General features: G+C 40.6%; 3 protein-coding genes across 7 annotated transcripts in view; all 3 read left to right on the plus strand.

The window, feature by feature from the left end:
* The window catches only part of LOC106540352 (uncharacterized), a 20845-nt gene extending 1611 nt beyond the window's left edge, over positions 1 to 19234 (plus strand). For 2 of the 3 annotated variants that reach the window (XM_087713768.1, XM_087713769.1), the window contains exons 2-4: positions 5210 to 5336; positions 13371 to 13451; positions 17169 to 19234. In XM_087713768.1, the coding sequence (XP_087569894.1) occupies positions 5210 to 5336; positions 13371 to 13451; positions 17169 to 18496 (1536 nt within the window). In that variant the 3' untranslated portion in view covers positions 18497 to 19234. The remainder of the gene's footprint in view (positions 1 to 5209; positions 5337 to 13370; positions 13452 to 17168) is intronic. The other variant, XM_087713770.1, reaches the window with a different exon arrangement.
* Positions 19235 to 27987: 8753 nt separating this feature from the next.
* Positions 27988 to 46458, plus strand: LOC106540355 (sulfotransferase 1A1). Its single transcript, XM_014055432.2, has 9 exons — positions 27988 to 28180; positions 28783 to 28935; positions 35801 to 35926; positions 39303 to 39400; positions 39557 to 39683; positions 40622 to 40716; positions 41577 to 41757; positions 45736 to 45867; positions 46020 to 46458. The coding sequence occupies exons 2-8, from the start codon at positions 28788 to 28790 to the stop codon at positions 45846 to 45848; spliced, it is 888 nt and encodes a 295-aa protein (XP_013910907.2). The 5' UTR covers positions 27988 to 28180; positions 28783 to 28787; the 3' UTR covers positions 45849 to 45867; positions 46020 to 46458.
* Positions 46459 to 47663: 1205 nt separating this feature from the next.
* LOC106540356 (sulfotransferase 1A1) lies at positions 47664 to 58438 on the plus strand. Of its 3 annotated transcripts, none has more exons than XM_087713772.1 (8): positions 47664 to 47753; positions 49010 to 49162; positions 51857 to 51982; positions 52541 to 52638; positions 54661 to 54787; positions 55243 to 55337; positions 56849 to 57029; positions 58260 to 58438. In XM_087713772.1, exons 2-8 carry the CDS (start codon positions 49015 to 49017, stop codon positions 58370 to 58372), a joined length of 888 nt encoding a protein of 295 aa, XP_087569898.1. In that variant the 5' UTR covers positions 47664 to 47753; positions 49010 to 49014; the 3' UTR covers positions 58373 to 58438. The 3 variants fall into 3 exon arrangements, with proteins under 3 accessions (XP_087569898.1, XP_087569899.1, XP_087569900.1); XM_087713773.1 differs by lacking the exon at positions 47664 to 47753 and adding an exon at positions 48193 to 48606; XM_087713774.1 differs by lacking the exons at positions 47664 to 47753; positions 51857 to 51982 and having other exon boundaries at positions 48674 to 49162.
* Positions 58439 to 71658: the final 13220 nt, after the last annotated feature.

Below are 71658 nucleotides of genomic sequence, written 5' to 3' on the forward strand. Positions count from 1 at the left end.
CTCAATGACTTCCCCATAAAAAAATCACAGAGCAATAACATAAAGCACCCATAAGAGATATAATTCATTCATTCTATTTTCAGTAGGTAGTCTGAGGAGGTCCCAGCAGGTTTATGGCTGCTCCAAATTAGCAAGATGAATGCCATTTTTAAATATTTCCTCCTATAGCAAGCTTTAGACAACCACACCAAAACACACCTAGTACTTTAGGTTGTTATTCTTACTTCTCCTTTGGCTTGTTTTACTTGCAGATCTGTGGGGAGCACCCAAAAGTGTGATATCTCATCATCTGCAATCTGAAATGCTGCAATCCACTGTCTCCTTAGCAGCCTTATCACATTGCAATCTATTGGCAATGCCAGCTGTCCTTAGCCAACTGTGGCCTGCTGATTCCATATGCTCACCTCACTTGCTGCTTTTAATCCATGAGCTTGGAAGGGTGGTGGGGTTGGGGAGGGAATAACAGCAGACAGTCAATTCCCTGTGCAAAATGGGGAGGAAATATGCATAGGGGAAAAATTCTGGCAATGGCTGAATGCGCTGGAGTTTTTGATTCCTTTCAAACTGATTTCCTATAGGGATGCAAACCAGTGGTAGGGATAATTCCTGGATCAGATTGCTATTGTCATAAAAATGTGTTTATAGTCTTGGATTGATCCTCAGCCCCATCTGAGGTTTCCAGCAGTGTGGAAACTGTGACCCCACTCCAGTGCTGTTGAATTACAACTCACCATGTCTTTTCATCAGCTAGGCTGATGTGTCTGCTGATGGAGGTTCACTAGATTTCTGTCTGTCTTTGTTAAAAGGTTTGTTACGGACACCGTATCCCCATCTCTTAAACAGGGAGATGAGACCAATCAAAAGTTCCTATCTAAAGAAACTTTATTTTGGTTGAATTTCTGATTTACATACTGAGATTAAAATGACATTTCTGGAACTATTTAGCCCTTTAGAACTTTGTCCTCATCTACAAATGTGTATTAGTTGCAAATCTGGATTTAAAATGGCTCATGGATGGTTTTGTCTCCACTGCAGCAAAATTGGAAACTAAGTTTTGAACTTGAAATGTTTGCGAGTTGAAATAGCAGTATGACTGGATGTAGACATTGAGATAGGTTGCCAGTTTGGTTTAATGATTAAGAAACTAGGAGACCATAAGTTCTAGTCCCTTCTTGGTGTGAAAATTGACTAGGTGACTTTAGACCAGTCTCTGGTTATTGTGGGGAAAATACTGTGGGAACAGGAAGGAGTATTAGATATGTTCACTACCTTGTTTTTAAAAATAAGGTTTGATATAGATAATGTCCTCGTCCTTGAGAAGAACTAGATGGATAAAAATGCCAAATCCAGTCTAAACAGGTGGGTACTGTGCAACAAACCTTGGCATAATGGTAGACAAAACACCCACGTATCTAGAGGACTGTAGGCTAAACAGTTTTCAGCTATTTTATGTTGCATCAACTCTCTGACGTTACTATCAGAGTATTTTCGCATTACCTTTTGTTTGATCCTTTTATTTAGAGAAGTTGACGCAAAACTTTTATCAAAAGTAATGAACCACAAAAAGTTTCCTACGTATTGTGAAGACAAGGACAGCAGTGTAAAAATTATCTTTTTATTTGCATTCAAGCTTGATAAATTCAAAGAAATTCTAAATTTTCAGAGTTTGATTTTCAATATACATCAAACTTAGTATTGTTAACTTTTCTCAGAAGCCAATATTGTTGTTCTGTAGAAGGCTCAGCTTCCTAGGAAAAGTGCCCTATTATTTGACATGTTCTCTGCCACTTTGGTAATAGATTGAAACGGTTCACATGCCAGGACATCACACAACTCTGATTTCCTTTCTTCCCCCACAGAAGGAGAGTGCAGGAAAGGGTGACTCACATCAGATACACCTTACATTCTTGGATGACCTTGCAGACAGAGGAAAGAAAGAAGCAGAGGCTGTAATTTTCAGAGGCAATTAGATCTGTTCTTTAACATCTGAGCAATTATAAATAGTTTGGGATACCAAAGCTGAGGGACCTCAGCTGGAATGAGTTTGGGCAAAATTCTCCCCTCTCTCATCAGGAAAAATTATGCATTTTCCCCCATTCTCAAGATGTTTTTAGAGATTGTCTCAAGCATCAGGGATATTGCTGGCTCTAAACCATCATCCTGCTTATAATTTTAAAGAACCAAATTGTCTTGAACCTCTTTTCATTTCTCAGCTCCTCAAATCTCTGAGCTGTCCACTCAAAATCTCATAGGCTTTACAGATCTTTAAATTAAGACCTTTCAACATCTTTCCCCCTGTCCCTTTATTTCCTCTTTGTTGTGCTGGTCTTCCACAAAGAAAGTTGCATCATCTGCCTTCAGTAGATTTCAAGAACACTGCAAAGGATATTGGAAGCCGTAGTCCTGCAGCCTGGAAGCAAAGGTTTCTTCTAAGAAGTTAAATTAGGTTTCTTCTAAGAGCCCCTTTCTGTAAACTGTAATCAGAAAGTTGGCATTGATATAAATTGTGATATTGGAGCAGAAAGTCACAATTGATGATTTTTAATTGGAATGTCTTTATGGAAACCAGAAGCAGTTGAGGAAGTAGTTTCCATACTGTACAACAATCTCAGCCTCCTCAATCTGATTGCATCCTGTATCATCCCTAGCCTTTGTCATCTTCCCCGAATTCTAAAACCCATGCAATTATGGAGTTTCTCTTAATTCTTGTAGCATTTCTAGAATTTCAGTCTTTATTATTTGTGGAAGCCGCAACTATATTTGACAGATTATTCTGAAGTTTGATTCCACTGATTGAAATTTAATTTTTGCTTTGGCCTCAGCTCCTAAAATGCCAATAAAAGAACAAACTTAGCATGCCTTGGCCCTCAGTTTATTGTTGTACACCTTTGTCTGAAAAGGATCAAGAGAAAGAAATATTTACCCAAAAGTCATAACTGCAACTGAACCAAATTGACCCACAAATCATAAGTTTCAAAAAAAAAATTTTTTTTTTAAATTTATCAACTTTATAATCAAAAGCTAAAGGTTTCAGGAGACAGTAGAGATTCAGACTCTTTTGAGATTTCACTTAATTTAGTACGGGCATTGCAGATTCAGTGTTGGAGGAAACAGACTCAGAAGTGCCTTTGGGTATTGAAAGCCAATTTGAAAAATTTTACCTGCTAGAAAGCACACAAAAAGCTAGATTTCCAAAAGGCTGAATGGACAATTACAACTGAGCAGAGCTACATAAAATATAATCACTAGGAAATGATGCTTCTTTTTTTTCCAGATAGGTTTTAATTTTGATTTTCCTGTTTGAAAAGGGAAGTGGAAAAATCCAAATGGGAACCGATTTGTGGGGTTCTCTTATTTTTGTTGTTTGGCTCTTATTGGCTCCAGGTTTAGTGAAAAGGTTTACAGCAGTGATGTCAAACTCAGGCCCTCAGACTGAATGCATCAAGCAATGGCCATGCCCACCCCCAATTTAACAAAGGGGGGGGGAAGTCATTATATGTCACATGACAATGTGACACCATAAATTTGGCACTCCTGCTTTAGAGGTTTAGAGAAAAGATTAAAACCAAAAGTTAATACAACAAAAAAGCAGAAGAAAAGCCATGCATGATTTTAGCTCTCCAACAGAGAAGATTTCATTTGCTAAGACTGCACTGAATAATGTGAATTAAAAACTTTATGTAGTGTTTTGCTTGTCATCAGTGAATGATACTAAAATGCAAATAAATCACATTTTGAATAGCAACAAAAGCAGAATACTGTGAGATGGGGAAAACCTATATTGCATAAAAGCAGAATAACAAGGTTGGAAGGGAGCTTGGAGGTCTTCAAGTACAAGCCCCTTGCTCAGGCAGGAAACCCTAAAGCACCTCAGACAAATGGTTATCAAATCTCTTCCTAAAAACTTCCAGTATTGGAGCATTCACACAACTTCTGGAGGCAAGTTGTTCCACTGATTAATTGTTCTAACTGTCAGGAAATTTAGAACCCCAGTGCATACTTCCCTCCATGTAGATGCAGTTCCATGAAGACCTACACGTTGAATGCGATTGGTCAACCAGTTACGAATCCATCTGGTGGCGATGCTGTCTAACCCACATTTTTCTATTTTATCTAGTAGTAGGTTAGGATCTACTTTATCAAATGCCTTACTGAAGTCCAAATAAATTATATCGGCATTCCTCTGGTCCACTAATTTTGTCACTTTGTCAAATAATGCAATAAGATTAGTCTGGCCTGCCCTGTTTTTGACAAACCCATGTTGGCTTTTGGTTATTACTTAGTTTGCTTTTAGGTGTTCGCTGATTCGTTGCTTATTATCTTATCCATAATCTTCCCTGGTATTGAGGTCAGGCTGATAGGTCTGTAGTTTTTGGATCCATTTTTTCTCTTTTTTGAAGATGGGAACTACATCAGCTCTTTTCCAGTCCTCTGGCAGTTCCCCGGTGCTCCAGGATCTTTGAAAGATATATTTGAGTGGTTCTGAGATCTCGTCTGCCAGTTCATTCAGAATCTTGGGGTGTAATCCATCTGGTCCTGGTGATTTGAACTCATCTAGGGTAGACAGGTGCTCATTTACCATTTTCTTCCCTATTTTAATTTGTGTTCCTAATCTGTTTTTTGTAGTGCTGTTTTTGATAGGTTGGACTGTTTTTTCCCCCTTTGTGTAAAGACAGTTGCAAAAAATGAGTTAAGTAGTTCTGTTGCTTGTCACCTTCTATTCTATCACCAGTTATGATTATGACGATATTCCTCACTTACTTTGTACAACTCAAGCTGGCATGTATATAGTAATATTTCTTCTTTTTCTTAGAACAACAACCTTGTGAGGTGGGTTATTTAAAAAAAATCATCTCTAGTTTCCTAGAAGGTAAGTTGGTAGGCATCTTGGAGAACATCTAATCCAACTCTTGTTCAGTGCAGGAATCTACTACAGCATCCTTTGCAGATGGCCAACTACCTTCTACTTAAACCCATCCAGGAATATGGAGTTTTAAAATAAGATGTAAATATTCTCCTAACCTCCTGCTGAAAAACCAGGTCTGTATGGAGAATAGATACCTTCTGGGAGAGCTGCGGCCAAAATTTTAACATCTTTTATTTTTATTTTTCAGAGAGGAAATGTTTATTTTTATTTTTCTAAGTGTGCTTAGTTTAGCATTAAACCGTCTTTAGCTTTGTTAATTGTGCCTCTTTGATGAATCTTCAGGATTTTGACTTATTTGAGGAGGTAGTGGTGACATTTCCTAATGAAGACCAAGTCCTTTCAGATACTGAGCATGGAGATATATGCATGGAAACTGGACAGCAGGTTGATGGAGACATATGTTTGCTTGGTAAGGAACTATCAATCCACCTACTTAGTGCTTTCAATTGCTTCTCTTTCTCTAAATGCATTTTTAAAATTATTATTGATGTATGCATTCCCACAGTTCAAAGATTATATAAAATGGTAAACACCTAGGATCAAAAATGTATATACTGATATAAATCCTAACAGATGACTAAGTATACTTTTAAGAATAGCTAAATTTAAGAGCGGTGGTGGCGCAGTGGTTAGAGTGCAGTACTACAGGCTACTTCTGCTGCTTGTCGGCTGCCTGCAATTCAGCAGTTCAAATCTCACCAGGTTCACTCAGCCTTCCATCCTTCGAGGTTAAAATGAGGATTCAGATTGTTGGGGGCAATATGCTGACTCTAAATCACTTAGAGAGGGCTGTAAAAGCACTGTGAAGTAGAATACACCATATTTTTCAGAGTATAAGATGCACCTTTCCCCCTCCCAAAGGAGGGTGAAAATCTGGGTGTGTCTTATACTCCAAATGCAAAACCAGGGCATGCATTCCTCCTGGCCAGAACTATCTCCCAGGCCAGGAGCAGAAGCCAATTGGTTTCCGCCTGGGTTGTCTGGAGAAGCGAGAAGCCAAGCAGTAAACCATCTTGCCTTACGCCTCCTGTGCAGCGCCTGCTTCACCTGCCCCTCCTCCAAATGACCCAGGCGGAGGGTAGTCGGCTTCTACTCCTGACCCAGGAGATGGGTCTGGACAGGAGGAACACATGTCCTGTTTTGCAATCAGGGAGGAAAAAGAGCGTTTCAGGTGACGGACGGTTCCAGGCTGCAGGGATCACAGCGCAGACTGGAACCACCCGTCGCCTGAAACACTCTTTTTCCTCCCCATTCCAAAAACAGAGTGTGCGGAATTAGCCTCCAACCAAGGCAGCAAAGGTGTAGGGGCTTGCTGGGAACAGGAGATGGATCTGGAGGAATGCATGCCCCATTTTTGCAATCGAGGAGGAAAAAGAGCGTTTCAGGCAACTGGCAGTTCCAGGTTGTGCTGTGATCCCAGCAGCCTGGAACCGCCTGTCGCCTAAAATGCTCTTTTTCCTCCCTGATTACAAAAATGTGGCATGCATTCCCCCTGGCCAGATCTGTCTCCCGGGCCAAGAGCAGAAACCAACTTCCCTCCACGTGGGTCAAGGATTAATCTGGACCTGGAGGGAGCCAGGCAAGTGGGAACTCTGAGCAGCGGGCAGGGAGTGTGTGTGTGTTGCTGGTGGTGGATTCCTCCAGTGAAGACTTGGTGCCGCCTTTCCTTCTAGAGCCGTGCAGCTTTAGGCGGGCGGGGTATGTGTGTTGTGCTAGCTGCCTTCACCCCTAGCCAGCCCGGGAGACCAGATGGCCGTTGGGGAGGCTTTTTGGGGGGGAGTAGAGGTGAACTTGTGGGAGGCCTGTGCCAGGCCCCCGGGCGCACGATGAAAAAGCGGGGGTTAGTGGAGGTGAATGAGCCGGGACCAAATGCTGGGAACACAATGGGGGCTTTTGAGAGGACGGTGCAAGGTTTTGTCTTGCCTGCACATTGCAGGTTGGAAAGGGGCTGCTCCACTTTAATGAAGCGAGGCCGAAATGGGGTCATCCACGTGTGTGTGTTTGGGGGGGTGTCTCCTTCCCTTTCTGAGGGAGAAGGGGGAAGCAATTTGTCTTAAGAGGGAAGGAAGGGCAGCCAGCAACCCCCCCCCCCCCCTATAAGTTGTTAGCCGCCCTGAGTCCCCTCAGGGAAAAGGGCGGCCTATAAATAAACTTATTCTATTCTATTCTATGATTAGCCGAGGGGAGAAAAAAAGGTGGGTTGGGGGGAAGGCGGAAGAGAAAGAAAAGAGGGGGTTCTCTCAAGGCCGCCCCTTCCATGTTCATGGGGGGACGGCAGGTGTTGCCCAGTGTCCCGCTCCCTGCTTTGTAGAGTCGGTCTAACCGCCAAAAGGATGACTAGCCAAAGAATGAGTGGCTTTGCAAAAGAGAATCTTTGTGCCCAAAACAATTTGTCCTGAATTTTTAAAAAGTGGTGGTGGGAGCTTAGCGGCTCCTTAGGCATCTCTGCTTCTCCAGACGACCCAGGTAGAAGCCGGTCAGCTTCTCCTCCTGGCCCGGGAGATGGAGCTGCGATCCCGCAGCCTGGAACTGCCCACCACCTGAAAAGCTCTTTTTCTTCCCCGATTGCAAAAATGGGGTATGCGTTCCTCCTGACCAGATCCATCTCCCATTCCCAACAAGCCCCTTTGCTGCCTCGGTCAGAGGCTGATTCCGCATGCCCTGTTTTTGGAATAGAAGAGAAAAAGAGCACACCCTCCTTCTCTTTCCTCCTGGCCAGATCCGTCAGAAGCTAGCCACCCTCCTTCTCAGTTGTCTGGAGAAGCAGGAGGCAGAGTGGCAATTTCCTTCCCAATTCCAAAAATGGCATGTGAGGAACGTGGCAGATCTGGAAGGGGGGGGGGAGGGGAATCGTGGCGCTGCTACCCGAAAACACTTTCCTTCCCGATTCCAAAATCCTGGCATGCAGAAGGCTGCTTCGACTCCTGTCGCTGAGTGTGGGTTTCGCGGTCAGAGGGGTTCCCCCTCCCACTCTTCCCATTATGAAGTTTTCTGGCCGGAGCACCGCACGGATTGCTCCCCTGGCAGCTGGCCTGCAAGAACTGCTTGATCAGGGTTGTGGGGAGGCATTCCACACTCTTCCCCCCACCCACCCGGGCTTCCCTCCGAGTTCTTCCCTACCACGCGTAGACAAAGGTGAAGCAGCCAACGGCAGGAGAGACCAGGGGGAAAGGCTGACCTGGCCATTTTCTGTTTGCTGCAAGGACGCTAGCCAGATGGATGCTGGTAGGCAGAGGCAGAAACTTTTTTTCCTCTTCTCCTCCCCCAAAATTAAGGTGCGTCTTATACTCCAGGGCATCTTATACTCCAAAAAATATGGTAAGTCGAAGTGCTATTGCTATTAGCTTCTTCAATCCAGTGTCCTCCAGATGTCATCATCCATAGCCATAGTTTTGAAGACCTGTCAAAGCAATTAGCCTTAAAATCTGTTCTTTTTTTTTTTTATAGGACAAAATCATGGTCTGCTGTGATATCTTCCAGAAGTCTCAAAGGTGCATTTTCAAAAGGCAGGTGGACTGTGTTTTTTTTTCCTTTGAGGAAGAAGACAATGTTTCACTTCTCACCCAAGAAACTTCATCAGTTCTGGCTGGATGATTTGGGGGTGGGGGTGGGAGGACAGAAATGAAAGAATTAGTTCTGACTGGATGTTTGGAAGGAATGGAAGGATTATATTACTTTGCAATCATCTGGTGGCTAGTGCTGTCTCACAGAGCCATTGAGGCCACTTAGGGTTTATCTGTGCCCTCAAGGTCACCTGAATCAGAGTGCAAATGGGTGTGGAATCTTCTTGGAGCTGCCAAAAGAACTGTGTTGTAAGCAGGAGATAGATGGTGTGGTATTCCTCTCCCTCTGTTGAGAGAGTGCTGTTTAATTCTAACATAGCAGGTCTCTACTTTGGAAATCCACATTCTGGATAGCGAGGACCATTAGTTTAAAAAAGGGATAAAAGGCTATTTATGTGTGAATTGAACAGCGGTCCCTCAACAGAGGGGAAGGACTACGACAGCATCTATCCAAGAGTGGTATTCACTTACTTTCCCTACCAGTTCACAAATGTGAGCGCGCACATGCTCATTTTGCTCACACTCGCCCCATCTGTGCATGCGTTTGGCCTTCCACATGTGCTCTCGGCTTTCCGTGCATGAGCTTTGGCTTGAAAATGTGCTGAAATAGGATGGCATAGAGCCAGGGCCGGTGGACAGTTTCCACTACTGGTTCAGGCAAACCGGTACAAACTGGCTGAATGCCACTTCTGCATCTATCTCCTGTCTACAATGCAATCCTTTCTGCAGTTCCAAGAAGATTTCACATCCATTTGCATTCTGACCATGAGAGCACAGATAAACTCCCCAATGGCCTCAATGGCTCTCAGAGGGAGTGCTAATGACCAGATGACTAGAAATAAATACCGTATTTTTCAGAATATAAGACACACCTTTTTCCCTCAAAAAAGAGGCTGAAAATCTGGGTGTGTCTGATACACTGAATATAGCATTTTTTGCCTCCCAAAACCCTGCCACCTTCACCAAAATGGCTGTGCATATAGCAGTAGACTTAGCAGTAGACTTATATACCGCTTCATAGGCCTTTCAGGCCTCTCTAAGCGGTTTACAGAGAGTCAGCATATTGCCCCCAACAATCTGGGTCCTCATTTTACCCACCTCGGAAGGATGGAAGGCTGAGTCAACCCTGAGCTGGTGAGATTTGAACCGCTGAACTGCTGATCTAGCAGTAGCCTGCAGTGCTGCATTTAACCACTGCGCCACCTTGTGCATAGCTTGAAGGAAACTTTTAGAGAACTCCTGGGGGCTGGGGAGGGCAGAAATGAGCACATTGTTTTGCTCAGTTTTGCCCCCAGGAGCACTAAAGGCTATCCATGCCCCCCCTTTTTTTTATGAAAAACGGGCTGTCTTTTGCTTGTTTTTGCCCCCCCCTTCCAGGAGCACTCTGCGAACTCCCTAAATGCTCCATGCCTTTGGGGGAAGGGGGGGAATGGGCCCATTTTTGTGAAAAATGGGCTGTTTTTGCGAGGTTGGCAGAGTGCTAAAACTTCCCCCCCCCTCTTCAAAACCTTTTTGCATCTTATATTCCGGTGCATCTTATACTCTGAAAAATATGGTAATCCTTCTGTACCCACTCCACCCCAGCCTCCTGTCAGAACTAATCCTTCCACCCACCCACCCCCATCCAACCAAAACTGATGAAACTTCTTGGATAGGAAGCGAAACTTCTTCTTCCTCAAAGGAAAAAAAAACACAGTCTACTTACCTTTTGAAAATGCACCTATGAGACAACCATGACCTGGATGACTGAGAATATCCATAGACATCCTTCTCAAGTATAATAAACTGTTTTGTACAAACAATAGAATCATTAAAGCAGAATTGAAAGCTGGTTGGAGATCAAACTATAGTAAATGCATATCAAGACAAGATCAGGAACATACAGACATTATTTGTGAAGCCCATAGCTTTGCACATAGCAACCAAGTTATACCCCTACAATTTCCTTTTTCTTTTTTACAAACACATTGTTATGTGAACAATATGGAACCAGAGTTACATTTAGTACAAATAAAACAACCAAGAGTTACATTTAGTACAAATAAAAACTTCATATTCAACACAATTAACAATCTAAAGACTTTTAGCAGTAATACATATATTTTGTTGAATTATAATCTTGCCTTAATTATTCAATATTTCAATATATTATTTTTTGCCAATATCCATATTCTTGAAATCACTCTTTTTACTACAGATAGAATATCAATAATCATATTTGTTATGTTTAACAAACATATAATTCTAATAGTAATACACTGACCTATATTGGATTATAACCTTCCATTGTTCCCCTTTTTAATTTTTAATTATGCTACTGTTATATTTAAAAATATCCCCTTCTAACCCCATTTTAAAACAAATAAAACAATGTTCATCTTAGTTATATTTGACAAGTTATATAATTCTAATAATAGTAACAATACACGTTTTGTTGAATTATAATCCTTCATTATTATCTTCAATAATTCAATATGTTATTTTCATGCCAAATTCTACATATCATTCCTTTTACTACAAATAAAATGTTGATAGTCATATTTGTTACATTTTAACAAACATGTATGGCTATTCTAATAATACACATATTTATATTAATTTACACTCTTCCATCTTTTGCTTGTTCAATATTTCTATATGTTATTTTTAAAGCAACAATTTTATTCAAATATATTCAAAATTGTCATCATTAAAAGCCTAGGTTCCCTTCTTCTTATTAATTCACCTGGGGGAAAATATTACATTCTCTAACTTGGAACCTCATTTTAACTTATCTCACAGTTATTTTAAGGAAACATTCCCCTCTCTTTTTAATCCATCATCAATTTTAAAGCTTTGATTTTCCCTTTCTTAGCTTGTCTCCCATGTTCTTCTCTTGGATCTACTCTATCTGCTTGCACTGCTCGGCCAATCTTCTTAAATATTTCTCCCTTCTCTACCCTATTCCATTGTCTAAGTTTCAAATTATCTACTCTTACCCATGTTTCTCTCCCAAAAAAATCTCCCTGTATTTCTATTTCCTGTTTAATTTCCCTTAAAATACTCTCCCCTTAGTTTATTTCATCAATCATTCTTATTTTTATTTTAATCTCCTTTTTGTCTTGTCTTCTTGCTTATTGTTTCATCTGTTCTGTTTTTTCCGCTACTCTTTCAGTTGACTCCTCTTCCTGAGCGTCATGGTCAGGAATGGGTTCCAGTTGCTCCTGCCACCAGTTTGCTCAGGGAAGCACTGTGTGCGCACTTCATTCATATGCTTGATACGCGCTATGTACTCATGCACAATATTATTAAAAAAAAGCTGTGCATGCGCAAAAGCAAAAAACAAAATGGCGGCGCCTATGGTGCCCCCGAGAGAAACAGTTTGGGCTTTGGCAGGCCAAGTTACTACCTACTCAGCTGAACCAGTCCGAACTGGTAGGAACCCACCTCTAGTCATGGTTTCTCCTTGTCTTTTGTGCTGTAATTTCCAACTTTTCATCTATGCTCTGCATTTTATTCAAAATCTCCTCACATCCTCTTGTCAGGTGTCTTTAAAATCCAGGATTAATGGCAATTTCTTCCCGAATTCTACTCATTTTTGTTTTTTATTTTTATTTATTCTGTTTCTTTTTGTCTAACAACAATCTTATTTTCAAAACTAAAGCCAGTTCTCAAGTGATTATTTAATGTCCAAGAGATTTTGTATCCCAAATTTAAATTAATCGGGTCTGTTCCTCTAATTAGTCAAAAAATGAAACCTTCATAAATCCTTCTGCCATTTTAGTCTTATTTTGAAGCTTTTAGGAGTTTCTTAATCTTGCACTTTTCCACAACAAGGTCTTTACAGGATTTTGGGGGTATGTTGTACCTTTCTTTTTTCAACAGTTGGTACTCTTAAATCCGCTTTCAAACTTATTCTTGTTTATACAAATGTACTATAATACTCCAAAATTTAAATGTGGTGTTAACTTTTTATATAAATAGTTCCATCATTTTAAAATGCCTATCCAACACCCAACTCCTGTCCAATTTAAAGATCCAGTCTTCTGTATTTTAGCATTTTTTTATTTTCTTCCTTTAATTCTTTCTCATTTGTTTCAAAGTTCTAAGATTTTACTCAAAATAGATAGGTTGCCACCACTTTAAAAGTAATTATGAGTCGCTTTCCTGAATATTCTTTTGGGGTTACACTTTGAATTAAAAAGGATTCTTCTCACCTAGTTCCAAACACTGTTCACCAAATCTTCATCAGTACTCTTCTTGGATGTTAAGCTGTCTCCGGCTTTGTGACAGCCATCTTAAGCTGTCTCTTCTCTCAACATGGCATAGAAAAAAAAAGGCCCGGGGCTCTTCAGGAGAGTTGTGATCTCCCCTGGAACCTCACAGGACGGTCCTCCTTAGCTTCACCTCCCCTCCAAGGAGGGTTTGGCTTTTTTCAAAGCCCACAAACAAGCCAGCGCAGGGGACAGAGAGCTCCATTCTCCTGCAGCTGTTAGACGCCATGATGTCACTTCCTCCTACAATTTTCTTTTTCAACTGGGCTACAATTAAACAATATAGAGACCTCTTTTTTTTCATGGAACTCTGGTGAAGTGAATTTGGAACAGTACACATTCATTTTCCCTGGATAATGCAATCCATTCTTGTGCTTCCTTGGCCTTGGATTCCACAATGCTACCAAAGTCTTTGAAAAACCCAGACAAGTACTAACCACCTGCTATCAAGCAGAAACCTGCCAGCTTTCCAACATGCTGATCTTTGACCCTAATAGAGATTTGATTTGCCAGCTTTCCTTCCAAAAGATCTTTTAAAAAGTCTTGCGGCGGTGAGTATTCTTTACAAATCCTGAGGCATGTTTCCAAGTAAGCTTTAGGGTTGGCTTTTTTTCCTTTCTTGCATAGGTTCTTCTGACACAGAAGCCACCTGGGATTCTTCTGCAGATGAAGGAAGAGGAAGAGGAGGAGGAGGAGGAGGAGGTTCAGGTGAGTCAGGACCTTTCCTTCTACAGCAGCATGTAGGAGGAAATCCTGCAAAGAGGATGAGACTTTCTACTTCAAAATAAGGGTTCCTGACCAGGGTGGATTTAAATTTAAATCAAGTCGGTTTAAATCATGATTTAAATTAGTAGTAGAAAGGCTTGATTTAAATGAACTCTGTTTAAATCATGATTTTTAAAGAGCGAGTCACCTGCGTCCCGCAGCGGCTGCTCCTCTGACCCCTTGACTCGCCCAACAGCCCCAATATTGCAGAATACACAGCCGCCTCATGCTACATAACTAAGCTCCATTTCATGCTGAATAAACTAAATTATTAATGTATCTTAAATGGAAAACTATCTTTAGATAAGATTTTTTTGCTCCAAAAGCATTTTATTAATATAAATTTGATTTTTAAAAAATTTAAAAATCAGATTTAAATTTAAAAAATCTTTTAGATTTTAAAAATTGGATTTTTAATTTTTTTTAAAAAAAAACATCGATTTTTATCCACTCTGCTCCTAACCCAACTTATTTTGAATAGCTGTGATCTTAATCTCCCTCCTCCAACCCCATTCTTCTGAGCGCAGGCTTCAGCTGTCAAGAGGCTGGCCAGGCTGGCTATAACAACGAAAAGGCTTTACAGTTTTTTGTGCTCCAAAACAGTCTCTCATTAGTAAAAGGCATTGGGTTTTTGCTAATTGCCCGAAGTCTGCTGTCCTTAATGGCCCTCGAGCTCATTTAGTACTTACCAATGAAGCAGATGAATTCAGATTTTCTTCTGCATCAGGATAATCTTATTTTGATAATTGTGTACCAGACAAATAGATGACAAATCCTTTCTTTTTGATGCATTAGCAAGCGTGGGCTTGTTCGGCATGATCATTGTGAAAAGAAGAAGCTTGCAATTCTTCCATTTAAGATGACAGTCTTGTGGGGGAACAGCTGACAAAATTTCACCCAGGGAGTTGATGATGTACAGGTAGTCCTCGATTTACAGTAGTCCATTTAGTGACCGTTGAAAGTTACAACGGCCCTGAAAAAAAGGGACATGTCCCTTTTTAATACTTACGACCATTGTAGCACAGTGGTTAGAGTGCAGTACAAGTGCATGCAACTTCTGCTGCCAGCAGTTTGGCAGATCGAATCTCACCAGGCCCAAGGTTGACTCAGCCTTCCAGCCTTCCGAGGTGGATAAAATGAGGACCCAGTTTGTTGGGAGCGATATGCTGACTCTGTAAACCGCTTAGAGAGGGTTGTAAAGCACTGTGAAGCAGTATATAAGTCTTAAGTGCTATTGCTATCCCTATGGTCAGGTGATCCAAATTCAGAAATTTGGCAACCGACTCATATCTTTGATAATTACAAGGTCCTGAGGTCATGATCCCCTTTTGCAACCCTCTGATAAGCAAAGTGAATGGAGAAGCTAGATTCACTTAACAACTGGGTCACTAACTTAGCAGCTGCAGCGATTCACTTAACTGTGGCAAGAATGGTCGTAAATTGGACAAAATTCATTTAACAAATGTCTCGCTCAGTAACAGAAATTTTGGGCTCAATTGTGGTCGAGGACTATCTACAATTCCTACTATTGGAAATCTATTCCAGCCATCTTATGTCTAGTTTCTTAAAAAATATGTTCCAGCACTGCTTAACCATGCTGTCATAGTAATAGGAGATAGAAATATATGCTTTAATAATAGTAATAATAAGAATAAAATATGAACATAATTGAAAGATATAGAAACCAGTTGTACTATTATTTATGCTGTCTGGTTGAATTGCAATACAGGCTTGTATTTTGGGGGAAATGCCTTAAATGTTACAAAGAGGCTATTTCGCCAATTAAAAGGCCCATGTTGTTTTTGTCAACTTAATGAATGCTAATTGTCAATTAATGCAGACTAAGCAGCAAGCTTTAAAAAAAAAATCAGTGATGCCTTACTCTGGAGTAAGTACATGGGACAGAGGAAAATTATAGTGTCTAAAGCTAGCAAAATTTGGCTGTCTTTATAAGGAACAAAAGAATCACTTTTTAATTAAAAAAAATCATTCAGACTGAACATTAAATCATTTGGGGGAATTGCTTGTCTTTTTGATTATCAACTAAAAGTAGTCCTCTAATTACAACAGTTCATTTAATGACTGTTCAATGTTACAATGGCAATGAAAAAAGTGACTTATGACCATTTCTCACAATTATGACCTTTGCAGCATCCTTGCCATCACATGATCAGAATTCAGATATTTGGCAACTAATACATATTTATGATGGCTGCAGTGTTCCCGGGGTCATGGGATCCCCTTTTGCGACCTTCTGACAAGCAAAGTCAATAGGGAAGCTAGATTCACTTAACAACTGGGTGACTAACTTAACTACAGTGATTCACTTTACAACTGTGGCAAGAAATGTAACATGGGGGAGAAAGTCACTAAACATCTCACTTAACAACAGCAATTTGAAGTTCAATTGTGGTCATAAATAGAGGACCACCTATACAATTCTTATCATTCCTGACCTTTGACCTTGGGAGATGGGAATCCCAACCATAGCTTAAAAGCCACTAGTTCTTTGCTTGTAGCATCTGCAAGGAGATAACTAATAATTTGTGTAGATAAACGTCATCACCAAAATGTCCTAACTTCTGAATTTGTATCAGATGTCTTAACCCAAATATTTACTTGTGTCATTTGTGTTATGATATCAGGAGTTGCATGTTTGGGCATCAATTCCATTTGCTGTAGATGCTATCATCCCTATTTTGGATAAAACTTTGGATTTTGTCTTTCTGTTTGTATGTTATTATCATAAGTAAGGTATGTTATTACAATGATTAGTCTAAATGGAGACCTAAATATACGAATAACAAAAACATTTAGACTTCTATACCACCCCATAGTGCTTTACAGCATTATCTGAGTGATTTACAATGTCAGCATTATTTGCACGTTGCCCCCAACTATTTGGGTCCTCATTTTACCGATCTTGGAATGATGGAAGGCTAAATCAACCTTGAGCCCCATCAGGATCGAACTCCAGACTGTAAACAGAGTTTGCCTGCAATATTGTACTTCAATCACAGCACCATCAGAGCTCTCTGTAATCTCAAATACAATGGGATTACAACTAGAGTTTCTGGCAATATGCCCCCCCCCCCCAAAAGGTGAAATCTTCAAGCAGAGCTTGACTCCTGCCGATTTCATGGATAAATGGCCCAGCTGACTTTTGATTGCTTAATGTAGTTTGCAGTTCCCATCTAAAATACTAACCAAGCCTCACTCCTCTGGCTTTCAGAAGTAGGGCAGATTAATCAAGTGCTGCAGTAAATCCTCTCCTATGGAAAATGAAGTCTCAAATTATATGCATAGAATCTTTGGTTGAGAAGGCTAGCTAAGAAAAGCTGCAGAGAGGAGACCACTTTAGGAGGGATATTATCTGCTGTGTAAGATAAAATGGAAAGGCTCTTCCATGGAAGCACTTATTGGAATATGAGTGGGTATGTGTGTGAGGTCTCAAAACCAAGAATGTATTTTGCTTGCATAAGTTTCTCTTGTGCAGACATAATTAATTCAGTCAATTAATCTAAACTGAATTAGTAACTTGGCTAATCATGGTTTCCCCTATGCATGAATGAATATAAGTTGGCTGATAATGGTTTATTGAGTCAGCAAAGCTATGTGATGCCTATAAACCTTGATTTCTTTCTTATTCCCACATCAAAGCAGGTGCCCAGACTCCCAACAGGGCAGATCCTCAGATGATATTTGGAGAAAGACTCAATGGCGGTGTGCAGCATTTGGCTCCGAAGAGGATACGGATAAGAGAGAAACGGCACCCTTGCATTGAATGTGGGAAGCGTTTCCGTTGCCAATCGGAACTGGCCCTACATCAAAAAGTCCACACCCGGCCCAAATCCTATCACTGCGCTGAATGTGGGAAACAGTTTGGCCGATCCTCACATCTCACCAGGCATCAGAAAACCCACATGAGTGAGGAGTGCCATGTCTGCATCGAATGTGGCAAGCGATTCCGGTGGTCCACGGAGCTAGTCATCCACCAGAGGATCCATGCCGTTGAACAGCCGCACTACAACATGGATGCTGACACTTTGGGTCAGTGGCCCTCCGAGTTCAGTATAATGCAGAATATTTTTACAGGTGAGAAAGCTCCTCCCAATGGCGAGATGGTAAAACCTCACACAGTCAAGAAGCCTCACCTTTGCCCTGAATGTGGGAAAGGGTTCCGGTGGCCCTCTGAACTCGCCGCTCATCAGAAAACTCACAACAAGAACAAGCACTACCTCTGTCCCGAGTGTGGGAAGGGATTCCAGTGGCCCTCAGAGCTGACAGCCCATCAGAGCACCCACACAGGCAACAGTTTGCCTCCCATTGCTGATTGTGAGAACAGCATCAGCCAGCCACCTCATCATCCTCCCTACCTGGGAGCTGGCATGACAGAGAAACGCCATGCTTGCGGAGAATGTGGCAAGGCGTTCCGATGGCCATCGGAACTTGCCACCCACCAGCGCATCCACACAGGAGAAAAACGCTACTTCTGTACAGAGTGTGAGAAGGGGTTCATATGGCCTTCAGAGCTGGCCGCTCACCAGCGAACCCACACTGAGAAGCAAGCTTACCAGTGCACGGAGTGTGGGAAAATATTCCATGATCTCTATGGTCTCACGAGACACCAGAAGACCCACCTGGGAACCAAGGTATACCCTTGCACCGAGTGTGGAAAAACCTTCAGTCGGCAATCCCATCTGACTCGGCATCGGATCACCCACACTGGCGAGAGACCCTACCCATGTATTGAATGTGGGAAACGGTTTGGCCGACAGTCGCACCTCACTCGGCATCTTAGAATTCACACCGGAGAAAGACCCTATCAGTGTGGTGAGTGCGGAGTGAGGTTTAGGCGGAGACACAGCATGATGTACCATCAGCGGATCCATTTGAGAGAGTCCAGTGAAGGTCTGGACATGATGAACCCTCCTAACGCAGAAAGCCTCGTTGATCCTCTCCTGAGTCCTATCCATGTCACAATTTGACACGTTGGGTGGTAGAGAAGTAATTTCAGAAGGAACACGGGATGGGTGAGTGGGACACTTCGATCACAACATTTGGAAGAGATTCTCGTGGTTATATTATTTTACCAGGGTCTGTATCACAGACAGGGTCCAAGAGGCACACGTTTCAGGATTCCATACAGCCTGGCAGAGAATGCTAGCACAACAGGGCCTGCGATTTGTGTAAACGCTGTAAAGGATTCTGGGACAAGATGCCTACGCTGTTCTCTTGACCATGAATTGCTCTGTAGTTGGGCTGAAAAACAGGGCTGCCCCTCAGAAACAGATCTGGTAGATTGGTGGCCAGGTTACCCCTGTGATCCTAATTTTAGATCTGGCTCCTGCAGAGCTTCGATAGCGGGAAAGATACATTTGATAACCAGGATGGGTCTCCCCTTGCTACTCATATCAGGCAGTGCAGTGTTTGTTCCCTGGAACACCTTGTGGTGGGGTATTGGACAGAATCTGCTTTTCTCACTTCCTTCACTTCTTTCTGTGGCACATATGTGGGTCAAGCTGGGATTGTTGCGATGAGAGAACTCTGTGGGCCCATCATGTTGTTCCTTGCAGGCCAGGGCACTCCTTGCTTTTACACTGTTGGTATGTAGAAAGAAATCAGTAATACTTTTCCCACTCTTATGCTGTTGCAGTGTGGAAAGCTGACCTTTCCCACTTTTTAAAATAATAATAATATAATAATAAAAACCTCTTTATGTGCAAGAGTCTGATTTGGAATTGAATCCAACAACCTATTACTTCAGTGGCAATTCTTCATTTCTAACAATCCTCCCAAGGCAAAGAAATCAGCTAATCAATCTATTTTGAAAGACAACATGGTAGGCTCTCCAAAGATACTTTCTCTGAGATACTTTCACTCTCCACGGCACTTCTGTTTTTCCTTTCCTCTTTTCTTGGGTAAATCTGGGTGAAATTTCCTTCCTTCCCTGGGGGCTAAATTACTTTAATGAAATAAGGCAGTGCTTGGGCCTTCAGAGCAGTGGTTTTCAACCGTGGCAAATTTCAGATAGGTGGACTTCAACTCCCAGAATGTTGATGTACTGGGTGGGGAATTTTGGGAATTGGAGTCCACACATCTGAAATTGACCACGGTTGAGAAAGCTTGCTTCAGAGGAAAAGAAGAGCACATTCACTTTCACTATATTGCTATAGCTTTCCCTCACCTGGGACTCTGCAGATGTCTAGAATTGCATTTTGTTTTATCCTTAGCCACCACGGTCATGCTTTTGGGGTGATGTGAGTTATAATCCAACACGTAGAAAGATAGCAGATGTAGAAAGGCTGAGCTATTATTTATTTATTATTTTTGAGAGTATTTATCTCGTTTTTTGTTTTTTTTTAAAATCCAATAAGGCCATGAATTAAAAGAAACGACATTGCAGAGTAGAGTAAAATCACTACAAAATAACAGCCGGACCAAGCTGTTGTTTCACCATCAAATAATATTAAAATTAGAGATATGACGAAAGGTTCTATAACCTACAATATTTCTAAAATGTCTTGAGGAATGGCAATATCCACACGGCCGCCTCTGGAAGGCAATCCAGAATGATGGGTTGGTTTTTTTCCATAAAGGTTTTTTTTTTTTTTTAGAGTAATGGTTCTGTGGAAAATATTTGGTACTTCCAACATAGCTTCTTGGTGGGGGGAATGTAATCCCGCACATAGAAAGATAGCAGATGTAGGAAGGCTAAACTATTATTTATTATTTTTTGAGAGTATTTATCAGGTTTTGTTTTGTTTTAGTCCAGTAAGGCCTTGAATTAAAACAAACTACATTGTAGTACAGTAAAATCGCTACAAATAACAGCTGGACCAAACTGTTGCTTCACCATCAAATAATATCAAAATTATCAGAGATAATGAAAGGCTCTAAAACCTACAATATTTCTAAAATGTCATGAGGAATGACAATATTCACACAGCCTCTTCTGGAAGGTGATCCAGAGTGATGGTTCTATGGGGAATATATATATGTGTGTGTGTGTGTGTGTATTTTGTACCTCCAATGTAGCCTCTTGATGGAGGGAATGATTTGAGATGTGAAGGCTTTGGTTGGAAAACAGATGTTGCCTTAACCTAGTTCTGCATTTCTGAAATGGTTCAGTCCTATGTTTATTTACTTAGAATTATATTCCACTCTTTCAGGGGGATTTACTCCCTAAAACTATTTGGACATAAAACTAAGAAACCAAAATATTTGGCCTATAGATAGGAACAAAGAAGAATATATTTTTGTGACTCTGTTATCAAATGTGAACAGAGAGAGAGTTTTGAAACCGAAATGGAAAAGGTACCTTCAGAAGAGTTAGAGGTGAAAGACCACACTTTGTGGTAGTTTTTGTTCTAAGATCTTTTCTCTCTCTCTCTTTGTATTGGCTTTGTAATGATAAGGGAGATCTCCCCACCAACTTTTTTTTTTTAATCCATCTTGGAAAGTATGGAATCCCTGAAGAATGAACATCCTTTTGGAAATAACTTCAGAATAAAGAACTTTCACAATTAGTGCCTTGTGTGTGCGGTTTCTGAAGAGAGGACATAACTCCAGGCTGTGGCCCTTGCAGAAAGGAACGAGATGATGGTTCATAAAAGTCAAGAATACCTTTACTCCAAGCTGTGCTTTTATACACTGATTCTGCATTTTCTGTTGGCACTCATTTGGTTTGTTGAAAGAGAATTTGCTTTCTTGCGAGGGATTCTCGGATTTGAGTGAAATTGAAATGTGTTCCTGCAGTCATTGACTATATTTAACCTATTAAGCATTTAACCTGGTTATTGAATTAACCATAGGGGTGGGGTAGCGGGATGCACAATACAATGAATCCTAATCCTACTAAACTGCTCTGGTTTGCATACCAACTGATCTGTAATCTAGAATTCCAAATCCGTTTTTTTAAAAATCCTGTTTGTTTCTAGTGATGCTTAGAGGATTACTTATGCAAGAGCTTCCTTGGACTAGTACCTTGCTGAAGTCCTGCACTGAAACACCCATAATTTGCAGAAAAAGGTCACCCTAGGTGGAAATTATGAGGTAACTTAATATTTCTGGAGGAAAAAAAATCTTAATATATTTATCTCATACAATTCAAAAACTCTGCCATTAGAGGGAGCTCAAGATTTTCAAAAGAAAATGCTTCATCTTCACAATTTTAGGCAATCATACAGTAGTTTATTATATTACTTTTTAAATTATTCCCTGCTCTTCCTTTCAACAGAGCGACTTTGACAATAGCAGTAAGATTTAGGGAAACTTTAAGTAAAATGCTAGAAATTATGTCATGAAACATTCCATTATATTATTAAAATGAGGCTGGATGCAGTTATGGTTTATTGAGACAACCTGGTTCCTGGTGCTTAAAGGATTAAATCCCTGCAGTTTTGATTTTCAGAAGTGATTTTCTACTGACTTTTTCCTAAAGTTGAGAGACTGAACCAAGGTCATTGACAAGACTGCCTCGCTAGGCTCTTGATCCAGCAATTTCATGCACTACATCATACTAACTCAGACAGCGTACAGAAATCCTTAACCTAAAAAAATGCTAAGTCTAAAAAATACTTTAAAATATATTTGAATTACAACAAATGCATGGGATTTGCAGCTGATTCTCTTCTAGTTTGCATTTTGATAGAAATTTCTTCTGTGGTACTTTTTACATTACTTAAAACTTTAATCCTTTTTTCCCCACATTTACTCAAATATTGCAATTTAACAGTCAAATATTAATGATTAAGGAAGCACTTTTGAGCCACATCAAATCTGACTTTGGCAAGCAAAAAACAGCAAAAATCTGTCTGGCATGCCTCTACAATTAGTACAGAATTCAGTTAATTGCTGGTTTATATTTAGTAGAAAGACGGTTTAACAGCTAAACATGATGCAACTTGACACCTTCTGCAAGCTTCCAGCAATTTCTTCAGGGAAAGGTTTTTTTAAACTTTCCCAAAAAACAACAAAATATAAACGAATGTGGTACAAACATATGTAGCTGAAGAGTAAAGATGTTTTCAGCAAGATAAATGTTTTGTGCAGACATCAACTGTTAACCTGTTAACGGCAAGCATATGTAGCATGTAGCTGCTTCAATTAATGAATGCAAACTTCTAAAACCAAGTGCTTATGATGATTACTAATTTATCTTGAACTGGATGTATTGCAAAGTAATAGTTTTAAAGACCGAATTCTTCTGTGATCATGGTTTACAAGTAGTTGCAAGAGTTCATTAAAACTGATCCTAACGAATGCAGTAAGATAAGAAATATTTCATTTTGCAACTTTTATTCACACACACAATTAGAAGCCCAGGAATACTGTTATCTACCAAATACAGGTAGTCCTCAACTTACAACAGTTCACTTAGTGTCTATTCAAAGTTACAATGGCACTGAAAGCAGTGACTTACGACTCTTTCACATGACTGCTGAAGCAACCCCGTGGTCACATGCTCAAAATTGGCAACTAACTCTCATTTATGATGATTACAGAGTCCTGGGGTCACATGGTCATGTTTTGTCACCTGACAAACAAGTCAATGGACAACCCAGATTCACTTAACAGTCATAACAGCCATACTTAATAACTGCAGGGATTCACTTAACAATGGTGGCAAGAAAGGTCATGAAAAATGCAGTGAAACTCATTTAACAGCTGTCTTGCTTAGCAACAGAACTTTAGAACTCAATTGGGGTTATAATTGAGGACTACTTATACCTAGACATCTCCTTGCAGTGACTCAGCAAATCTGTCAGATCATTACTTAACACCATCTGAATCACTTAAAAAAATTCCTAACGAATGCAGTAAGATAAGAAATATTTCATTTTGCAACTTTTATTCACGCCATACAGGCTTGAACATACCCAGAATTTTGCAGCACACGCCCGATATGGGAAGCCAACACCCAGACAGGCAGCCAAGCTGGCTGAGAATTTCGGAATTCCTTGGTCCATCACATTTGGAGATCACCATTTCTGAAAGCTAATTACGGTTATTCTTCACAGATATTTTTACAGGATCTAGCAACTCTCCAGGCATGTCTCCCACCTGTCTAGTAAAGCTGGCTGGGATGGAGAGCTCTACTTTCTAGAGAACAAACAGGGATGCAACCATTTTTGCCCCATAATTTCCAGTCCAAGTATCCATTTACTCTACCTGTTAAAGACATTTCCCACAAACTATTCTCAGGTTATAGGCTTAGGTGTTTTCTGATTGATGCTTTAAAGGGAAAACCAGGATACAGTGCTGACATTGATCTTTTAGAATATATAATTCATTTGTGGGCATCAAAGCCAAGAATCTTATCTCCAGGATTTTTAGCTTACTATCTCCCACTTCCAGTTTACAAACACAAATTAGGCCAATCTATAGCCCCAAGAAGACATTTGAAAGCTTTGAATATGATTAAGTAGAAATAAAATGGATCTTGGAAACACGGAAGCAGGAAATGTCTTTACCCTTCATTAAAGTAGTGAATGGAGCTTGCTTTAATGCAGAGCAGGTATTGTGAAGTCAGAAACCTTCCATTCAAACAATTTTTGAAGGGAACATGGGCATACATGCCGTGGTGTAAACAAAAGAACAGTTTTCTGCTCATTGAAGCAATTCTTTGTTTTTATAATGTTAATTTAAACAAAGTAAATATAAACATAGTGTTTAATCATAAGACACAGTGCTATATTATGCTATCACTGCAAAATAAAATAGTTCCAAAGGGGCCTTTTCAAGAGGCAACTGAAGACATTTCCATTTCCATCACAGAAGCTTATTTAGAGCTGAAGAAACTTTCCTGAATGAGAAGCGAAACATCTTAAAACCAGAAAGTCCAGCTGCCTCTTGAAAAAGCACTTTTGGGAACTTCCGGTTGTACTTCTGGCACCTTTGGAAGCCTGATCTGTGAACTCCATGGTCAGCTATGATCTCTCCTTACTGGAGGGTCCAAATTTGGACCATAACCACTAAGAAGGAGTGGTGATGCAAAGGGGGACCACCTAGCAAGTAGAGGGGAGCCGCATCTCCCTCCCTGACTAGGAAAGCTCCCTCAGCCGACAACGGGGAGCAGCAGCAGCAAACATGGCTGCCATGAAGCTGAAGACAGCCTGAAAACCTAAGACTGTGCAGGAATAGTGAAAGTGAGTGGCTTGTGAACTGGGTAAGAGACGTTTTTTTTTAATTGAAAAGTGACCCCAAGAAATTCAAAGGGGAAGCATATTGGAACTATTGGCTAGCAGTGGAAAAAGCACATTTAAAAAAATCAGAATATTTAAGAAGAGAAGTTTTTTGAAAGAAAACTAAGGAAAAGAAAATTGAACTCTCAAAGTAAAGAGGTGGTATTGAAAAGGTATTTTTAAAAAAAATACTGGAATTCAATCTGGAGCTTGTTTTTTATTATGATAAATGTTGCCCTCCTGGATTTACAAATTTAAAATAATTAAAATCAGCACTACGCAGAGAGACAGTACCAAGCTGAAGTTTGAGCACCATCTGCTGATAAAAGGAGAACTACACAACTTTGGGACCTTTTACATTGTTGGATTATAAGTATTTACCTAAACATTACTGGAGATCTATACAATAAATAAGACATTATGTTAAATGAGAACTGTTTATAGAAAAGCATATTATTACAATTATTGTGTATTATAATGTGTGTGAATATTAGAACTATATAAGTTGGATAACTGCTCGGTATGTGGTGTGAGAAAAAATCATTTTTGAATATATATTAATAAGGTAGTAATGTAATGTATATTATCATTAGAATTATAGAGGCTGAAAAATAGTTTGTAAATTAGATAAACAGAATTTGTATAAGGGTCTCATTAAATATGTATAAAATGTGATTAACAGTGAAGCTAGGATTAAGTAATTTGATAAATGCTTGAAAGATCATGATTGATGCTAGAAGTACATATTGAAATATTGAATAATGAAAAAAGGAAGGATCATGTCTTTGAATATTAGAATGATAGAGGAATGGGAAAAAGGAAGGCTAAAGTAGAGGTAGAAATAAGAGGGGGGGAAATAGGAAAAATAGATGTTAAGCTGATACAATGTATGATGAGAAGGTTTAGAATTGAAAGATGATAGTAGAAATTACATGTTAGTAAGACAAAACGAAAATGAAATGTAATTACTAGGAATAATACTGTTATGTTTATTGGTATTGAACTGTATGACACCCAAGAATCAAACCATTCACACAATGAGATGTACAAAAATTAAAAAGAAAGCTTTATTAATAAAAAAAAGAAAAAGCACTTTTGGGACAACTATGACCTGGATGACTGAGAATCTCCATAGGCAAAATAAAATCCTACTAAAAACGTCAAGCTTGATTTGTTTTTGCACATACAACTGTGTTCTGTCTGTCTGAAGAGACCCAAATATGTTGAAACTGATGATTATTGCACCCTGATAGCCAATATAATGGATTTTATCTTATTTGTCATTCTTTCCCTGCTCCCCCCCCCCTTTTTCCAGATGACTGCTTTTTGTCACTGCACTTTATTACTATCAAAATAAGATACAGGTATTCCTCAATTTACAGCAATTCATTTAGTAATCTTTTGAAAGTACAATGGAACTGAAAAAAGTGACTTATGACAGCTTTTCACATTTATAAGTGTTGTAGCATTCCATAGTTGTGTGGCCAAAATTTAGAGACTTGGCAACTGACATGTATTTATGGTGGTTGCAGCATTGAGGAGTCTTGTGATTATCTTTTGCAAAGCAAAGTTAATGAGGAAGCCATTTTCGATGAATAACTAACTTAATACTGTGGCAAGCAAGGTCATAAAATGGGGCAAAGCTCACTTAACAAGAGACATTTTGGGCTCAATTGGGATTGTAAATCAAGGACTACATTTAAAGAGATTCTATGGATCATGTACCCTCCCAAAATTTTGTGAGTGACTCTCCTCACCTTTTATATTTGGTTGTTAGGTTAAAGTTTAAACATACTAAGTTTATATGATCCAATTCCACATTCCTCTTTTATAGGTTAGATATATAGTACTTGTTTTATTGTGCTTCACTTTATTGTGCTTTGTCACTCACTGAAGGCTTCGGTGATGATTAGTATTTTTTAGTAATAAAATACAGGTAGTCCTTGAGTTACAACACTGCATCTAATGACCATTCAAAGTTACAATGGCACTGAAAAAAGTGACATGATCATTTTCCACACTTACAACTGTTACAGCATCCTCACAGCCACGTGATCAAAATTCAGACCTGGTGTAAATATACCCTATATGTACTGGGAATATGAAATAATTCACTGTGAAACAAAAAATATCGTGTGTCTCACTTTATTGCAATATTCACTTTGTTGTAATGGTCGTGACCAAACTCCAATATTTCTAAGGCATATTTGTAATTAATGAATACAAATTAATCCTACCTAGTTGTACAATATAAATCTTGCAATAAAAAGAGCCCTTACTGTGATGACGTTTTCAATATTTTAAATATCAGAACTTTTTTTTTTTTTACTAACGAGATTCATAGAGATTTGTGGTTTTCATCGAACTCTTGATTGTTCATTAATATACAGGTTGAACAAGTCTATTCAAGACATCTAACAAAGAAAGACAAAAAAAGTTAATGTTTTTCTAAGTGTCTTTGAGTGCCTAGCTACACCCAATAGTAAATCCAAGTACACGCCTTCACTTCTCCAAGTCCTTTCTTTGAAATTCAGGGGGGGAAAAAATCAATGGAAGTGAACTATATACAGGACCAAGAACCAAATCTGAATTCCAGTCAAAATTCATCAAAGAAAACTGTTTCATTTTAATGCTAGAGTTCTCCCCTCCAATATGCTAATAAATAAATGCCCTCCAATAAGTAATAAGCATCTGAGCTTCTTATCATGTGCTTTTTCTGTGCAAGTTGCATGTCCAAATCTATTACGCCATAATATGAAATTTGGGTTTTGTCCAAAGCAGTGGTGGGTTTCAAATCCTGTTCCAACTGATACAGTTGGAACGGGCTGGCGGTGTCCTCATGGATGCGTGCATGCGTCTTAGTGCCTCCCCGATGCTACAGCTGCTCTGCGGAGTGTTGCGCAGGCACTGTATGCGCCATGCACTTGCGCAGAAGCGCAGAAGCCTTTAAACACCAGTAAGGAGCTCGGGCGGGCGGATGGGCCCTCCAGAGCACCGTACCGGAACAGTACCGCCTGCAACCCCACCACTGGTGCAAAGTTTCTTAAATGAATTGCTTTGTTAATCAAGGTCCAGAAAACATCATTTGAAAGCAGGACTAGGGGTGGGAGGAGTGTTTTCCTCCTAGGTAAAGGGAAGACTGATCAGGTAAGGATAGTGTTTAACTTAAAACCTCACAAAGCTGGTGTTAATGACATGTCTTTGAGAGGAAAAGTTCAGGCAAGTTTGAAAGCTATGCGAGCAACTTTAAAAAATTTTTTTTGATTCCCAGCCAATCTAATATCAAAGATTGTGCCAAGCATTACAAAACATGCGTACCAAAAGGCAAGGTCCTCCCTATTTGGCCGGATCAGAAAGGTTGAATTCAGCTCCTCTTAAATACTCGCAGCTCCTCTCAGTAGCGGCTGAAGCTGCTCTGCTGTTCTACTTATCCGCCTCTGCTCCAGTTCCCGAGACAAAGCACATCAGGAGACCAACCAAGCCAAGGTAAATATTCCAGGCGGCTGAGACTCTTCCTGCTTGGCTGCACACTGCAAAAGGAAGGAAGAATGTGGGTCATGTAAAACAAAAGTTTTCAACCATAACTTGTGGGTTCTTTGTGAAGGGGCTGTCTTAATAGCCCCACTCTTCCCTAATATCTGCGGGTACAAACTGTTGAGTATTGCTGTTTTCTTTAAATGGAGGGACAAGAGTAAAACTGGTTTGATGATCCCTTGAACTTTTTTTTTACACTTCCCATGACTCCATCAACAGTAAATAGACGCCACACTAGCAGCTTCTTAGGCAAACATTTGAAAATATAGCATATTTGAATAACAAGGTTAGAGGAATGCTTTCTCTCCCCCTCCCCCTATTCCTTCTCTATGCCTTCCTTACTATCTGCCTACTCCAGTTGACTTGTCAATCCTGTGTCCAGGGTGACAGGGCTATCTCTATATGTCAGATGTTCTGAAACATTTGGGGGTGCTTCTATCAGCTGCCATTCTCACGAGGCTCTGAATACAGGATAGCTGCTGGATTGGGTTGCAAATCTCTTAACTCTGGGTGAAAAGAGTTGCATTTCCTCAGAATGCCATTCTCCTCTTCAGCCAAAATGAAGCCAGAACAAGACAAAGCCCGCCCTCCGTTGATCTCTGTTAAGGGGATCCCCATGATAAAGTATTTTGCAGAAGTCTACGATGAAGTGGAAAAATTCCAAGCACATCCTGATGATTTACTGATCTCTACATACCCCAAGTCTGGTGAGTGATGTGTTTGACTTCATTTTCTTAAACAGAGTATAGAAGTGCTGGTCATTCATGTGTGGATAATTTCCAATTCTCTACTTTTTCTTTGTTCTATCAAAGTAGACAATAAATTCCAGGCAGCTTTTTGCCTGGAAGTTTCCAAAGCAAACTTTTTCTTTGAGGGGCTGACAATATATGCCTGAAAAGAGATGTATCAACTTACATTACATCTGATCCGCAACCCAATGATTTATAGTCCTTAGTTTTACATCACAAAGACATTTTTCTTTCTACTAATTTTCTTTTTTGCAAAAACATATTCTATTTTGTTTCTAAATTATAGTATTAAGGTTTGCTAAGGATTAGACTTTACAAGAAGGAATATCAATGTTGCTTGAAAAGTTTGGAACTGCACTGTAAATGGATGCTATTCCAACTTTCTGTCTTTCCTAGTTTTACTTTGCAAAGACAAGTGACACGAAGAATAATGTGATAAAAAAAGAGACTGGCCAAAGAAGCACATTCTTGGTGAAAGTTCACAAATGGAACAATTAAATTTCACATTGAAAGCCTCATTTGCAAATATGCATAGACTAGAGTCTGATTTTCAGGTTAATGTTTTTTCTTTTAATTCTTGAAATCGGCTTGGCCTTTTAACTGTTAATCAGACCTAAGTGCATTCAGCATAGCTGATATGCAATTTAATATAAAATAGAACTATTTAATATAAAATAGAACTATTTTGTGATTTATAATAGAGGCAATTTCATCTGTTAGTTAAAATGCATTTTGGCTAATATGTGGCCTAAGCATACATGTGAAAAAGAGACATAATCGGCACGAATTTGCAGGCAAGACTTCACAGCAGGACAATTCTGGATAAATTCCAAATATTTATTAGCAGAACTCTCATTTGATAAGAAAACCGGGTGGAATGTTTAATTTGATATGCTGTTGTTAGCTTCTAGAGGCTGCCCTTTCAAGTGGTGCATATGAGGGAGAACAGAGTGTTTAGTATGCATTTCCACTGCCTGCTTGTCCACCTTCCCTTCTAAGTTTCTTTCCTGTGCATGGGACATAAAAATCCCACTTCTAGTAGGAGCAGAGCTGCTTTGCTCATGACTGCTCAGAAAAGCAGATAATCCTAGACCAGGAGTGCCCAGCACCAGGCCATGACCGACTACCGTGCTGTGGCCAGTTCAGAAGTGAGCTGTGTGAGCTTTTGGCTGGTGTATGTGCTCAGGCATGCGTGAAGCCCGACTGGCCAGTGGGGGGCCAGTGTGTGCATGCAGATCAACTTACATGAGCAGTGGGATGACCACCATTTTCATAGGCCAGTTCCCCTCTTCCCCCCCTCCTTGCGGGGACACCAACCCATAAAAGTTGGGGACTCCTGTGCTAGACAGATGAACCAGCCTCCTGTTCTCTTCCCTGACCTCAATTCCTCACTGAAAACAATGTTTTCCATTTTGCAAATACCATCCTGCCATAGTTATCATTTATATGGGTCACTTTCTTTACAACTCAGGAAATGCATTAGAAGAACATTTCCCCACTCTGATCAGTGTCACCTCTTCTTCATCTTAAACAAAATCTTAGGTTTTGGACATTTCTTCTGCTCAGGCCAAAATTTGGGAGAACAAGCAGCTAAGGTTATTCTAGTTGCACCGGGGACAGATGCAAGGCAGAACAGCCAGTTCTAAACACAATAGTCTAATTTATTTAAACTGGAAATGGAATGAGGAAATAAATTTTCTCATTATTTAAGATGATGCAATCTGAATATTATCTCTTTTACAACTGAACCCATACATGCAACCCTGTACAATGCTGTAACTAATCTGTGACTTGATCAACTAGTAACTAACAACACTAGACTCGACAACTGCCTTGATCTTATCTTCTGCAAGTTCAAACTCAAATTATGGACTACAAATAAATGAACTCTTTTCCAACAGCAACCACAGCATGATTGGCTTTTGTCTCAACATACATCCTCACAAAAATCATTATAATGATGGGATTCCCAGTTATAACTTTTAAAAAAGCCAATTATGATCTCATAGACAATGAACTCTCATCTCCTGATTGACAAATTCTATTCACCGGCTATAATACTGCTGATGACCCTTACAACATTTTCTTGCACAAAATCACATTCCCCTGTAAGATCCACTCCTCCCAAGCTGGCTGCAGTAATCTGAGATCCAACTTCAGCCAACAGCATGCATGAAATATACTCCCCCTCCCTGTCTCCCATGACAACGTGGGGAGTTGACATTCAGCTCCCCTCACTTTCCAAAAGCAACCCGTGCAAGCAAAAACAATTTGAGTACAAATATAGGGTTTTAGGCTATGCCCTCCCCCCAGGCTTGTTTGGATTTTTTTCATGGAATCTTTCAATAAGGAAAACACCCTGGATATTTCTACTCTTTACCCAAGATGCCTCTGACAAGAGGTAGCCCTTCCACTTGATTAAGTTCTGGAGTTGTCTCCTGTGCCACCTCGAATCAAGGATTCGTTGCACCTCATAATGGGTTTGGCCTCCTATGACCATAGGACCTAGGGGTTCCCAGGGTAGTAGTCTCAGAGTGGATCCAACCATGGGTTTAAAGAGGCTACTATGAAATGCCGGGTGTATCATCCCAGCAATCGAGACAGTTTCAATTGCACTGTGACTGGGTTGGTGATCTTTACTATGGGGAATGGTCCCACAAACTTTGGTCCCAGTTTCTTGCTAAGGAGTCTTAACCTCAAATATTTTGTGGAGAGGTAAACCTTCTCTCCCACCAAGAATGGTCGCTGTGGAGCTCGATGTTTATCTGCCTGTTTCTTATAGGTTTGTGCCGCTTTAGCCAGTGCTTTTTTGAAATTCTCCCAGGTTGCTTTCAGCATTGACATCCAGTCAGTCAAGCTGACTGAGGAAAGTGGATCCCTTGGATACTCAGGCATTGGGACAAAGTCCATGCTGCTCACAACTTTGAACAGCATGAATCCTGGGCTACTGTGAACAGCATTATTATATACAACCTCAGCAAAAGACAGAAGGTCTGCCCAATTGGACTGCTGACAGTTCATGTAGCACCTCAGGTACTGCTGTACCATGGCGTTCAGTTTCTCTGCCCCAAAATTGGTGCTCAGGTGAAAAGCTGAGCTAAGGCCCTGGGATGACCCAATGGACCACAGGAACTCCCTCCAGAACTTAGCCATGAACTGGACCCCTCTGTCTGAGATAATTCTTCAAGGTTCTCAACGCAAGTGGTAGATATGCTTCAGGAACAGTTTGATCAGCTTGTGAGCTGAGGATAGTCTGCTGCAGGGTATGAACTGTGCCTGTTTGGAGGACAGGTCTATTACAGTCCAAATCACCATGTTTCCCCCACTTTTCGGCAACTCTACTATAAACTCCATTGCAATCTTCTCCCACGGCCTTGTTGACTCTGCTACTGGTTGCAGCAGTCTGGTGGTGGTGGTGGGGTTTCCCGGTCGCCTCTTCATTGTGGCACAGATGGTGCAGCTTTTCACGTAACTGTCCATATCTTTCTTTATGCCAGGCCACCAGAACTGCTTCTGGGCTAAGTGTTTGGGAATCCAAAGGGCCTGCCAGTTTGGCATTGTGGCTCCTCTAGAGAATTAGGGTGCATAGGAAGTTTTAAGAAAACTTACCTTCCATGTTATTGCTGGGGAGTCACATAGCTGAGGTGCGGCAATCCACTGTTTTGAGTGAATCAGCTGAGAAAATATAGGTGTCAGGCGTGCCTCTCTCAATAATCAAGAAAGAAAACTTCTAAATCCATTGTTCATGGAATCAAAATACTTTTACTGGTTATGAAAAGATAGCAGCGAAAGTAAAGCAAGATCTGAGCCAGAAAGGCGCAAACAAGTACATATCAAACAATTTCTCAAACCCCCCCCCAATGACCCCCACGCCAGTGTCCAATCTGCAACTCTCTAAGGTGTCATGTGGGTTGCCTCTCCAGACAGCATCATTATGTTGGTATGCATGATAGTTGGTCCTGACCAGGTCCAAACACCGGGCATCAGCATGTGCAAAAGATGGTGAGAAGAAAACTCCCTTTACCATATCACCTCCAGTACCATTTATTCCCATCCCAAATACCATGTCCCCCCCCCCGTTTCTATGGCAGCCGATAGCAAGTAAGCGACACAGAGGATGACAATAGGTCAGTAAAGCCTAGGGTCGGGTGGGTGAGCCCACTTGATCATTGGAGCGAACCACTCCCAGCTGATCGTTGGAGCTACCGGTTCACCCGGTCCAAACCAGTAGACTACTACCCCTGTTTACAGCCCTCTCTCAGAGCTTACAGAGTCAGCATATTGCCCCAACATCTGGGTCCTCATTTTACCCACCTCGGAAGGATGGAAGGCTGAGTCAACTGTGAGCATGGTGAGATTTCAACTGCTAAATTGCAGGCAGCCAGCAGGCAGCAGGAGTAGCCTGCAGTACTGCATTCTAACCACTGCACCACCACAGCTCATACTCATGGATAGCCACACACTATAAAATTTCAGGATAGATGTAGTAGGTTAGAAGGTTATTATTTTAGTTTGGCAAGATTCTGTCCATTAGCTGTAAGCAATTACAGGTTTGGACATGATTGGATTTCACTGGATGATCTTTATGCTTGGACCTGCCAATAATAAACTCTTTTACTTCTGTTTATCTGAACTGCTATCTGCCATCCTTGACTTGAAAGAAAACTGAATCAGCATGAAGTTTTCTCTGCCTGGTGCCCGATCTGTATCGTCGTCCACTGCTTTTGTTTTGCATCTGTAGTAGATTTATAGGAAGAGAGCCAAGTTAACCTATGATAGTAAAAAAAATTCTTTTGCTTCTCCATTTGTAACAGTGAAGTCTGGTGGATCACCAAAGGGCAGAATCAGAAAAGCATTTTAGGTGCCACCTTAGATGGATAGGGATATCCTGCCAGTCCTGATTGGCACTTGGAGCAGACAATTCCACTCCAATATAATTTTACAACAGTTCAAGAATGAAGTGTTGAGTGGAAAAACACCTTCAGAAAATAAAGTATATATAGAAAGCCTGCACACCCTTGTTAAAATGCCATGTTTTAAGATATAAAAAGCTAAACCAGTATAAATCAATTCATAAGTGTTTCTACCTTTAACATAACATACAGGTAGTCCCCAACTAATCAGCATAATGGAGCCCAAAATTTCCACTGTTAAGCAAGACAGTTGTTAAGTGAGAGTGTTAAGACGGTGTCAAGAGCCGAGGTGGCGCAGTGGTTAAATGCAGCACTGCAGGCTATTTCAGCTGACTACAGTTCTGCAGTTTGGCTGTTCAAATCTCACCGGCTCAGGGTTGACTCAGCCTTCCATCCTTCCAAGGTGGGTAAAATGAGGACCCGGATTGTGTTGGGGGCAATATGCTGACTCTGTAAACTGCTTAGAGAGGGCTGAAAGCCCTATGAAGCGGTAAATAAGTCTAACTGCTATTGCTATTGCTATTGCTAAGTGAGTTCGCTCCATTTTATGATATTTCTTGCCTCCGTTGTCTAATGAATCACTGCAGTTGTTAAGTTAGTAACATGTTAAGTTTTGATAACATAATCATGGAGATGCTGCAATGGTTTTAATTGTGAAACAGAGTCATAAGCAGAGGTTGGTTCCTACCAGTTCGCACCTATTCGGTAGAACCAGTTCGTCAAATCTACCGGACCAGTTAGAAGAGGTTCCACCAGTGGACCCGGAAAGCAGGCCACACCTACAGAAGATGTTCCAAAATTTTTTGAAACCCACCACTGCTAAAGGGTTAGGGGTGCAAGGATCTTCTAACTTGACAGCTTTAAGACTTGCATGCTTCAATGCCAGAGTTCCTGAGCCAATGTGACTGGAGGAGGAATTCTGGGAGTTGAAGTCCACAAGTCTTAAAGCTGTCAAGTTTGAACCCCTGGGGGTTTTTTTTCTAAAGGGTTAGGGGTGCAAGGATCTTGTAACTTGACAGCTTTAAGACTTGCATGCTTCAATGCCAGAGTTTCTGAATAGCTATTTGGACCGACCTAAGTACTAATTCATAATTTCATAATTCATTAATTCATAATGCCACGTGGGCGGCAAGCCACTCCCATCCGGTCACATGGGTGGCAAGCCACTCCCACAAAGGAGGCCACACCCACAGAGTAGGTTTGAACAATTTTTGAAACCCACCACTGGTCATAAGTCATTTATTTCAGTGCTTCTTGTACCTTTGAAAGGTCACTAAATGAATAGTTGTAAATTGAAGGCTTCCTGCATTAGCTATATAATTCAATTGAAAAAAAAATAGGGAAAATAAGTGAATCCCACCACTGTCTTTAATGCTTTATAAGCTCTTTGCAGATCGTGGCTTTTGTTGTAAGAGGCATCTGAGTAAATATTTGGGCGGGGGGGGGGACCACTGCAACATTTGAAGTTCATATGGGCTTGATCAGAGGTGCTTTAATTGATAGCACATGTGTACTGACTACTATTTGACATAGTTTGAATATGATTGATTAGTTCTGAACACAGCCACTTCCCTATTCATAGGAGGGTTTGAACACTTATGCTGTCACATTATTCTAGGTTTTTTTGTTTTTAAATTTTTTTTCTCCCTGAAAGATTTCAGTTTGTTTTTCAATTGAATTGTACAGCTTACATGTAAAGGTGGAAAAATTCTGAACTGATTTAACTTGGTCTGATTTTTTTTACATCTCAAAAAACCTGGCATTTTAAAAGGGGCATGTAGACTTTCTACAGCCATTCTGTACTTGTAGTAGCTATAACAGGCATCATGTTTTGTTTGAGGCAATAACCTGTTTTCCTTCCTATAATATGATCTTGGTTCAGCATGTCCAACCTTTTTGTGCTCTTTTAGGTACTACCTGGGTCAGTGAGATTGTAGACATGATCTACAAAGAAGGCAGTGTGGAAAAATGCAGAATTCAACCCATCTATATGCGAGTCCCTTTCCTGGAATTTGCTGCACCTGATGTCCCTACAGGTAAAACAGCAGAGGTGTCTTCCCCTCTAGACAGCAATTTGGGAGCAGAGGGATTGAGGAGGAAGACTAGTCTATGAGATGAATGTGGGAGAAGGAGTGGCAGAACCTGGGGGCAGACTCAATAGAGGTAGCAACCTAAAATCTCTGCATAGCCACAAATGGACTAAATCTAACCCTTCTTAAATTCTGTTGACCTTCATCTACCGCCAATCTAATGCTGTTAGTTGAGTAGATACCTGTGCATAGGCATGAGTAATAAATCAGTTCAGTTGGAAGCTCATATGTGGTCCTAGTCTTTCACACTTGACAATGGAATAGAAATGGCAACTGTGAAGAGGGGAGAGGATGCAAATAATATAGTAGATCTACCTGCAGACATCTTCATACTTTTCCTAATGCTAGTTGAGATATCTGCAAGCAAATTCATCCAGAATGCATGTGGTATGGATAGGCTAATGGAGGGAGAAGGTTTAGGTTTAGGTTTATTGGATTTATATGCCGCCCTCCTCCCAAGGACTCAGGGCGGCATACAACGTTAAAAAAACCCCACATATTACAAAAGTTTAAAAAAATTAATTAGAATATCCAAAAAACAAACCCAATTTAGATTAACAACAACATTTAAAAAAGAAATTCAATTAAAATTAACATTAATCAATAATTTATTTTGTTTTGTTCAGGCCAGGCTGGCTTGCTGGAAAAGCCAACTTTTTACGGTGCATTAGAACGACCGGAGGTCGGGGATTATACGAAGCTCCCGGGGCAGCTCATTCCAGAGGGAAGGCGCTCCCACAGAGAAGGCTTTCCCCCTGGGGGTCGCTAGCCGACACTGTCTGGCCGACGGCACCCTGAGGAGGCCAACTCTGTGGGATCGCACTGGACGGTGGGAGGCTACCGGTGGCAATAGGTGGTCTCGCAGGTATCCTGGGCCTAAGCCATGGAGAGCTTTAAAGGTCATAATTATTATCTTGAATCGCACCCGGAAGACAACCGGCAACCAGTGCAGGCCGCCTAAAAGGGGTGCAACATAGGAGTACCTAGGTGCCCCCAGGATAACCCATGCAGCCACATTCAGGACCAGTTGAAGCCTCCGGGTGCTCTTCAAGGCAGCCCCATGTAGAGAGCGTTACAGTAGTCCAGGCGAGAAAGGATGAGGGCATGAGTGACTGTGCACAGAGCATCCCGATCCAGGAAGGGGGGCAACTGATGTACCAGGCAAACCTGGTAAAAGGCCCCCCTGATCATGGTCGTCAGGTGTTCCTCTAAACTAAGCCACGTATCCAGGACGACGCCCAGATTGGGGGCCCTCTCTGAGGGGGCTAAAATTTATTCCCCTATCATCAAAGATGGAACAAGATGCTCAAATCAGAATGACGGAAACCACAACCATTCAGTCTTGAAGGGATTGAGCTTGAGCCTGTTCCTCCCCTCCAGATCAGCACAGCCTCCAGGCATCAGAACATCACGTCGAGGGCATTGTTTGGGTGGTTTGGGGTAGAGATGAAAAGTTGGGTATCAGTGGTTTCATATATATGTTGAACAGGAGGAGTGAGAGAACCGACCCCTGGGGCACCCCACAAGTGATGTGCCTTGGGGTCGATCCCTGCCCTCCAGTCAACACAAACTGTGACCAATCTGACAGGTAGGAGGAGAACCACTCCCCCCCACTCCCAACCCCCTGAGTCGTCACAGTAGGATACCATGGTCGATGGTATTGAAAGCTGCTGAGAGGTCTAATAGGACCAGGACAGAGGAGCAGCCCCTGTCCCGGCCCGCCAAAGATCATTGACCAATGCGACCAATGCTGTCTCCGTGCTGTCTCTGGGTCTGAAACCCAACTGAAACGGATCCAAGTAGACAGCTTCATCCAGGTACTGGGGAAGCTGACGTGCTACCGCACTCTCGACAACCTTTGCTACAAAGTGAAGGTTGGAGACCAGACAATAGTTGGCTAAAGAAGCTGGGTCCAGGGAAGGCTTCTTAAGGAGGGGCCTCACCACCGCCTCCTTCAAGGTGCTGGGAAAGAACCCCTCTCTCAACAAAGCGTTGGTAATCGCCTGGAGCCAGCCTCGTGTCACCTCCCGGGAAGCCGAGACTAACCGGTCCAGCACACAAGTGGCAGCACTGAGTCTCCCCATAATCCTGTCCATGCCCTTGGGGGTCACAGGGTCAAACTCATCCCAGATGGTCTCCACAAGATTCATCCCTATCGACTCGCCCGAATCTACCCAGTCAGAGTCCAAGCCTGTCCGGATCTGAGCGATTTTATCCTGCAGATACTGAACAAATTCTTCAGCCCTACCCTGCAAGGGGTCTTTCCCAGTTCCTTGGTTAAGAAAGGAGCTGGTCACCCTAAACAGGGCGGCTGGGCAGTTATCTGCGGATGCGATAAGAGTGGAAAAATGTTGCCATTTTGCCACTTTTATCGCCACTAAGTAGGATTTAATATGAATTCTTACTAGTGTTCGATCAGATTCAGACTGGCTGGCCCTCCAACAACTCTCTAGGTGTGTCTTTTCCGGCATTTCATCTCCCAGTGCTCCTCGATAAACCAGAGAGCTACCTGGGATCGACACCGGGTCAGAGGCCGCAAAGACACAACACGATCCAAAGCTCCAGTGGCCATCCTATCCCAGGCTTCCACTAGAGCTTTGGTCAAGTTGTGAGCAAGGGATTCAGGAAAAGTCCCAAGCTCCATCAGGAACCTTTCAGGGTCCATCAAGCATCTGGGGCGGTTCCGCCTCCCTACAGTGAGGGGTAGCAGTATGGAAGTCAAGCCTGATGAGGAAATGATCCAACCATGACAAGGGTTGGATAGAAATATCCCCTAAGTCTAGATGATTCATCCACTGCCCAGAGACAAAAATCAGGTTGAGCGTGTGTCCCCCATTATGGGTGGAGTCTTGAATTAACTGAGTTAGGTCCATAGCTGTCATGGAAGCCATGAACTCCTGAGCTAACTCGGATGTCTTGCCAATGGAAGGCAGATTGAAATCCCCCAGGATCATAAATCTGGGGAAATCAACCGCCAATCCAGCTAATACATCTAGCAGCTCCGGCAGGGCCGATGAAACGTAGCAGGTAGACAGGTACATAACAAAAAGACCCACCTGAACTCCAAGGCCCCATTTCACAAAAAGGGACTCACACCCACCTATCTGAGGCACAGTGACCTCCTGAGGTCCAAAACTTTCCCTAATAACCACCACCACTCCCCCCTGCCCCTGTCCTGGGCTCTCGGCTGGTGAAACGCCTGGAAGCCTGGTGGGCATAATTCACTAAGGGGAACACCCCCCTCATGGCCCAATCAGGTCTCTGTAATGCACGGGTGGGAGTATGGAAGAAGTCTCTTCAAGTATTCTTTATCCTCTTCCAGGCATTGAACTGCTCAAGGAAGCACCCCGTCCATGTATAATTAAAACCCACCTTCCTGTCCAAATGCTCCCCAAAACCTTCTTGGAAAAGAACTGCAAGGTAAGAAAAAAATATGGACCGTTAATACATGAAAAACTAGTCAAATGAATGCAAGAACATATTGGGTAAGGATCCTCTGCAAATAATTACACACCATGCCCTCAGTATTGAAATGCATTATCAGCTTAATTAACATTCTTGTTTGTCACCGAACAGGTTATCTATGTGGCTAGAAATGCCAAAGATGTGGCTGTCTCATACTATTACTTCTACCAAATGGCAAAAGTGCACCCAGATCCTGGAACATGGGAGGAATATCTGGAGAATTTTATGGATGGAAATAGTAAGTTGATAATAAACCCTTCCAAGCACTGAGCTTGATATTAACCCTCCTTTATATGGTCTTCAAAATATAATACTGATCCTGTTACCTGTAGCTAACAAAGCAAATAGGTGACATTTTGGGGGAAGCCTTGTAGAAGTTCTTGAAAGTAGTGAGATGTTTCACAGAAATTCTGTGAATGAGAAGATCAGATCAGGACCTTCTTGTTGTTACCCTTTCTGTGAATGAGCAGATATGTCCTTGTAATTACTGTATTTTTCGGAGTATAAGATGCACTGGAGTATAAGAGGCACAAAGGTTTTGAAGAGGCAAATTTTAAAAAAAGTTTTCGCACTCTGCAAACCTCCTGAAAATGGCCCGTTTTTCACCAAAATGGGCCCACTTTTTTTTTTTAAAAAGGACATAAATAACCCTTAGGAGGCTTGTTGAGTATTCCTGGGAGGTGAGGGGGCCAAAAATGAGCAAAAATTGGACAATTTTTGGTGAAAACGGGCCCATTTTTTGTCAAACAGAAGACCATTAGGAAACTTATAGAGTGCTCCTGGGAGCTGGGAGATGGCAAAATTGAGCAAAAAATGGGGCATTTTTTGCTCATTTCTGGCCTCCCCAGCCCCAGGAGTGCTCTAAAAGCCTCCTACAAGCTATGCACAGAAATTTTGATGAAGGGGTGGGGTTTCGGGCGGCAAAAAATGCTGTCTTCAGCGTATAAGATGCACCCAGATTTTCAGCCTCTTTTTTTGAGGGGAAAAGGGTGCGTCTTATATTTCAAAATATGGTATATGGTTCTTTAATTTGACTATCAATTTCTACTAAAGCTTCTAGTCCCGTTTCATACTTCTGGTGTCCGAACCAAAATAAGTAATATGGAAACTGTAGGTTTCTCCATGTTGTTACACTAAAATTCCCATCATTCACAAGCATTCTATTTCTCTCCTCAGTTTCTTTTGGATCCTGGTATGATCACGTCAAAGGTTGGTGGGACCTCACAAAGAAATACAGGATTCTCTACCTCTTTTATGAAGACATGAAAGAGGCAAGATTCTTTCTGCTTCTTTTATTAAGCTTCTTATTCTCTACTACTCTAATTTTCACTTCTTTTCCCCACATTAAGATTTAGGTATGGGGCATACCTATCTCCTGTTCTACAAGTCTTAGGAATGGCCCTTAGGGCGGACTGGGATGGGACTTCTATAGTATCTCCAGGGCCAAAAATTCCCAGTTCCTCAAATAGATCCCTTACTCCAGCAGTCTGATTTTAATTAGATGCTCCTGAAAACCTACAAATAGGGGACAAAGAATGCAAAATTGTTGTCATCCATTCAAGCTTGTTTTCTTTTATTTCCACATACTTATTTTACTTTGTAGCTGTCCAGCAAGACATTGCTTAGGTCCTTTTCGTAAGTACATCTATAGAAAGATAGGCCTGAAAGTTGATTTACATTTAGACATGACTAAGAGTAGACCCACAGAAACTAAGAGGCATGGCTTACTTCACTAATTTCAATAGACCTACTTTATCTAAATCAGAGCCATCCCAAAGCTGAATACAAGATGGTTACTCCCATCTCTCTTCTCACTTCCTCCATGCTAATCGTCTCCTCAGGAGACCCACCTCAGAAGGCTGGAAGGCTGAGTCAACAATATTGGCTCATAATGGAAAGTCATGATTAAAAATTGCATGCACGTGTGTCTAACTGCAAAGCATTATAAGGAAATAAGAAACACTCTCTACTAGATTATAACTAGACAGCAGATAGGTAATAGCTGTCAAATTGCAAAGGATGGTGTATTTTAATTTAAGTTATTTCATATAACATAATATACCCATGCATCAAAACTCTTCCTAATCCGAAATTCCTGACTTTCACTACTTGATTGTTGCTTTGCATACAGGATCCAGAACGGGAGATTCGAAAGGTAATGGAATTCCTAGAGAGGCCAGTTGATGAAAACTTAGTCAAGAAGATTTCACACCACACCTCCTTCAAAGAGATGAGTCAGAATCAAATGGCTAATTACAAAAGCATTCCCACTTCTGTTATGGATCACACCATCTCTCCTTTCATGAGGAAAGGTGAGCCTATCAAATTAGCCAAACTGCGGCTGGATGGAATATGAGTTATATTTATAACATGCATAAAAGGGTAAAATAATAGTGCTACCTTATCGAAATTGACCTGCTCCAAATGTGTTAGGTTTCCCAGCCATCAGGATTACAGGTAGTCTTTTACAATAGCTCATTTAGTGTTATTTAGTTTACAATAACTCATTTAGTTGCTGTTCGAAGTTACAGTAGCACTGAACAACAGGATCACTAATGACCATTTTTCACACTTACAACCTTTGCAGCACCCCCCTGGTCATGGGACCAAAATTCAGATGATTGTCAATTGACTCATATTTATGACGGTTGCCATGTCCCAGGGTCATGTGATTACTTTTGCCTACCGCCTGGCAAGCAAAGTCAATGGGGAAGCCATTGAACAATTGTGGGATTAACTTAACACCTGCAGTAATTCACTTAAGAACTCTGGCAAGGAAGGTTATAAAATGGGATAAGGCTCACTTAACAAATGTCTCACTTAGCAAAATAAATTTTTGGCTCGTAACATACATTGTAGTTGTAAGTTGAGGACTACCTGTACTAGCTCTGCTGGTCAGGAATTATGGAATTTCAAGTCAAGCTTTCTGCTCCTAATATGATCTTGAACAACTTGAGAGAAGATGAGATAGACATTTTCTGTCTCAGATAGATATTACATTCCCATGGTACAATAATTGTACCATGGGAATGTAATAATATTGTTGTAAGCAAATAGGCTGTTCTTTGTGATGGTACATGTGCTACCAAGCTCAGTACTTATACATGTATGGATTTCCACTCCAAGACTTTCTAGAAAGAATGACCATGATTGATAATGCAATGCAATGGCTTGGGAAAGACTAACATGTGTCATTATCAGAGAAGGTTATACCTGGGCCCTTGACCTAAACATCTAAAAAACCCTGTTAAGACTCTAGGAAGTTTGTAGAGATGATTAGGAGGCTGGAGGTTAAAACAGTTGCAGAACAGTTGCTAGAATTGGTCATGAAGGGCTAGGGAAGACATGACACCAGTGTGCCAGTATTTGAGGGGCTCCTACAAAGACAAGGGGGTCAAATTATTCTCCAAAGCACCAGAATGCAAGACAAGAAACAATTGATGGAAACTAACCAAGGAGACAAGCAACTTAGAACGAAAGACAAATTTCCTAATGGTAAGAGCAAACAACCAATGGAACAACTTGCCTTCAGAACTTGTGGATGCTCCATCACTGGAGGCTTTTAAAAAGAGACTCGACAGCCATTTGTCCGAAATGATATAGGATCTCCTGCTCAAGCAAGAGGTTGGACTAGAAGACCTCCAAGGACCCTTCCAACTCTAGGTTGTTTTATATTCTGTGAGGAATTAAATGTCTCTTATTATTTTGATCTCTGTCCTGGGGATTTCACTGCTTTTATTAGAAACCTCAAGTAGGAAACAGGCAGGCTAGATCTTGTGGTCTGACGAGCCTAATCCACATGAAGAAAATATGATTTGAGAAACTGAGATTGTGTAATGGTATGTGGGTTAGATCTTGGGCAATGGGGCTGTTGTAGCCCGACAGCGGCCAGAGGACCTAGCAGCAGAGTTGGACAGTGAGGAGGTTGGGGAGGGAGTATGGGCCACTCCTGGAGGCTGGGGAAGGCTTTGATGAGGGCTCTGCATTGCAGGCAGAGACAGGGCCGAGGGCGTCTGGCAATGATCAGGTGCCTATGGACCTAGACAGCAGTGAGGCAAAGGAAGAGCTAGAGCCTGTTCCCAGTGTGCGCATGCGCAGAGCTGCCAGAAGAAAAGAACAACTCAGAAATCAGGATAAACTTGGGAGGAAAGTCACAGGTGGAAGGTGATCGGCCCCTCCCATAGGAAATAAAGAGGAGCAAAATGGGAGTGGGCTTTTGCAGGAAAAAATCGTTCGTTCAGTCGTTAGATTTGTTTCTGGAGTGTGAAAATCTGTGAATGTCGGAGACTCTGCGCCCAGTCTTTCCTTGCACAGCACCTCATTTGGAAAATATTACATGGCAGCTTTCCAAGATTGATAAGGTCTGCAGTCATAATTACTCCTTTGAAAGACTGTTTTCCAGGCCTTGCTGAATGTGAATGAGAGGAATTCACATTCGTTTAATAAAAGGGGTTTTGTCGGGACCAGGACTCTGCCTCGTGCTTTTTGGGAAAGCCTAGGTCAGAACAGGGGCAAAGAGATAATGCCTAGGAATTGGTCAAATTAAAGACAGCATAGCCTGCAGTTGGAAAGTGGGAGGAGAAGGAGACTTAGAAGGGAGCCTCGCTAGTTTCTCAGGTTGTAAATGAGATAACAGAAGAATTGTACTTTCAGACTTGCAAGACTCTTATAATGTAGCTTTACAAGAAAGTTGAATTAGGTGATCGGGTTATATTTCTATCTGATCTACCTTGTAAGGCTGATAGATGTCTCGTGCTTGCTTCCCTATTTTTCCAAATGTGAAGTATGTTATACATTAGTCTTCCATTTATTTATCTCTGCCCATTTCCCCTCTAAATGTTTCTCTCTAGAGAAAGTAAATTCGGGGTGGGGGGACACACAAGCACATCATGTTCCTTGAAAAGTACTTTTAGGCACTTTCTGTCTTGAAGCCTCTCAACAAAAAGAGCTTATGTTACTCATACAATAGTCCCCACTACATCCCTGGAAAGTAGGGAGCATATAGGTAGTGCTCAAGTTACAATAGTTCATTTAATGATCATTCAAAGTTACAACAATAGCACTGAAAAATAAGACGACAGTTTTTTGCACTTACGACCATTGAAGCATCCTCATGATCATGTGATCAATGTTCAGACCCTTGGCAATTGACACATTTATGATGGTTGCTGTGTGCATGATCACCTACTGTGACTTTCTGACAAGCAAAGCCAATGTGCGGAAGCCAGATTCATTTAACACAGTGTTTCTCAACCTTGACAACTTGAAGATGTCCTGACTTCAACTCCCAGAGTTGAAGTCTGGACATCTTCAAGTTGCCAAGGTTGAGAAACACTGATTTAACAGCTGCATTGCTACTTTAACAACTGCTGTCATTCCCTTAACAACCGTGGCAAGAAAGATGATAAATTTGCTCATAAAATTGGGCAAAATTCGCTTAACAATACAAATGTTGGGCTTAATTGTAGTTATATGTTATGGACCTCTTGAATTCTACATTCTTGTGAAGACTCACTGGTTGGGGAACTCTGTCTTAAAGGTTTTGAGTCTACCACTCAGGTTAAAGGCAAAAAAGAAAGGACTGGATTGGGGAAACAGGCCTTACCCCCAATTCCAACTGTGTCCAAAAGAGTAGCCTTGACTATAAAGGAGACAGAAAGATGAGAGAGAGAAGAAAAATTTGTATTACTCTTCCAGCTATCATATGTTACAAGTTTTAGGCAATGATTAAATACACTGGTATTTCAAAATTATAACTTTTCCTGTTGATATGTGTCATCATATAATCATAACCCACCCACCCCAGGTTTTGTACATACTTTAAATATAGATAGCGATCTGCAACTATCTCTCAAAGATTCACCAATAATCTCATGTAAACCTACAAAACATCCTAAAGCTCATGGGAAGCTACCAACATTTCAAGAGATTTGGGCAATACGTTCAGTGAAATCTGAGTTATTTAATGTTTTTGAGGTCCAACAAATGCTTTGCTATGTATGGATCCCATGCTGGGATTCAACTTTACCTTACCCAGTTTTGAGTGTAGTTGTGTTGCAATAGAAAATATATGATATCTAACTGCGTAATAAAATGTCTGTAAGCAACCAGGCTCAGAGAACACAAAAGACTCCATAGTTCAACCCTGAGCTACAAATCATTGACTTCTCTTGCAAAATAATGACATTTAGAACATTATCTATTTGGGTAATGAAATGTCTGCCAGCAACCACCAGGCTCAGAGAACATCAAGGAAACTAATATTGGCTATTATTTTCCCTTCACATTAGGAGTTGCTGGTGACTGGAAGAACCAATTCACAGTTGCACAAAATGAGCGTTTCGATGAGAATTACAAGATGCAAATGAAAGGAAGTACGCTGAAGTTTCGAACAGAAATATGAATGTTCTTTTCCTACTTGGGTATGTATTCTTTCACTCACATTAAAATAACCCAACATGTTCTATAGATACTTTCTATGTGTTCTGAGCATGTCAGCGTACTGCATATACTTCTTGGGGCATATCATGGTCCAAACAGAGATTATTTTTATTTAATCTCTTTTCTATTTTAGTGAGGATCTGCTTTTGTTACCTGTGAGAATTGGTTGAAGATGCTGAGATCGTATACAGATGAAGCTCAAGACAAGATGCCACTCTGTCCCCATCAAGTGATGGAAAGACCTAATTAACATCAAAGCCATGCCAAGAACAAAAATGAACTCCAAACTGCATTTTTATTTATGATATTGCTCCTCTTTAATCATTGACCTCTTTCCTTGTGATGCAAAAATTCAGATGTTTAAATTCTTTTATTTCTAGTTTTTACATTTGTGAAAGGGATGTAGCTTGTTCCTTCCTTCCTTCCTTCCTTCCTTCCTTCCTTCCTTGAAATGTCACTACCGTACTTCATCTTTAGTTTCTTGATAGATCACTTGCAAAATTATTCAGATTTTATATGGGAATTGTGTTCCAGGTAAACAACTGCAGAATAAAAGTCTCATCTGAAACTGTCACGTGACTCATTTTCTTTTGGTCTTATAGAATTTTAGTAAATAAGTATTATGTGACTTACGACTTAAGCTTTTAATTATAATCTATTTTCATTTTCATGAAATCTGATCATGTTTAAGAAACATATAACCTTGAACATGCCTTCCTGCTTTATATTTCTGGTTTTTCCCTATCTGAAACCAAAATATCTGCCTGCCCAGGAATATGATCTTAGCAAATGGAAGAGGAATATCTTTCTTTGGAAAAGAATTGTTGATTAGAAAAAATATGACAGAAAAGGACTTTGAGGTTTGAGTACAGTGAATCAAAAAGAATTAAAGATTATAAAAAACGGAGAAGAGATACAGAAAGTACAATATTATTTGACTATGGAAGAATTCAGTGGTTAATAATGTCTTAAATTAAACACATATAAATGATAAACCAGAAGAATGACTTGGTAAACTTTTTTATCTTGGATTTACAAAAGAGTTGTGTTGAATTTAGGAAGCAGTTTCAGAGGGAAAAAAGAGAGAAAATGATAAGAAATCAATTTATGGGACACCCTTTCAAGGGATTAAAGATTCCCAAAAGTAAACAGAAGAAACACAAAATGGATTTATATATGATTAAGATATACTGTATGTCGTTGTTTCTAATATCCCTGAATACATACATACATACACACACACACACACACACACACACACACACACACAGAGACTAGGATGAATAACCAGGCTTTGAAGATATATTTATAAAGAAGAAATATGATAAAGAAAGAACATTTTTTGTATTATTTTTAGCGAATGTGTAAAGTTACTATATTAAAAAATAAAGAAAGGTATATTTGATTAAGCTTAAAATATATACAATGCTGGTAATGTTCAGGGACGTGCAGTCACTAGAGGCAAGGGAGGCGGGGCCTCGCCAGTGTCCTCAGGGAAAGGAAAGGATTTTAAATAATTTTCTTAAAATAATTAAAGCCAGGGTAGTTGCTACCAGATTTCAAGTCACAGTGGCTTGGTGTCTGCTCTCAGTATTAACTAGGAGGAGGCCAGAGAACTAGGGGCCTCTTTTGCATAAGGAATTTTTCGCCTTTTAAGAGTTAAGCAAGGGTTAACAAGCAAAGAATTCCTTATGCAAATGAGGCACGTATTCTCTCGCCTCCTGTAGAGGGCATTTTTAGAGGCTTTTTAGAGTTCTCTGGGAGCAACTAGCTCAGTCTGACTCAGAGTTCTGGCTTTTCAAGAAGGGAGGGCAGGGCAGGGCAGAGAGAAGCAGAGTTGAAATCGTCTCTGAAACAGCTGGAAAAGGTGCGTGTGGGGAGGGGGGAGGAATTCAAAAAGTTTGATCAGAAGGCAGCAGGGGAAGGGTGGGTATGGCGAAGGACCGGCTTTCAAGCCTTTGGAAAATATATCCAATCCAACTTCTGTGTTTGTCTTTAAGAGTGAGTGAATGAGAGAGGGATCGAAGTTCTCTGTGTGCTTGTGTCTGTTTGAGAGGGGGGAGGGAGGGAGAGAGGGAGGAAGGAGGGGGAGGGAGAAGAAAAAGAATGGGAAACCTTATTTTGCAAGGGGAAAAAATGCTGTCGCTTTAAATCAGAATTGAGCATGCCTGGCTGTGGAATTCTGGGAGTTGAAGTCCACAAGTCTAAGAAGTGCCTCACCAGGGCTAAAGCTGACCGCATGTCACTGGTAATGTTTAATGGTCTTTTGCTGATTGGGACTGAATGGCGAAGCTTCACAACTTGTTTATAGGGATGAGATTTGGGAAGAAGAGTTCTTTTGTTGAAATGCAAAGACAATGATAAGTTTAAAAAATGTTTGTTCAGAAGAGCTGAATTCCATTCCTCTTAAATACTTAAGGTTCCTCCCACTTCAAGCCAAAGTCCACAGCTCTTCCACTTATTCTAATGCCCGAAGTCAAAAACAGCCAGCAGGCCTGCCAGGTACATTCAAGCCAAGATAAATATTTCTGGACAGCTGGGATACAACTGGCTTTGCTGCATTCCGAAAAAGGAAAGAGGGATTTAAGTCATATAAAGCAGAGGTTTTGTATTAGGACTTGTAGAAGGGGTTGTCTTAAGACTTCCCAAATATCTGAAGTACCCACAGGAATTGAGTGATTAATGCTGTTTTCTTTGAAGGAGGAACAAGTGCTTAAGAAGTAAAGTTGATTATCTTTTGAGCATTTTTTCCCCATATCTGTCCTGATTCCATCAAGGGTAAATAAAAGCCAGACTAGTAGAGTAGAACATTTGGAAATGTAACAAATTTGGACAACAGGATTAGAGAAGTGCTGTATATTTCTGCTCTGTCTATGTCTATGTTCCTTCCTAGGTCTTCCTGACTATCCACCTCCTTCAGGGGATAATTCAATTCTGTGTCCAGGGTGACATGACTATCTTTATATATGAGATTTTATCAAATGTTTGAGGGAGCTACTATCAGCTGCCACTCACTAGGCTCCGAATCCAGATAGCTGCTGGGTTGTGTGGCAAATCTCTTGACTCTGGATGAAAGAGTTGTGTTTCCTCCAAATGCTGTCCTCCCCTTTAATCCTTTCACAGCCAAAATGAAGCCAGAACAAGAAGAGGTGCGCCATCCATTGGTCTCTGTTAAGGGGATCCCCATGATAAAGTATTTTGCAGAAGTCTACGATGAAGTGGAAAGATTCCAAGCACATCCTGATGATTTACTGATCTCTACATACCCCAAGTCTGGTGAGTGATGCCTCTGGCTGCATTTTCTTAAACAGACAATAGAAATTCTGGGTATTCATGTGTGGATAATTTCTAAATCTCTACTTTCCCTTTGTTCTATCAACACGGACAACAATAAATTCCAGGCAGCTGAAAAGTAAACTTTTCTTTCAGAGACTGACTATATATGCCTGAAAAGAGACATAGCTACTTATATTACATCTAATTTGCATTCAAGGTTTTATTGCCCTTAGTCTACTATCATCCATATACACAAATATTTTTCTGCTAATATTCTTTTTTGCAAGAATATGTATATTAGTAACAGTTTGCTAAGCATTAGATTTTACAAGAAATATATCAGTGTTCCTTGGAAAGATCCGTATCTACATTGTTGTATAATAAATGGGTGTTGTTCCAACTTTCTGTCTTTCCTGGTTTTATTTAGGAAATAAAAATGACAGAAGGATGTTGAGATAAAATGAGAGACTAACAAAAGAACCGCATTCTCTCATACTAGAAGACCTTCAAGGTCCCTTCTAATTCTTTTATTTGTAATTCTGAAAGTTCAGAAGTAGAACAGCAGAATTTCACACTGAAAACCTCATCTGCAAATATGCATAGGTTAGAGAGTCCAGTTTTCTTGTAAATGTTTTTCTTTAAATTCTTACACTATAAATTACCTTGGTCTTGGTTACTGTTAGTTAGAATTAACTATATTCAGTGTAGCTGGCCTGCAATTTAATATAAATAGAGTGTATGAATAAAATTAGTGTCTTTTTATGATCTATTATGTATCTGACTACAAGCTATTTTTTTTTTTTGTTTCCCAAATCTGGGGAATGGGATGCACTGGTTTTAAAGATGATAATCAGCTCATTTCCTCTGTTGAACTGAAGGGCTGTCTGCTATCTTTGACTGTAAGAAAAGTGAATCAATAAATATATGTAGCTCAGAACTGAACTCCGGAGTCCTTGGTGGTGTCTGAGGTTGTTTGTTTGAAAGCATTAAGGACTGCACACAACTTAAACAGATAATTAGAACTGCAGAAAAAACAATTGTTACCAACCTGCCTTCCATTGAGGACCTCTATACTGCAGGAGTCAAAAAGAGGGTTGTGAAAGTATTTACAGACCCCTCACATCCTGGACACCCTCAAAACCTTCTACCCTCAAAACGATGCTATGGGGCACTCCACACCAGAACAAATTGACACAAGGACATTTTTTCCCCCCAAATGCCATCACTCTGCTAAACAACTACAATAATTCCCATAACACTGTCAAATTATTTACTAAGTGTATTACTATCATTCTTCTCATCCTTCCTAGTATCTATCTCTTCCCACCTATGACTATAACCATGTTGCTTGAATCTTTACATTTATATTGTTTTGTTTACTAGTATGATTTGATTGCTTATTTTGTAACCTACAGGTATCACTAAGTGTTATATCTTATGATTCTTGATTAATGTATTTTTTTTCTTTTATGTACACTGAGAGCATATGCACCAAAGAAAAATTTATTGTGTGTCCAAAAATACTTGGCCAATAAAGAATTCTATTCTATTCTATTCTATATTATTCTATTCTAACTGAATCAGCATGAAGTTTGCTATCCCTGTTACTGATTTTTATCCTGCTCTATCATGGTTGGCAGTACGGGGTTTTTAAATCCAGATTTAGGTTTTTTTCCTATCCCTGGTTAGGTTTCTAGGTTTTTTATTTTAAAATCTAAGCTTTTCTGCACATTATTTTATATTGTATGCATTATATAGGCAAAAATAATTTAGTTTAAACCTCATTTATTGTGGGATTTGTTAATTGAGATTTTTGTGTAGAATCTGGGTCCATTTAAACTCTGAAATTCCGATTAAACAGATACAATACAATACAATAGCAGAGTTGGAAGGGACCTTGGAGGTCTTCTGCCTAAGCAAGAAACCCTATACCATTTCAGGCAAATGACTATCCAACATCTTCTTAAAGACTTCCAGTGTTGGGGCATTCACAACTTCTGGAGGCAAGCTGTTCCACTGGTTAATTGTTCTAACTGTCAGGAAATTTCTCCTCAGTTCTAAGTTGTTTCTCTCCTTGATTAGTTTCCACCCATTGCTTCTTGTTCTACTCTCAGGTGCCTTGGAGAATAGTTTGGCTCCCTCTTCTTTGTGGCAACCCCTGAGATATTGGAACAATATCTCAGATGAAATAATATAGTTTAAAACTATGTAGTGGGTTTTTTGCTCATTATCTGAAATTTTTAGGTAGAGATTGGCTTTATTAAGTAAAAGTCAGGTTATTTTTTAGGAAATCCCATTGGCAACTCTGTCCTCTATTGCCTTTACTTCAACTCCTTTGTCTTCGCTGTAGATATTGTAGAAAAAAACAATATTTGCCTGTGGAAGCAAACATTCTGTTTTGCTTCACCACTCATAACACTGGAAGCAATTTTGATAATCACCAAACTCTACCACAGACATGTAGATCAGGGGGGTTTATTGGTCATTTTATGTGGAAGGGATATCTCATCACTCCTGATTGGCACCTGGAGTAGAAAATTTCATTCCAATTTAGTTTTCTGACAACTTCCTACAGTTTAAGAATGAGGTGTTACGAGTGGACTACATGAAAAATCCTGTTTTATTTTAGACAGTACATTTCTTCTTGAAATATCATCTTGGTTCAGCACATCCAAATTTCTTATGCCTTTTCAGGAACTACCTGGGTCAGTGAAATTATAGACATGATCTATAAAGAAGGCATTCTTGAAAAATGTGCACTTGAACCCATCTACGTGCGAGTCCCTTTCTTGGAATTTGCTTTCCCTGGTCTCCCTGCAGGTAAAATCATAGGAATTGTTCCCTCTAGAGTCTAGACAGTAATTTGGTCAGGGAGGAAGTGGAAGTCTAGCCTTTATGGTGTGGATGTAGGAGTGTCAGAACCTGAGGGTGGAGTCAAAAGAGTAATCAGCCTGGAGGCTCTACGTACCCCCCAAGGGGACTAAGTCCAACCCTTCTTGAATTTTGTTGATCTTTATCTAGTGCCAATACAGTGCTGTTAGTTGAGTAGATTCCTGTACATAGATGCATGAGTAATAAATCAGTTTAATAGGAACTTCTTGTGTGATCCTAGCCCTGATCAAAATCACAGTTGTGGAGATGAGGGAAGATGCAAACCATATAGTCTGGGCAATTTGCTGCAGACATCTTTGGTAGCTTTTCCTACTGCTAGTTGATGACTAGAAAACTTGTGATACATTGGGTCATCCTTCTTTCTATATATAATACAGACTGGCAGCATTTGCTCTTCCCTTATACCCACAGAAGAGCTGATTTGGATAGGCTAATGATAGGGACAGGATGGAGATGTCAGTTCAATTATTCTTTTTCCCTTTCCAGGCCCTGAACTGCTCAGGGAAGCACCCCGTCCATGTCGAATTAAGACACACCTTCCTGTCCACCTGCTCCCCAAATCTTTCCTGGAAAAGAATTGCAAGGTGAGAGAGAAAAAAGATGTGACTGTTAATACACGAAGAAGCAATAAAATGAATGCAAGGACATACAAGTAGTCTTTACAGCCATACATTTAATGACTGTTCAAAATTACCAAGGTGCTGAACAAAGAGATTTCTTCGCCTGAAGTTACCACTGTTGCTGCAACCCTGTGATCATGTGATGGAAATTTGGGCCTTGTAGTCTATTTACCTTTCAACTGTAGAAATGCTGCAAATGCCCCAACTTGCTTATCTCTCTGTCCATCTCAGCCCCATCCTATTCCACCAGTGCATGCAAAGCTGAGACGGTCCTAGAAGCCTTAGTCTGCTCCTTGCCCACACCAGGCTTGGGAATCCTTACCTGTTACAGTGCCCACAACATATTCAAATTGCCTCACTTACTTTTGTAGTGTTTCTGCAGTTGTTGACAGGCATGCCCACTGGGCACAGCCTTCCTAACCATGTCGCCTTGTGCCGTTTTGGAAGTATGTGCCATTTTCACAATGGTTTGGAAGCCTTCCAAAGCGGAAGTCTTCCTAGTGAGTTACTCTTTTCAAAAGGAGGCTTCCAAAGCACTGTAAGAGCAGGTACCATTTTGGCAATCCATTCGGAAGCCTTCCCCCAAATATTGCAAGAATAGCACATGCTTCCATATGATGCAAGACGGCCTTGGTGGGAAGGCTGTCTCTTGTAGAGGCTGGGTGCAAGAAACAGACTCCTTGTCACACAAAAAAACCCCTCTTTATTTACCTCTTGTGAATTAATTGCATTCACCCACCGAAAAGTCCAGGCAAAAGTCCTGCAATGAGTTAACGGCAACAACAGATCTTTTCAGTTCCTTGTGATAATTGCAAGGCCCTGAACTCCCAGTCGAAAGGCTGCAAATTAAGTTCTGGCAAGCAGTCCTTGATGCACGAAACACAATGAGCAAAATCTCCAGAAATACGAACTGTTGTCTCCTATGACAACTAATCCTCTTTCCTTCTACTTATTCCCCAGCCAGGGAAGGGCCATTCAGCATCCACGTGTGCTTTGTTTCCCGAGTCGACTCCTTGTCCTCTGTTGTTCACCTCTCCTAACTGCTCTGTACATACAGTATGAAACAGGCCCCAGCTGTTCTTCCTTCTCACTCATCTCAGCCTCCAAAGGCAGCTGCCTCTCTGGTGGCTGGGAAATCTTTGCATCCAACACAGAGCATCCATTACAGCCTTCCCCAGACTCCAGAACTAGCCCAGGTTCCTCACCAACCTTCTCATCATCCGAGTCTGCTGCCAGACATTCTTAGGGTTAGGAATGTCTGTTACAGAAAACCCACAAAGAGAAGTGGAGCAATTTGCCTGCACTGGTGGGTCCTTTAACAGATGATGCCTGCTGGGTCTGGCGGGGTAGGGCCTGGGCCCTGACCTCCCAGGCTGCAGCAGGTTTCCTTGCACTGGTGTGCTCTGTAACCCATTGAGATCTCACACCAGGCTTCTGCATGTTGGTGTCCTGTATCCCAGTGTTTCCCTACCTTAGCAACTTTAAGATGTATGGATTTCAACTACCAGCATTCCCCAGTCAGCACAGCTGACTGCATAATCAGCATAGCATAGCATAGCTGGCTGGAGAATGCTGGAAGTTGAAGTCCATATATCTTAAACTTGCCAAGGTTGAAAAACACTGCTCTAGTCTATGGTGGACCTTAAAATTCTCCTCCCCTCCAGAGGAACAACTGCACTTTCCTTTAAAAACTGTGCCCTGCTTAATGGCCTCAAGTGAAAGTGGCAGGATTGTGACTGTTGAGCCAAGCAGTCACACAGGTGTCTCACTTAACAACCAATTTGCACCATAACTAAGATTCCCATGCCAATCACAGTCATAGGTTGAGGATTACCTGAATTGGAGAAAGGCCTTCTGCTTTTCCTTTCACACATTATCTCCAAAATGTAAATTACTTAGAGAGGGCGGTAAAGCAGTATATAAGTCTAAGAGCTATTGCTATTATACAGATCAGCTTAATTAGCATTCTCGTTTGCCACACAACAGATCATCTATGTAGCCAGAAATGCCAAAGATGTGGCTGTCTCATTTTATTACTTCTACCAAATGGCAAAAGTGCACCCGGAGCCTGGAACATGGGAAGAATTTCTGGAGAAATTTATGGATGGAAATGGTAAGTGGATGGTAAACCCTTCCAAGGCGTTCAGCTTGGATATTTGCCTTCCTTGGTATGATAAGTTCAAGAGATAGTATGATAGTCATGCTTTTAGCAGTAGCTAGTACGGCTAAATTATAGGGATGGGTTAACGCTTATTAGGACACCCTTGTGGGGGAAGCTGCTTGAAGTCTACTGCTAATGACTGGTTTCACAGCTTGAAGCTCTGTGAATGTGAAGGTCAGATCTGGGCTTTCTCCTCCTTACCCATTCCTTTTTAGTGGGCAGATCAGTTTATGTAAATCTATGATTCTTTGTATAAAGTTTGACAGTGAACTTTTCTACCAGAGTTTCTAGTCCTGCTTCATGCTCCTGATGACCAAACCAAAGTAAGTAGTAAGCAAACTGTAGTTTTCTCCATTCTGTTGTACTACAATTCCCATCATTCACAAGCATTCTATTTTTCTCCTCAGTGTCTTTTGGATCCTGGTATGATCACGTCAAAGGTTGGTGGGACATTAAGGAAAAACACAGGATTCTGTACCTCTTTTATGAAGATATGAAAGAGGCAAGACTCCTGCTCTTCTATTAACAGTTATTCTCTGCTCCTTCACAGTCCACTTCTTCTCCCCACATTGGGAATTAGATACAAGGTGTAGACCTCTTCCTGTTCTGTCTAAGTCTTGCATATATTTTCAACTTTCAGTATCAAAGATACATGTAGGGACTGATCACAAAATGCTATAAAACATGTCATAGCAGCCATGGCAGCTGTCCTCAAGCTAAATGCTTCTCTAATTATGTGGAGAAGAATTCTAATTATGCTCAGGTAGTTTGGAAAAGTAGTCTTGTAGGCGGAAGATTGTGAGAGGCTTAAGTTGATTACATCTCCAAGGCAAATTTGTGGCTAAATTGCAAATGATGCCTTCTGGACAATGAGAAAGGGAAAACGTATCTTCTATGATTACTCCCTTCTGGCTGAAAGATAATATGGAGTTTTGAGAAAATCCTTTCTAAGTGCAAAGGAGATAGGGTAGAATAAAAAAGTTATTGTCACTCTAAATGTATACTAATCAGCTTTTATTAAAATGGTATTTCATTGCAGTCAGCCCTCAAAAGATAACAATTATGCATATACCCACATAGACACACATATATGACACAGAGAAACATCACAGTCCAGTTCAGATGTATATGACAAAAAAAAAAAACCATGAATCTTGCGACTTTACAAGACGAATGGCATGAGGACAAAGCTTTTACAGAATCTAGTAGTCCTGCTGTAGATACTTCGAAACCTCCTGCCAAAAGGGAGCAATAGAAACAGTGTTTGTGTGGGGTCTGTTAACAATGCTTTGAGCTCTAAGCGCATACCGCTTATAAGCAGTATCTTGAATAATGGGAAGCAAGCTTCCTATAATCTTCTCAGCAGTCCTTACCACTCTCTGTTTGGACTTTCTATCTGAGACACTGCAGCCACCAAACCAAACAGTGATGCAGTTTGTTAAAACGCTCTCAATCGTGCTTTGATGGTCAGAGAAAAAATATGCTCTCCTTATCTGATGCAGAAAATGAAAATGCAAAGCATATTTTAATTCATTTAATATCTCTTTATATGGGTGGTCCTCGGATTATAACAGTTCATTTAGTGACCATTCAAAGTTACAATGTTGAAAAAATGACATGACCATTTTTTTAAAATTATGACTGCTTTAGCATCCCCATGGTCACATCATCAAAATTTGAATGCTTGGGAACTGGCATGTATTTATGACGGTTGCCATGTGCCAGGGTCCACGGTCATGCCATCACCTTTTGCAGCCTTCTGACAAGCAAAGTCAGAAAGTTAAGCCAGATTCATTTAACAACCGTTATTAACTTAACAACTGCACTCGTTCACTTAACAATCATAGCAAGAAAGTTTGTAAAATGGGGCAAAATGTATTTAGTTACATCTTGCTTAGCAAAAGGTATTTTGGACTCAATTGTGATCGAAAGTCAAGGACTACCTGTATCTCACTGTTCTCCACCTAGTGCAAAATTCCTGGTTTCACTATTTGATTGTTGCACTGCTTGTAGGATCTAGAACAAGAGATTCGAAAGATAATGGAATTCCTAGAACGACCAGCTGATGAAAACCTAATTAAGAAGATTGCATATCACACCTCCTTCAAAGAGATGAGTCAGAACCCAATGGCTAATTATACAAATGTTCCCATTTCTTTTATGGATCACACCATCTCTCCTTTCATGAGGAAAGGTAAATCTATGAATCAACCAAATTGGGGCTGCATGAAGAGAAGTTTGCATCTTTAATGCTCATAAAAGGATGAAATAGTAGTGCTGCCTACTCCAGCCTGACAAGTTCCATGTGTTAGATTTGCAATTCCAGCTATCAGGGCTAATCCTTGTGCTGGTCAGGGATTATGGAATTTTAGGTCAAGCTACTTATTCCTAATATCACCACTGGAAAGAAGGCTGGGATAGCAATAGCAATAGCAATAGCAGTAGACTTATATACCGCTTCATAGGCCTTTCAGGCCTCTCTAAGCGGTTTACAGAGAGTCAGCATATTGCCCCCAACAATCTGGGTCCTCATTTTACCCACCTCGGAAGGATGGAAGGCTGAGTCAACCCTGAGCCGGTGAGATTTGAACCGCTGACCTGCTGATCTAGCAGTAGCCTGCAGTGCTGCATTTAACCACTGCGCCACCTTGCGCCATAGAGGTCAACAATAATTGTAGCATGGAAATTTGTTGTTGTTGCAGGCAAATGTTGTTGCAGGCTCTTTGTGGGTGTTACATGCACAACTATCTTCGCCAACCTGAGCAGTTTGCGTACGTGGAAGGGTCAAACTTTCCAGAAAGAATCACAACAATTGACAATGCAGGACAATGGCTTGGGGAAGATTAACATGCGCTATTCACAGCGAAGGTTGTGGCTGGATTCGGTTCTCATACTTTTTACCCTTTTCCTGGGGATTTCACTGCTTATATAGGAATCTCCAAGTTGGAAACAGATCTTGAGATCTGACAACCGTAACCAAGATTGGGGGGGGGGGGGGATATGGCACGAGAAATTGCAATTATGCCTGCCTTGTGCCAGCTTCTACATTCTCCTAAATACACAGTATGTTGTACATCGGTCTTTTATTTCCCTTCTGCCCGTTTTCTGATCATGTTTATCTCCAGGGAACATACTGCATGTTTTGGATCCAACTTTATTTTATCCAGTTTTAAATATAGTGATGTTGAAACAGAAGATAATATATGTTACTTAGTTGGGTAATAAAATATCTGAAAGTAAACAACCCAACCCCAAAAACTATCAAAAGGTTCCATAAGTGAACAGTGAGCTACATATATTGCAACATAACTACATTTAAAATGTTACCTAGTTGGTTAATGAAATACCTGCACGCAAACAGGCAAGTTCAGAAAGTACTAAGGACTCCTTAGTTATGTTGAGTATTATTTTCCCCTCAATTTAGGAGTTGCTGGTGACTGGAAGAACCAATTCACAGTGGCACAAAATGAACATTTCGATGAGAATTACAAGATGCAAATGAAAGGAACTAGGCTACAGTTTCGAACAGAGATATGATTGTTGTTTCCCCTCCTCCTTGAGTTTGCATTCCCCCACTCACAATTAAAAAAATCAAACCCTAAACATTTTGTATATGTGCCCTGAATGTATGTCAGTAAATTGCATTATGCCTTCTAGTTGGTATGTCTAACAATATATGAGCTGTCAAGGTAGTCTCTTGACCAGGGGTGTCAAATGATGGCCCATGGGATGGATGCGTCATGCGCAGTCTACACCCACTCCAGCTCTGTGAAAGGGAAAAACATCACAATGTCACGTGATGGCAACATGACGCCATGAGTTTGACACCTGTGCTCTAGAATGTAGCATAAAAGAGCACACTTGGAGAAAGTTTGGCTGCGCTTGTGGCCTCTTGGGTAAAGTGTGAATGAAATGAAATGATCATTGAGCAAAAAATGTGGTGTGTGCCACCCGGGGCTGATAACCCTAATAGAGATTTTCTCCCTTAATAAACAAGTCAAGTGAAAGTCTTAATTGACCATTATGATGGGTGACACTTTCGGCATGGAAACCATCTGGGTGACTTTGGGTCAGTCACTGTGGTGGAATCTCCAGCTAGAATTGGGGGAGGTATGAAGTGGGGACCGAGCTTAGAGTCCTTGCACAACAGAAAATGCACCAGGCCCTCTCTCCCCTAGAAGTAAGCCTTATCTGACTGTTCTCAAGACCCTGCGGTCAGTCTGGTGAGATCCTTGTAATTAGACATTGCAGCAATAAAGAAATAAATATGAACAACTCAAGGTATAGGGCAGGTTCCTTATGCCAGAAAGTCCCTTTCTCTCTCGGCCTACAATGTCAGGAATGGACAAGCCAGTCAATCAATTTCTTTTGGAACCAATGAATCAACACTTTGTTGAGCAGAAAACAAAGGCAGACACTGTAATTGCAGGAAAGAGGAGGAGGAGCAGCTCTTTTTAAACAAACCTTACTCTCAAATCTATGTAGGTAGTCCTTATTTAACAACTCCTAGTTAGTGACCGCTTGAAGTTATGATGGTGCTGAACATGGTGGTAGTTGGAATTGGACCTCATATTTATGGCCATCGCATCATCTTCCCAACAGTCAAATGGCTGCAATTGTCAACTTTCCTTGCTGGCTTCCTACATGCAAAGACTGCTAGAACTGTCCTCCCCACATGGTGCAGTCAGGTAGCTTTTTAACTTATGATCTCATTGCTTAAGGACAGATTTTCCAGTCCCAAACAGGACCATTACACAAGGACTACCTATACTGGTGCTCTGGGTTTTGGCCAAAAAATAAATTCTCCCAGTGGGTTTCAAAATGTTTTTATTTAAAAAAAAAACATCACTTGTGAATTGTTTTAATTAGAAATATTCTTTATCCATTATCTTGAAATGTACTGTATTTTTCACAGTATAAGACAAGGTTTTGAAGAGGCAAATTTTAAAATAAAGTTTTAAAACCCTTAAAATACTCTGCAAACCATCAAAAAACGGCCTCTTTTTCTCAAACATGGGCCCCCTTTTTTCACAAAAAAAGGGGACATGAATAGCCTTTAGGAGGCTTGCAAAGTGCTCCTGGGGGTCTGGGGAAGGGGCAAAAATGAGAAAAAATGGCCCATTTTTTGCAAAAACAGGACCATTTTTCGCAAAAACAGGCCCGTTTTTGTCAAATATAAGGGAATGGATAGTCTTTAGTTCTCCTGGGGGCAGTGGGGGGCAAAATTAAGCAAAAAATGGCCCATGTTTTTTGCTCATTTCTGCCCTCTTTAGCCCCCAGGAGCACTCTGAAAGCCTTCTAAAAGCTATGCATGGCCATTTTTGTGAAGGGGGAGGGGTTTCGGGAGGCAAATAATGCTGTATTCAGTATATAAGACGCACCCAGCTTTTCAGCCTCTTTTTTGAGGGAAAAAGGTTCGTCTTATACTCCAAAATACGGGTATATGACTTAAGTGGCAAAAGGCATCTTGATATGGCTTCTCAACCTTTAGGCGAAGGTGAAGCGTGAAGACAGGAAAATTGTCTGTGGTGGCTTCCAACAAGATACCGCTAGATTTTTCCTGCTGCTTTTCTTTTCCTCCTTTTCAGTTCTACTCCGTTTTGGTTGATGTAGTGAGGGATTTTCCCTCCCAGGCTTGGGGCTGAAGTGAGCAAAACCTTTTGTCTCCTTTGTCTCATTTTCAATCTTTCAGCAAGATGCTTATAGCTCTCCTTTTTCCACACACGTCCTAAGGAGCAACTGGAGCATCTACAACATCTCGGTTTGATAAAAAGGCAAATTAACACCCAGAATTATATAGCTCAAACACTCATAACCAGGAGTTGTGTAACAACAAAGGAAATGAAAAACTATGAAATCTTCCCATTGCAAATTCAACCACAGAAATGGCCCAGAGCCACATTGGAGTCCAAATCCAAATTGCAAATTGAAAGAGGAGCCAGCTAAATTAAGCCAGAAGCTTTGGAACAGGCTCCAACTTCTCTTTGCAAGGATCAAATTTCACTTTGTGGTTCAATTCTTAAAAGTATGCTTAACGTACTTATTTGGGAAGGAATGAAAAGCAAGTGTAGAATTGTACAGCCCTCGGCAGAACTGTTCTTTGCACGCCTGTTTTTTAGGAACAAATGGAAAAGGGAGGTGGAAAGCTTTTGATAGGAATTGGGGTCCCAGGTGCTTTTTCTTCAAAACAGGAAAAGCAGATGCTTTGATTACACCTTTTAAAACATCATTAATATGTCATAACATCGTTTCAGCCTCGGTCAAACAAACTAAAATTTGAATAAAGGCCTCTTTTCCCGTGCCAGGTTCATTTAAAGACAGAAATTAATTATTGAAGAACTTTTCTAAGTATAGGAAGTCCTCAACTTACAACAGTTCATTTAGTGACTGTTTAAAAGTTACAACTGCACTAAAAAAAAGTGACTTATGACCAGTTGTGGGCTGCTGCCTGGTCAAACCAGTTCAGGAGAACTGGTAGTTGTGATCACTGCTTGGCCCGCCTAACCGTCCCTTCGCTATTCTTTCCATTTATAATTAACTTTCTGGCTCATTCCACCCACCCACCCTGCCCAGCTGAGTTCTACGCCGTGGCTGCTGTATTCACCAGAGCAAGAAAATCATGTTAAGAGAAATAATGAGTTACAGAGAAGCAGGTTCATATCGAGCCATTTTACAAAGATGACATCTTGAAGCCATTCAGAAGTCAACCAGTTCTAATTCTGACAATACTGGTCAGAATCATCCAGTGACGTGCGGTGAGGTTTATGGCTGGTGAGGCAAATAGAAAGCAGCTTTTGGCCGCCCCGCGCTATGTCCAACATAGAGGTGTCCCGACTTCCGGTCTGGCATCACGCCGGTGCGAGCTGCCGACAGATCCTCTGCTCGGTTCGCCCGGCCTTTTGCACGAGCGTGGCTGTAGCAGGCAAGGTCTTTTCGAGGTGCGAGGACCAGTGGAGAGGGGAAGCATTGGAGCAGCGGAGGGAGAAAGGCGATCTCCCCCCACGAAGCGAGAGGCTCCCTCAGATCGAGTGCAAAGGAGGTCGGCTGATTAATGGCCAACCAGAAGACGTGACTGCCAGCCTTTAACAAGGAAGGGAAAGACAGCTGCAGGGAACATATCGGATTGAAAGACGGTAAACAAAAGACCTTGATTTAGGAGCCTAAATTTGAGGAAATTAATAATTTAACTGTTCTGAGCACGGATACGTAAGTGGGTGCATTAAGCTGAAGCGGCTAGTAAAGACGGACAGGGAAAGATTTAAGAGAGCCGAGTGGCAGATCGGATAGAGAAGGACTGAGTTTTTGAATATTTAAAATTGGAGGATTAACAGTGGGCGAGACGGAGAAGAGAAAGACAGTCGGTTGGATCTGTCCTCCTCGTGGGAAAAAGGGGAAAAAGATATGTGAGCCACGAGGGTTTGAATCAGCTTTAAAACTCTGGTGAGGCGGTGCCAAGTCATACTGATAGAGACAACAGAAGGGCGACACCTTGAAAGCGAAAACTGAGCGCCGGGGGAAAAAAACAAATAAACTATCCCCCCCCTGCCTCTTTCTTCGCCTCACTGACAACAAGAAGTGATTGATGGGTGAGCTCTGAAACACTTTCAGGAGCTCTGACCTCTCCCGTCTCTTGACTCTCCACGCTGAAACGTTTTCTCCCTATCTAGTGGACGCCTCCTAGATACTACAGAACTGTTCCATTGTATACTGTATAGTACTGCTCTAATTTAACTATCCTGTTTTTTTTGGGGGGGTGCATTATAGTGGATTGATTGTAGTTGAACAACACACTGAGACTTGGGTAACTGATATATTGTTAACATTACTGTCTAGATACCTAACTCATTGGTTAACCAATTAATTAATTAAGTATAAACTATTCAAAAAGTTTATAGATTAATGTATAGAACTGTATAAATACTCTAACAGCAGCTAGAAGGTACTGGAACTACAGATCAAAGGGGGAGAGCTGAATTAAGTTAAATGGCAACAAGAACAGTAACTTTAACTAAAGGAAGCAAAAAACAAACTTCTCTATCCACTCCGGTGAGGGAAAAGTCGCCTGAGGGCAGGCAGACGGGAGATAAGACAGCCTCAACTTCACAAGGCCAGGAGGTAACAATGGACTCTCTACAGGAAGCAATACTGAAGATGAATGAAAACATCACCAAAGGCCTGGAGGGAGTAAAGAACGAAATGAGTGAAGTTAAAAATAATATGGGGAGGATTGAGGAGCGTATAGGGGCTATCCAAACAGCTTTGTCAAGGAATGAACAGGAAATCAAAAATGTTAGGGAGAGAACGGAAGTAGCAGAAAAAAGAATAGATAAGACAGAGGATAGACTGGAATCCATAAACACAAATCTGGAGGAGGCCATCCTCCACCTAGAATTAGAGAGATCAGCGTTTTATTTGAGACTACAAAATGTAGAAGAAGCGAGAGATGAAAATCTTCGAGAGCTGATTGGAGAAATTCTGGGACTAGTTCTCAACAGGCCGAAAAATGAGGTCATTAACGAATTGGATGAAGTTTATAGAATTAACACAAGCTTTGCGAGACGCCATCGACTTCCGAGGGAGATCCATGTGAGGGTTCTAAGAAGACAATTGAGAGAGGATATTCTAAGCACAATAAGAGGGGACTCATTAACATATAAAGGTAAAGAAATTCTCATCTTAAAGCAGATCCCCCGGAGAGTTAGAGAGAAGAGAAGGAAATATAACTTCCTCTCCTCACAATTAAATAGACACAGAATCCAGTTTCGATGGCTCCTTCTGGAAGGAATGCTAGTAACATGGAGGGAAAAGAAGTACCGGATAGACACCTTGGAGAAAGCTCAAGAATTCCAGGAACTTTTACTTGCAGACGAAGAGAGGTTTAATAAAGAAGGAACCTTAAGTAGAAGACAGGAAGATATTATAACTGAATCCCAACTGGAGGGGCGAGAGACGGGAGAGGTCAGAGAGCGAGAGAGATATGGCAGAGAAGAATCAAGAGCAAGGTCACCAATTGAGACAAGATCTAAAGGTGCCCTCAAAGCAAATAACATGTAAAGGAGTTGAGGAATGGGAAACGAATATACTATCAGCAAATATAAATGGTCTTAACATAACATCCAAAAGAAAACGTGTACTGTTGGATTTATTGAAACAAAAGTTAGATGTAATCTGTCTTCAGGAAACCCACATTAAAGAGAAATATAATAACCTGTTGAAATGCCCAAAATTAGGTAAAACATTTTGTTCGTCAGCACAAACTAGAAAAAGGGGAATTGTGATGTATATAAAAGAATGGTTGAACCCCAAATTAATATATGCAAATAAAGAGGGTAGAATATTAATGGTGGAGATAATGAATGGTGGGGAAAAAAATTTACTAGTTGGAATTTATGCCCCAAACCAAAAACAAGAAAGATTTTATGTAAATTTACACAAGAGGATAAATGAAATAAAGTGGCAAAATATATGTATTCTAGGGGACTTCAACGCAGTAGTAGACGGTAAAATGGATTACAAGGGTATACATAAGAAAAGTACTAGAAGGAAACTACCAACTGCCTATGCAAATATGGTGAAGGAACTAGACCTCTATGATGTCTGGCGAACAATGAATGACAAGATACAACAGTACACATTCTACTCTCAACCACATAATTCTTGGTCCCGTATCGATATGGTCTGGTCAAACCCGGAACTACTTATGGATACTGTAAATATTGAAATAACAACAAACAAGTGGGCCGACCATCATCCACTCTTATGGCAATGGAAAGGAAAGGCAAGGATAAAAGCTAGGTGGACATTAAACCAGAACATATTACAAGAGAAACAATTTGTACAATCAATAGAAAAGGAATTGGGATATTTTTTCAAAGAAAATGGTAAAGAGCAGACATCAATACAAAACGTCTGGGATATGATGAAGGCAGTCGTGAGGGGAACATCAATAGCCTATATAACAAGAAGAAATAAGATGCATAGGGAAAAACTTAATACATTGAACAAAGAATTAAGAGAGATAGAACTGCTGATTCAGAAAGAGCCAGACAATATTAAATACAGGGAAAAAGGAGAGTTAATTAAACACCAAATAAATCTGATTTCTCAAGAGGAAGTAGCACAAAACATTAAGAGAATGAAGCAGAACTATTTTGAACATGCAAATAAAACCAGGAGATGGCTGGCCCACAAAATAAGAAAAGATGAGGCAAAAAGAACTATTAAACAATTGAGCGACGAGGAGGGGAACTTGAAACAGGAAATAGGGGAAAAGAAAAAGATTGTACAGAACTACTATAAGAAACTACATGAACCGGACGAAATTAGTGAACAAGACATCAGAAAATACCTAATAGAACAGAAACTTCCAGTCTTGCCGGAGGAGATAAGAGAGATGCTTGATAAGGAAATTACACAAGAGGAATTGAAAAAGGCCATTCAAAAACAAAAAAACAATAAAACACCTGGTCCAGATGGGCTTCCGTCAGAAATCTATAAAAAACTCCAAAATACCGTAGAAGACAAATTATTAGAATTATTTAATGAGGCACTACAAAACGGCAAGGTTCCAAAATCATGGGGGGAAGCTTTCATTACCCTAATACCAAAGGAAGAGGCGGATAGTAGTAAAATTCAAAACTATAGACCTATATCCTTGTTAAACGCGGATTACAAAATTTTTATATCAATTTTGGCGGAAAGATTAAAAATAATATTAAATCAAAATATCCATTCGGACCAAAATGGCTTTCTCCCTAAAAGACACATTCGGAACAATACAAGAATAATAATTAGCACCTTGGAATTCTACGAAACAAGATCTGAGAAACAATTAGCATTAATTTTTGTCGACACGCAGAAAGCATTTGATAACTTAGATTGGAATTTTTTAATCACACAACTAAAAATGATGAAATTCGGCGACAAATTTATTAAGATTATAGAAACTATATATTTACAGCAATCAGCAAACATTATAATTAATGGAGAACTAACAGAGAGGGTACGAATCGGAAAGGGTGTTAGACAAGGGTGTCCGCTCTCCCCATTACTATTTATTATGTCGTTAGAGGTTCTCCTAAATCAGATAAGATTAAATCAGGAAATTAGGGATTTGACCATAAAAAAAGAACAATATAAAACACAGGCCTTCGCGGATGACATGGTCTTTATTGTGGAAGACCCTCTAATCTCAGGACCGAAATTAATGAAGGACATTGAGGACTTTGGGCGTGTGGCCGGATTAAAAATAAATAAGGAAAAAACAAAAATGATTATAAAGAACTTTCCCAAAAAAAAGATAGAAGAACTAGAGAAAGCAATGGAATTAAAAGTAACTAAAAAGGTCAAATACTTAGGGATTTGGCTATCTGCGAAATGCTCTTCTATAAAAGAAGATAACTATGATAAACTATTACGAAACATCCAAAAAGATCTAAAAAATTGGTCGAAGCTACAAATATCATTGATGGGAAGAATCGCAGTAATCAAGATGAATGTCTTGCCAAAAATCCTCTATTTATTTCAAACGGCACCGGTCAAATTAGGAGAAAAATTTTATAACGATTTGGATAAAATGGTACGAAATTTTGTGTGGAATGGAAGCCTAGAATAAAATATAAGCATCTTCAAGATAAAAGAGCGCAAGGTGGAATGGGCCTACCGGAATGGAAAGCATATCATCAAGCAGCAACAACAATGTGGATAAAAGAGTGGGTAATGTTAACCAACAAAAGAATCTTAACGATAGAGGGCCATGACGTGCAATGCGGGTGGCACAATTACTTATGGTGTGAGGGAAATAAAGTCCACAATTATTTTAGAAGACACCATTTAAGAGGGGTACTGATTAAGGACTGGCTGGAAATTAGAAGGAAATTTTATATCCAACTACCCAAATGCATATCCCCGACGGAAGCTCTGATATACCCAAATTTGATAAATTTTGACAAAAATGTTATTTACAAACAGCTGTTAGATGATCAAAATAGACTAAATTCCAGGGAAAATTTGGCTGAAATGGGAATAAATATTGATTGGTGGCCATACTTTCAAATACAAAATAAATACAAATCAGATCTAGCACAATTTGGCTTTCAGGACAAGGACCAGGAACTGGATAAAATTTTAATAGGACCAGACGAGAAATTAATCTCGAAAATATATAACTGCTTGCTGATCCGAAAAATGGAAGCAGAAAGAGTAAAAGAAGTCATGGTAACCTGGGCCCAAAATATCGGCCACACAATTGACCTGGATGACTGGGAAAGGGTATGGGAGTGGAACCTGAAATTGACGAAATCGACGGCCTATAAAGAAAATATATACAAAATGTTCTACCGCTGGCATCTCCCTCTGACAAGACTGGCAAAAATGTCCTCAAAATTATCGGCCAAATGCTGGAAATGCAAAACAATGCTGGGCACGTACTACCACATGTGGTGGACGTGTCCGGTTGCTAAGACGTATTGGAAGCGAACGCTAAGATGGCTGAATGAAATCATGTCAATTAAATTAAGTCTTAAGCCGGAAATCTTTCTATTAGGGATAACAGATCAAAAAATATGTAAAACCAATCAATACCTTCTCGTCCACATCTTGACGGCGGCAAGGATCGCTTACGCGCAGTGCTGGAAGAGTGAAAATGCCCCCACTAGCACAATGGTGATGAACAAAATCTTAGAATTAGCAGAAATGAACAAATTGACAATGCGGATTAACGATAAAGAAGACACAGACTTTTATAAAGTCTGGGAGAAATTGTACAAATGGCTTGATGAGACAGTGAAGATTCAGATATAAAAGGAGATAGCTGACTAACTTAAAACGATCTAAGCAACAACTCAAATAAACAATACACAAAGACAGAGGGACAAATGAGAGTAGAAATGTATTAGAGGTGAGAATTCACCGTTGAGTAACACCATTAGACCACAACATTGGAATAACTTGAAAAGCTGATAGGTAATCCGTTATAACTACCTGCATGGAATTAGCAACCTAGTTTCATACTAGGTAAGGCGAGATGAGCAATGGGAGATGAAAATATGTAAAGAGCTTTATCTATTTTTGTATCTTGTAATTTGTAAATCTTGCCTTTTTTATATAACTTTCAAATAAGGGAAAAAAAGAAAAGAAAAAGAGAACCAGGTCATCCTCTGAAGAGGAGAATATGTAAACACAACAACGGTTAGAGTGGATGGAGGGAGGAGTAGAAGGAAAGATAGGAAGGAAAGGAGAAAGGAGAGGAATAGGAGAAAGGGAGAGGAAGAATGGGAGGGAATGTAAGAGTAGGAAAGAGGGGAGGAATGGGAAGAAGAGAGGAAGGGTAAAGGGGAGGAAGGGGAAGGAGAGAAGGGAAAGGAGAGGAGGAAGGAAGGAAGGAGAGAAGAAAGGGGGGTAGGAAGGAGGGAGGGAAGGAGGGAGGGAAGCAAGGAGGGAAGGAAGGAGAGGAGAGAAGAAAGGAGGGAAGGAAGGAGAGAAGGAAGGAAAGAAGAAAGGAGGGAAGGAAGGAGGGAAGGAAGGAGGGAAGGAGAAAAGAAAGGAGGGAAGGAAGGAGGGAAGGAGAGAAGGAGGGAGGGAAGGAAGGGGAGTAGGAGAGAAGAAACGAGGGAAGGAAAGAGGGAGGGAGGGAAGAAGTAGGACCGTTGTAAGATAAGATGGATCTTCAAGTATATTGTCAACAGTAGGGAAAATTGTTATAAATACATATTATTAATAACAGTTATGAGATCATATAATTGTGAATGTATATATGAAATTGATAAAATAAAATAAATTATTAAAAAAAAAAAAGAAACAGACTTGACAAAAAAAAAAAAGCCGCTTTCTAGAAAGAAAGAAAGTGCCAGCCCTCCAGCAGAGGCAGGTAAAAGACCCGCCTTTGCTGGCGGGCTGCCCCGACACAGAGAAAGAAAGCTGGCGGGCTGCCCCTCTCTTCTCAAACAAGCCATTTTCTAGAAAGAAAGTGCCCGCCCGCCAGCAGAGGTGGGTAAAAGACCCGCCTCTGCTGGCGGGCTGCCCCGGCACAGAGAAAGAAAGCTGGTGGGCTGCCCTCCCTGCCTCTCCTACCCCCTTCCCTCTGAGTGAAGAAACAAACACACGCACGCACACACACACACACACACACAAATTACTTACAATTACTTACAAATTACATTAATTTTGAATTCCTCCCCCTCCCTCCAACCCACATACCTTTTCCAGCTGTTTCACAATCACAGAGGATTTCAACTCTGCTCTTGTCTGCCATCATGAAAATGTAAAAATATAAAAGGAAAAAGGCAAGAGCTGCTGAGGTCAGGCTGAGTTAGCTGCTGCCAGAGTCCCCAATGGATGACTCTGCTTAACTGTTTAAAAAAGCCTCTTAAAAAACGCCCTCTAGGAGGAGGCAAAAAAACCACGTGCCTCATCTACATAAGGAATTTTTCGGCTTTTCACCCTTGCTTAACTCTACTCAAGTGATCATAAAATCAGACTAAATGAGGCACGTGGTTCTCCCGCCTCCTCCTGCAGAGGGCACTTTTTAAAGAGGCTTTTTTAAACAGTTAAGCACTAAGCAGAGTCATCCACTATGACTCTGGCAGCAACTACCTCAGCCTTTTTTCCTTTTACATTTTCTTTTCTTTTCATGATGACAGCTCTGCCTCCCCTGACTGCACATCACTGGAATCATCCTATCGTCTTTCTTTCTCTTTAACAGCAACAAGGACTACAAATAGTCCTTGGCTTATGACTGTAATTGAATCTGGAATTATGGCCATACGTTGTTCCAGTTGTTAAGTGGACCACCGTTATATTGTGCCTGATTTTATTACCATTTTTGTAGTGGTCATTAAGTGAATGTGGTAATTGTTAAACGAATATGGTGGTTGTTAAGCAAATCCATTTGCGGCCCTTGTTAAGCAAACATGGCAGTTGTTGAATAAACAGTGTGATCATTAAGTGAATGAATTTTATCCATTCAGCGGGGTGTTTTTTTTGTGCCAGAAACCAGAATTGACAAAACTGCCAAAAATCATGGTCACATGACCACAGTATATTGCAAATGGCTGAAATAGAACCATTGGCCAAGTGTCCAAAATGTGATCATGTGGTTGTTGTATGGCTATTAGAATATAACAACTGAGTCATTAAGTACCTTTTGGGGAAACAACAGGGGGGGGGATTTCAAATGGTCACTAAGCAGCCGGTCATTAAGTGAGGACTTCCTGTAGCTTAAGTATCCTGAAGAAGACATATAACCCACAGAGCTTTGCCCTCCAATGAAAGAGAGCTTCAAAGGAAAAACTTGAGATTGTGACACTGAGCTTCTCCAACTGCTCAAAGTAATCAATTCATTTTGCCTAATGCGAGGAATTGAAAAAAACACTGAAAAAAGACCCCTGTAAGAAAAAGAAAAGGGGGGAGGGGCATCATGCAAACAAACTTATGTAGCAAGGAAGAAAAGTAGGCAGTTTCTGCATCAATTTGCATGTGGGAAACAATCCAGGAATCAGATGTTTCATTTTCATGTCAGTATCTTACCTGACAATATGTCAATTAAATGCTAGCCGATGCAAAGAAATACTTTTAAAAAGCTGAGCTGACTGTCATTGACATGTTAATAAAAACAGAGGGAGTAATACTAGCACTACTAGTAATTATTCCAACTCAGGACAGCTTGCAATCTTCGCTAAAAATACTTCTCAGAGATAATGCTTTCAAACTATGAATCTTTCTTCTTATCTTTGCCCTACATTTCAAATTGCTAAATATAATACCTCACATTTCTGAGGTAGGACATCTTCTTCCCCTCTGTCCAATCGTAATAACCATTGCTGCACACAAGGCAAAATGATTAGACAGCGGGATGACAACCTGACGCTTAGCAAATGTTTCGTGCGCCTGTGGGAAAGTCCCTGCCCGAATCTTCGTAATATAATTCATTGAGTTAATCAACAAACCATATAAAAGATTTCATGGGCTTTAATGAGTTTAAGAGGCCACTGGATAAAGTTCACCCCAGCAGAAAGGCACAGAGCTTAAATACACAATGGGAAATAAGAGAACATTCATTGTGAAATCAAGCAATGGGGAGGAAGTAAAATAGTTCTCAAAGGAAAGCAGCAGCACTTAAGAGTTATATACCCTTTCATAGTATTTTTACAGACCCCTCTAAGCAGTTTACAGAGTCAGCCTATTGCCCCCAACAATCTGGGTCCTCATTTTACCAGTAGCCTGTAGTACTGCATTCTAACCACTGCCATATAACCATATAAAATTGTAGGCAGTAAACTGTTGGTATGTAATACCAAGAGAAAAGTCCCAAGTCAGCAATACAGTAACAGCAATAGTCTTTCAACCTGGAGGTCTATTGATTAATTTTATTCAGGGCAGCAACCTTGGGTCACTTCTTCCCTCCAAATCATTCCTATCCTTTCACAACCTCCTGAAAGAGAAGAAAACTGACAGATGGGAGCAGGCCTAGGTTTATTTGGCAAGATTTTGTTTGTTCTGAGTTCAAGCTTGATTTGTTGAGCAACATTGTGTCATGCATTTCCCCCCAATTTCCTCATCAACAAAGGGCCACATAAAACATTTGCACAACAGCTATTTTTTCTGTTCCTAAAGAAAAAAAAATCACTTCAAAAATTTGGTAGGTAAAAGTAGCCATTTCTAGCTGACACCAAATAGAATTCATTTCTGAATATTTGTATAAACACCTCTCTTTAAAAAGAAACAATGCTGTCCTTTTCCCAATTTCCTCCTAAATTTATAAATATTTTTCTTGGGCAAAAATATTTATGGAGATTCTTAATCATCCAAGTCGTGATTGACCCAAA

This window comes from Thamnophis sirtalis, unplaced genomic scaffold, assembly GCF_051295495.1.
Source record: "Thamnophis sirtalis isolate CommonGarterSnake01/CBP01778 unplaced genomic scaffold, rThaSir2_p1.2 scaffold_4, whole genome shotgun sequence".
In the NCBI taxonomy this organism is placed as follows: Eukaryota; Metazoa; Chordata; class Lepidosauria; order Squamata; family Natricidae; genus Thamnophis; species Thamnophis sirtalis.

Bases quoted from the DNA above. Each gene is read 5' to 3' on its own strand.
- LOC106540355 (XM_014055432.2), top strand. From the start codon at position 28,788: ATGAAGCCAGAACAAGACAAAGCCCGCCCTCCGTTGATCTCTGTTAAG. The intron at 39,684-40,621 runs GTAAGTTGATAA...TTCTCTCCTCAG, and splicing joins GAATTTTATGGATGGAAATA to TTTCTTTTGGATCCTGGTAT. The intron at 40,717-41,576 runs GCAAGATTCTTT...CTTTGCATACAG, and splicing joins TTTATGAAGACATGAAAGAG to GATCCAGAACGGGAGATTCG.
- LOC106540356 (XM_087713772.1), top strand. From the start codon at position 49,015: ATGAAGCCAGAACAAGAAGAGGTGCGCCATCCATTGGTCTCTGTTAAG. The intron at 54,788-55,242 runs GTAAGTGGATGG...TTTTCTCCTCAG, and splicing joins GAAATTTATGGATGGAAATG to TGTCTTTTGGATCCTGGTAT. The intron at 57,030-58,259 runs GTAAATCTATGA...CCCTCAATTTAG, and splicing joins CTCTCCTTTCATGAGGAAAG to GAGTTGCTGGTGACTGGAAG.